This window comes from Blennius ocellaris (genome assembly GCF_963422515.1).
Source record: "Blennius ocellaris genome assembly, chromosome: 15".
Lineage (NCBI taxonomy): Eukaryota > Metazoa > Chordata > Actinopteri > Blenniiformes > Blenniidae > Blennius > Blennius ocellaris.
This window is the reverse complement of record NC_137664.1, coordinates 26,077,649-26,134,245: the sequence shown is the minus strand read 5'-3', so window position 1 is coordinate 26,134,245 and position 56,597 is coordinate 26,077,649. Positions and strand designations below refer to the sequence as shown.

The 56,597-nt window shown below is 45.0% G+C and overlaps 2 protein-coding genes across 2 annotated transcripts in view; both read left to right on the top strand.

The window, feature by feature from the left end:
- The window catches only part of derl2 (derlin 2), a 22,426-nt gene extending 2,192 nt beyond the window's left edge, over positions 1-20,234 (top strand). Inside the window, exons 2-7 of the mRNA XM_080510159.1 lie at positions 7,708-7,773; positions 14,592-14,665; positions 14,746-14,839; positions 19,220-19,415; positions 19,514-19,604; positions 19,769-20,234. Coding sequence (XP_080366285.1) covers positions 7,708-7,773; positions 14,592-14,665; positions 14,746-14,839; positions 19,220-19,415; positions 19,514-19,604; positions 19,769-19,874 — 627 coding nt within the window. The 3' untranslated portion in view covers positions 19,875-20,234. The remainder of the gene's footprint in view (positions 1-7,707; positions 7,774-14,591; positions 14,666-14,745; positions 14,840-19,219; positions 19,416-19,513; positions 19,605-19,768) is intronic.
- Positions 20,235-25,461: 5,227 nt separating this feature from the next.
- LOC308140316 (SWI/SNF-related matrix-associated actin-dependent regulator of chromatin subfamily B member 1-like) lies at positions 25,462-54,197 on the top strand. The gene is made up of 9 exons (XM_080510026.1): positions 25,462-25,589; positions 32,290-32,401; positions 33,204-33,312; positions 38,951-39,088; positions 39,572-39,699; positions 39,784-39,950; positions 44,222-44,412; positions 44,563-44,694; positions 53,313-54,197. Exons 1-9 carry the CDS (start codon positions 25,497-25,499, stop codon positions 53,350-53,352), a joined length of 1,110 nt encoding a protein of 369 aa, XP_080366152.1. The 5' UTR covers positions 25,462-25,496; the 3' UTR covers positions 53,353-54,197.
- The last annotated feature ends 2,400 nt before the right edge of the window (positions 54,198-56,597 follow it).

The following is a 56,597-nucleotide window of genomic DNA, read 5'->3' as shown; positions in this document are numbered from 1 at the left end:
CAGGATAGAGCTGCTGACCCAGGAGAGAGCTGCTGACCCAGGAGAGAGCTGCTGACCCAGGATAGAGCTGCTGACCCAGGAGAGAGCTGCTGACCCAGGAGAGAGCTGCTGACCCAGGAGAGAGCTGCTGACCCAGGATAGAGCTGCTGACCCAGGAGAGAGCTGCTGACCCAGGAGAGAGCTGCTGACCCAGGAGAGAGCTGCTGACCCAGGATAGAGCTGCTGACCCAGGAGAGAGCTGCTGACCCAGGATAGAGCTGCTGACCCAGGATAGAGCTGCTGACCCAGGAGAGAGCTGCTGACCCAGGAGAGAGCTGCTGACCCAGGATAGAGCTGCTGACCCAGGAGAGAGCTGCTGACCGACCCAGGAGAGAGCTGCTGACCCAGGAGAGAGCTGCTGACCCAGGATAGAGCTGCTGACCCAGGAGAGAGCTGCTGACCCAGGATAGAGCTGCTGACCCAGGATAGAGCTGCTGACCCAGGAGAGAGCTGCTGACCCAGGAGAGAGCTGCTGACCCAGGATAGAGCTGCTGACCCAGGAGAGAGCTGCTGACCGACCCAGGAGAGAGCTGCTGACCCAGGAGAGAGCTGCTGACCCAGGAGAGAGCTGCTGACCCAGGAGAGAGCTGCTGACCCAGGAGAGAGCTGCTGACCCAGGATAGAGCTGCTGACCCAGGAGAGAGCTGCTGACCCAGGATAGAGCTGCTGACCCAGGATAGAGCTGCTGACCCAGGAGAGAGCTGCTGACCCAGGAGAGAGCTGCTGACCCAGGATAGAGCTGCTGACCCAGGAGAGAGCTGCTGACCGACCCAGGAGAGAGCTGCTGACCCAGGAGAGAGCTGCTGACCCAGGAGAGAGCTGCTGACCCAGGATAGAGCTGCTGACCCAGGAGAGAGCTGCTGACCCAGGATAGAGCTGCTGACCCAGGATAGAGCTGCTGACCCAGGAGAGAGCTGCTGACCCAGGAGAGAGCTGCTGACCCAGGATAGAGCTGCTGACCCAGGAGAGAGCTGCTGACCGACCCAGGAGAGAGCTGCTGACCCAGGAGAGAGCTGCTGACCCAGGAGAGAGCTGCTGACCCAGGATAGAGCTGCTGACCCAGGAGAGAGCTGCTGACCGACCCAGGAGAGAGCTGCTGACCGACCCAGGAGAGAGCTGCTGACCCAGGATAGAGCTGCTGACCCAGGAGAGAGCTGCTGACCCAGGATAGAGCTGCTGACCCAGGAGAGAGCTGCTGACCCAGGAGAGAGCTGCTGACCCAGGAGAGAGCTGCTGACCCAGGATAGGCCAAGGCGACTGACGGCGGCACAGACGTACCTGTGGCCGGAGCTCCAACACCTCTTAAAGCCTAGAAACAGCCAAATGACACCGTCTTGCCAAAAGCAGCCCAGCTACTAGAATCTGCACTGTTTATCACATCATTCATCATTTTTATGGCATCCACACTATCAATTCTGAATATCAGCGTTTCTCCTTCGTGTTGCAGTAGTTTGTTCTGCGGTTCGCTGAAAGACACAGTGATCGTGTTTGTTTCTTCTTTATTTTTTCCCATGAAGTTCCACTTCATCGTTATGTTGCACTTTGATCCACATTCTGTTTGAACCATGTTCATCAAAAGACAGATATTAACAGTCCAATTGATTCTGTATTGTTTTTGATATATGTGGGCTACTGTCAAATCCCGTTTAAGATTATTTTCCTTACATTAACCAGTGTTTATATACATTTCTCTATCAATACAGCTTGTGTGATGTGATTATATTCACAATCACAAATCACAAAAGATAACATTGTCAATCGGTCATTGTGAAAATGTATTTTTTTTTCACAATTGTTTTGGTTTTTTGAAGTCAAACAGACAGTTGTTTGAACACAAGCAGGGCTGAGGCTATTTACAAAAGCTGACCAGCAGGTGTCACCGTGCTGAAGGATGTGCTCCAGCGGCAGGCCGGGCACATTCTGGCAGCCGGGCTGTTTTTGACATGACAACTTTCACTGCTCAGAAGGCTCACACACTGATGTCACATCCAGAACACACAATGATAGAGCTAACACCTCTGTTGTAAGGCATCATGACAAACCATCATCTTTATTTACACTTTATGTGAGCAAGCTGCTGTATGGAGACTTAAATACATGTAATTATTGAGAGCCTCTTCAAAGGCACAGTATGTTAAATATCTACTACTATGTTTATCCACTGGGTGACAGTAGTGAGTAGGTTTAGCATACATTATGTTCTTCGGAGGCATGTGACTCTCCATACACTACCAGTGATACGATGCATTAGTGATTCACTGAATCCCGTGGCGATACGATGCGATACAACACACCCCTGTGTAGGGGTGGGCCGATCCGGTCCAGTATCGGTATCGAGTTCCCATATGAAAGTAATTCGCAGATTGGAAGATTCCGATGTACAATGTGGAATGAATTTCCTGAATGGAGGCGGGTCTCAATGAGACGTGGAGTGAAGGCCCTGCAGAATCCCTTTTTGAAGCCATAAGAACAAGACCAAGGTTTGGTAGTGACGTCAGCAAGCTGCGGAAAAAACCCTTTGTCCAACAGGACTGTTCATCCTCACCAAGACGCTGCTGAACTCTCAGGCCACGCCACATGTGGCGTGTGCTCATCTTGACGAGTCGCACATCTGGATGAGACGGAGATAGAGTGCGGCAATGGTGGAGAGAGTAGTTTTTGAGTTGATGAGAGCGGAAGAGGATGGAGAAAGACAGACACTCGAAGTTGAGGAGGAAGAAGAATTGTCAAGATACGCTTTAGCAGAGGAAATTAAAGGTATAGTAGAGGATTTTCTTCTTCCGGGTGGATCATCAAAATAACTGGTCCTCCTAATTGTCAATCATTCTGGTGATATATGACGTAAGGCCGTCGTACGTGCTCGTCCCTGCACGCAGCTCACTCCACACGGTTCTCATCATGCCGGTGGCCGACCCCACGCATTATTCTTGGACATTTTTACACAGTTTCACCCCCTCTGGTGCAAATCTTCTTGTAAAGTGAGCTTATGTGAGCGATGCCGACTTGTGACTTGTAAACAGAGCGTGCACGAGGAGAACTGGGCTCGTCACGTCTCTCGCACGCGTTTTAGTAGGCGTTCCGTCTCGGGAGCAGGTACAGCGTTGCGCATGCGCACTTTTTTCAAACGGTGGAGAGGGCGGTTCTTTCCTAAAATTCCTGAAAATCCTCCTGTATACCTTTAAGAAAAGGCAACCACAAGAGGCTGCCGACTTGTAGACCACGCCCCCTCACAGCAGGCCACTCCCCCTCACAGCAGCCACACGTCTGTGAAGCGGCGTTTTCACTTTTGAACTGCACAGTTTATTTCTCACCTCCTGTGCTGTCAGAAACATTTCTCTGAACTGTTTCAGTAATAAAAGTGAGAGGTTTTGTTTGAGCCGCGGCGTTTGTCCGGTTTTAACTGCAGGAGCTGAGCGCTTTGAGTGATGCGTTCAGGTGCATCACGGCATTTTAAAGAGCTGCGACGCTCAGACAGTAACCATGTTATGAGCTCAATATGATAAAAATATCACTGATGGTGCTTAGCGAGTTGGAATGCGCAGCACATGTCACTGCTGAAGTTTGGGCCCAGTTCAGCCAGGATGGCCGGCACTGCCCAAACACATCATTTTCTTCTTTCGTCTTGTTCTGATGGAGTATGAATTGGCCTTAAAATGTCAGGAATCCATTCCACAGTTTACAGCCAGCCAGCGAAGCCAGCTTAGCATGCGAGGGAAGTAGCGACTTGTTATGACAACGTGCCGCTGTTTGGACGGATTTTACGTCAAAGTATTGGCGTGAATGTTTGTAAAGGCGTTGTACAGCGAGGTGGACGCTCTGCTGCTCTAAAACACCAGCTCGTCCAGGAGAACAGCTCTTCCTCCGCCGTACCAGGAAATTCACACCTCTGTGAATCTGCATTTTACTCCACGCTAAACTCCCTGAAAATAGTCCCAATCATTTATGTTGTGTTCAAGCTGGAAACACTGCAGTTTGTGCTGCGTTGCTAGATAATTTCTCCAGGAATTAATACAGTGATTGTGAGGTTTTAAAAATAGAGCGAGTTTATTATAAGACGATGACGTCACTCAGACCCCCACATTGTCCACATGGAACTAAAATACTTTGTACTGCTTCCCTTTCTCACCTTCTACTAACCTCAAGTTGTCTTTGAGAGAAAACATGCAAACATTCCTACATTTATTACTTTACTGTAGAGAGGAGTTTATTACAGCTACATATCAAATCAACAGTAATGATAATCTTATTAAAGCAAACACAGCTCTGGTATCAGAATAATATTGGTATCGGCAGATATTCAAATTTGGGTATTGGGATTGGATCATAAGTGAAAAAATCTGGATCAGTGCTTCCCTACCCCGGTTCCAGATTCAATATGATACGATATTGATTTGATGGCAATTCAATTTTACACAATGCGATACGATGCAATTTGGTGTGATATGACTCAACATGATTTAAAGAAATGATACCAACCTTATAAATAGAAAATAAGAAACTTCAATTCCGTACGGTACTCGATGCGGAGGATTTATTCTTTATTCCAATCCTCATAAGCAACAAATTTAACAAAGTGGACATTTTGCTTATAATCTACTAGAACTATGCATCACTTTATGCATCTTCGTTTTGTCTTCTTAAAAACCACAACACAAAAAAACAGGCCTTTTCACAGTGTTGGGATTTAGAACCAGATCCCAGATAAGGAACAGGAATCAGTTCCTCACATTTAGAAGTAGTTTTATCACAATATAAATAATACAAATAATAACCCTTTACGGGGCTCCATATTTATGCAAAAAAAGTAACTATCATTTGGCAGTAGCGGCTGCTGTAAACAGAACGACTCACCGACGCTCACTGATTATTAGGTTATTCACTGTAAATAACAGAAAAAATAAATTGATAAAAATAAAATAGACTTTTTGAATGGTGAATGGACTTACATTCACCATTCAAATATAGCTGTGTATAGCTGTGTGATTAGCCCCAAAGGGCTTTACACAGCTCATCACAATCACCCATTCATACACCATTGGAGGCCGCGGCCATGCAAGGCGCTGTCACTCCAGTGAGAGCACTTTGGGGATCAATGTCCATGGGCACTTCGGTATGTAAGCAGGCAGAGGTGGAAATTGAACCTGCAACCTTCTGATTGGGGGATGACTGCCCTACCAACCCAGCTAGACCACCTCATAAAAGATGACACATGACATCTAACTTGGTGGTTTATTTCATGTGGCTTTTCCCCAGTGTTTTTTTCAGGACGATGAGTCCACATGTTCATGAAGAAGCAGACGGGCTCTGCCGTCACAATGATACAGTATATTGTCAGTATCATTCCTCCAGTTCAGAGAAACACTTGCTGCCAGTGTAGGTTTAGCAGCATGGCCTTCTTTATAACCCGCCTGTGTTTTGTCATGTTTACCATCTTTATTGTAAAAGCAAAAGTCCTTCTAAAGCTGTATTTCCAGTGCACAAAGTGCGGGGACGGAACGGAGCCTCACGGAGCGGTATGGCAAAGCGTAGCCGGAGCCAAATCTGGTTCCCACTGCCGAAAGTAGGTCAAAAAGTAGGCGGGGCTTAGAGCTCCTCAGATATGTGACGTTATAACAGTCGTCTCAGCCAGGAGGCAGATCTGGACCTTATGAATCCTCTGTTGTTGTTTACATCCTCCACTTTGCACTAGTTGTTTAGTTAACTGATATTTTTTGCAGCAGCAGAGCTGCAGCTGTAACTTCCGTGTTGGTCCTGAGAGAGTGAACAGTCCGGTGACTTGCCCCGCACCCGGGCCGCGATGACACGGCCATTGTGGGGTGTGTTGGGGGCGGGGGGGAGGCGGAGTACAGGGTCCTGGTGGAGCGATTTGTGAAGTGGTGTGGGGAGAAGCACCTGCTGCTGAACGTGGAGAAGACCAGGGAGATGGTGGTGGACTTCAGGAGGAACCAGCCCCTGCCCTCTCCAGTCAGCATCAGTGGGAAGGCCGTGGACTTAGTGGACACCTATAAGTACCTGGGTGTCACACTGGACCATAAACTGGACTGGTCCACCAACACACAGGTTCTACAAGAAGGGCCTGAGCCGGCTCTACTTCCTGAGGAGGCTCAGGTCCTTTAATGTCTGCAACAAGATGCTGCACATGTTCTATCAGTCTGTTGTCGCAAGCACCATCTTTTTTGCTGCGGTGTCCTGGGGTGTCCTGGGGTGTCCTGGGATGTCCTGGGGTGTCCTGGGGTGTCCTGGGATGTCCTGGGGTGTCCTCGGGTGTCCTTGGGTGTCCTGGGGTGTCCTGGGGTGTCCTTGGGTGTCCTGGGGTGTCCTGGGGTGTCCTGGGGTGTCCTGGGATGTCATGGGGTGTCCTGGGGTGTCCTTGGGTGTCCTGGGGTGTCCTGGGGTGTCCTGGGGTGCGGGCATTAAGGCAAAGGACGCCAACAGACTGAACAAAGTGATCAGGAAGGCAGAGTCTGTTGTTGGCTCCAAGCTGGTCACCTGGAGGAGGTGGTGGAGGACAATCATGGACAACCCCCCCCCCCCCCCCCCCCCCTCCACAAGACACTGGACAAGCTGGTCACCCTGGAGGAGGTGGTGGAGGACAATCATGGACAATCCCCCCCCCCCCCTCCACAAGACACTGGACAAGCTGGTCACCTGGAGGAGGTGGTGGAGGACAATCATGGACAATCCCCCCCCCCCCCTCCACAAGACACTGGACAAGCTGGTCACCTGGAGGAGGTGGTGGAGGACAATCATGGACAATCCCCCACCCCCCCCCCCCCCCCACAAGACACTGGACAAGCTAAAGAGCAGCTTCAGCAACAGACTGATTCAACCTGCTGCTCTGAGGAACGCTACAGGAAGTCGTTCCTCCCCACGGCAATAAGACTTTTTAACTTGTCTACCTCCGTCAGAGCCTCAATATAATTACTCATGCTTATTTCTAAGTGCCCATGTTCCATTCTGTGTTTTACTAAATTTATGTCCTACCCAGATATTTTATGTCCTACCAGATATTTTTATATTTTAATTTTTACTTTTATATTCTATTCTATTGTATTTTATAACATTCCTGGGTACCAGAATGCTGCAACAAAACAATTTCCCTTCGGGGATGAATAAAGTTATCTATCTATCTATCTATCTATCTTATCTATCTTATCTATCTTATCTATCTAATCTATCTAATCTATCTAATCTATCTAATCTATCTATCTATCTATCTATCTAATCGGCGGTTGATAAAGGGGATTCCCACTGACAGTCTGGAACATTCAATGAGCAAGGTTTCTACATTGTTACGCTTTTCTGTCAGTGTTTGGTTGGACTTTCAGTCTGTCTTATTGGGGTGGACTCTGTGTCTAAACAAAAGTTGGGGCTGAAATGAACCTTGTAAAAAGCTACAGCTCACTATCTGCCACTTGAGTTTGCAAAGGTTTAGGTCATCACTGTTTACAGAGCCCTTCCTGCTTGACACTCAAAAGCTTCTCCGTTGCATTGAGGACCCCAGGCAGATCTGTCAAAATGTTCAATGACGTCTCAGTGCGGCTGCAAGCTGCTAAACAAATACAACTCAACACAAGTGTGTGTGTGTGTGGTGGTTTATGTGGTTCTCCTTCCGGTTTTGTTCCTGCCTGTAACGCCATCTTTGTTTTTTCTCCTCCCCTTTTGCAGCAACTAGAGATTATCACACCATTTCAACTCTACTTCAACCCTGATTTGATTCTTAGAAATTACCAGGTGAGTGAAAACCAAAGAATACATGCAACAACATGACTGTCATGAGTATGAGGGGTTTGGCTGGAGGGGAACAAAACCTCTGACTTCATGTATCTACACTGCAATGGATAAAAATCCCTATTCCTTGTTTTTCCTTCAAACGTATTACCTTATATAAATTTAGCAATAAGGTGGTCAGTAATCTGAATACACCATGACTCCCTGAGCTGAAATCTTCTTCAGGCCTGTTAAATGAGTTCAATCATGGTAGTTAAGTCACGTTGAATATGAGGTCAAAACACAAACATTGAATTATTTTTTGTTCGGTATCTTCACACTGCACTTCTAGCACTTCATTAGCCCATCCATCCATCCATCCATCCATCCATCCATCCATCCATCCATCCATCCATCCATCCATGGCATCCATCCATCTCCATGATTGTATCCACACTCCACTCTGGGATCACTTCCATGCACGTTCCGTAACGTAATGTAATGATCCCGAAACTATCTCCACGTGTCCTGCCTGTCGTTCTCCACCTTTCCTAAAGTAGTTAATGTTTCACTTCAGGAGTTTTGAGCCGTCTGTCTATCTTTATTTGTGTGTAACTTGTGGTTGTTGATACGAGGAGCTGGTGGTTGTCCTCACACAAGTGCTCAGTAGGCTCTGGCGCATGCGTAGTCGCCATGTAAGTATAAGTCAGTGATAAATCACACAAACTAAAGTGCAGATTACTTATTAAGAACAATAATACAAACAAATCTGTGGCTTTACCACTTCAGTATGTCCAACTTTCACGTTTCATGAAACATTATATGTAAACATGGGTACTGCACTTCTTAAACACAGTCTGAATTTAACTCGACAGTCTATAAATAAATAGAGTTTACATGTATATAAAGTCAAGCTTACTGATCTTCAGTCAGTGACATCACACATAGTAAAGTGCAGGAAAGTAAGAACAAGTATCTGCTTTAATCAATTGGACATTTTTTTGGTAAATCAAAGTCCCAATGAACACCAAATAATAAGTGTATGTTTTTACTCAGTAACAGCAGCACACAACACACTAAAGTGCAAAATGAGTATGGCACTGTCAGCCAGAAAGATTCCTCTCTATAGTTCTCAGTAGCTCATAGATTCTGGCAAGGAAAACCAGCATGTGAACGTTTGCTGGTTTTCACGACAAGCTAGTGCAGGTCACTGTGTTCCCTTCAGCACTAAAAGACGCTCTGAGGGAGACTGCTGCCATGAATACAGACTTACTGGTGGGCCCTCTTGCACAGTCATGGGAAGTTGGTGTTGTGCACCTTCCACCAGGCCGAGGGGTCTCCTCCATCAATGGCAGGAGTCATGAGGGAACTGTTTAACTCTGCCTCAGTGGCATATTCCAGTTGCATGTGAGAAGCAGGAGAGGACACTGCAGTCTTGAAGAGGCTTCCAAGCGCCTAGCCACCTTGTCCCCAGGGGGCTGTGCACTTTGAGGCCTCGGATGAGGAAACCACTTCCCTCTTCCCTCTTCTCCTATCAGTTGAAGAAAATGAACATTATTAATGAAATTAGATCAGAAATCAATAAAGAATGAGCATTTTTGTGATATAATAGATAATTATTGCTAACCTGTTTCGTGCACGCCTTGCTGATTCCAGCATTCCGGGCTGGAATCGGGTCTTAATGGTAGGAATGTTGCCTGGGGTGATGTACTGGGTTTTGAACCTGGGGTCCAGGAAAGATGCAACATCCAAAAGCTCCTGGGGCCTGGAGTCATTGTACTTATCATCGAGGTATGCCAGGACCTTGGTTTTGATTGACCTTGTCAGGTCAGGGTCCTCTTGATCTTCAACCAGGACTGATATAGCCAGAAGGTGAAGACGTGGTTTGAGGTAGGAGATGCTCACATATTCCTCTCGAGAGAGGGCGTCTGTACAGTCCAGGAGAAGAAGATGCAGTGCCTTGTGAACAGACTCCAACACCGCACAGCCCTATTGCTCTTGACACTGTCATCTTTGAGTGCATCTCCTGTAATACAAAATGATATAAGAACAGTGTAATTTACACAATTTGACTTTGGAATAAACACACCCGTTCAAATTCTCTCCCTCCCTCCAACTCTTACATTCTATCACGCACACACTGTCCCTCTCTGCTCACTCGCAATCCTGCACAAACATGCATGGGCCCACATATACATCACGATACAAATGTACGTACCAATGGAAGGGTCAACACTGGGGTCTAGTCCATTCATTTAACACTGGGTCTAGCCCATTCATTTAACACTGGGTCTAGTCCATTCAGTCAGCTGTGCTGCCATCACCATATTGGGGTTAGGGTTAGTTACAACTCAGGCTGGTTCCAATGTTTTCCCCTGTGTGGTCATCCAGGAAGTAGGATGCTTGAAGGCAGCGAGCTTTGAGATTTAAGTCTTCGTCAATGTAATGCACCATAAGCTGCTGTCCGGCTTGACCACAAATCAGTTGTTGTTGCAAAAAACTCAATTTTTTAGCTCTGCTGCAACTCTGCATTTTCTATATACTGTACCGCTTATCCATTGTGCTTATCAAAGACGTGACCCCAGGCTTGGTCACTATACTAATGGCCATCATATCCTTCACTATGAACTCCCCAGTTATTTCCACCTGCCGTTTCCAATCACGTTCATAAGGAGTAATCCTTTCAAACAGTTCGGTCGGTGATCCCTGTCGGCTGGTACTTTGCTTACTTGAAGTTGAAGCACTGGTCGCTGGTGTTTCAGTCATGCAACTATCGTGTATGGTTTTGTGGTGTTTTTTTAACTGTTAATAAAGGTTCGTAGTGTTTCCTCATGAGGAACAGCAACAGCAGCAAGGCAGGTGCTCGCTCAGTGGTCACGTGACCAGATCAGGTGAGCAGTCAAATCGCAGCCCCTGCGATTAGAAAATTGCCTTTTATCATATCGCGATATCGCAAATGCGATTACTGTATTTTCCACAAGATAGAGCGCAAATTTAAGCCGCGCCTGTAAAATGTAACAAAAAAACATATAAGCAGCAATTGAAGCTAAAGCGTAGGTATCCACGTTGTAATATGGCAAGAATTTCACTGCAGGAATACGGGGATTGCTCATATTTTCATAATTTCTCACAAATCTTTCTTTCATTGTTCTGGAAATTCCCGCACACAGTGCTGTGTTGTGCGAAGCCCGTAGACAGACAGAGAGACAGAGACACAGATACATGATCACCAAGAGTTTTATCTCTGTTGATAAAGTATTATTGGTTATTTGCTAATTGTGATTCCGAGGAGGAAGATTTCTCAGCCACAGATGCAACACGTCGGCTTTACGATGCACCTGAACACAACATTGACAGAGACAGACGGAGAGACATGGAGACACAGAGAGACAGATACATGATCAGCCAGCGTTTCATCTCTGTTGATAAAAGTATTTTATTGGTTATTTGCTGATTGTGATTCTGAGAAGGAAGATTCCTCAGACACAGAGTCCAGCACGCTAGTTTACGTGATGCACCTGAACGCAGCATTGACGGCAGTCGGACCTCAGGAAGCAGAACAAGACGAGCTCACCAAGAGCACAAATGTCACTTTTAAGGCAAGTGTAGGAGAAGCAGAGGCTAAAAACAGCATGTATCCACATGCGGAAGTACAATCTGGCGGCATGAAGCCCGTTAACCCGGACAAATCCATAAATAAGCTGCATCGTGTTATAAACCACAGGGTTCAAAGCGTTGGAAAAAAGTAGCAGCTTATCGTCCGGAAAATATGGTAATCGATCAGCCCTACAAGCAAGATGGTTATATAGGATTTATCCAAGGTTATTTTTTGACGTTTCATTGTATTTTGCACCAGAATGTTTCATTAAAATTGACTTTATCTTGAATCTTGCAAAAATATAGACCATTTCATTAGATACACTGTGGCCATAACAAAGAAAAACGTGTACATTTAAAAGTTCTAGCAATATTTTACCAGTCTGGTCCACTCAAGATAAAACTGGACTCTATGTGGTCCCTGAATTGTACCGGTAAATTAAATCTTATTTAATAATTATTTTGTATACATCTTATATACGTGTGTATATATCTATATCTGTCTGTCTGTCCGTCCATCTATCTTTCTATATCTTTCTATATCTTTATATATCTTTATATTGGTTCAGTTATGTGCTTTTAAATAACCATAACATATTTGGTGTTTGGTTTGTTCATTATCAACTGGTCCTACAATTGGTCCTCGTGACCCGTCCCTGCGAAGAGAGAACACCAGCCTTCAGGGGACACTTGCCCTTAGATTTTAGGATGTCCCTACTGTAGTGTATATTTTTATTAAAGGACCCATATTTGTCTATATTTAAGGTTTCACAGTCCCTCCTGTGCTCATGTGGGATAATAATGTGGGTGATCCAGTAGAAACACTCACAACTAGTGAAATTCTAGTATTTCTTGGACTGAGCTGACGTCACCTCTCATGATGGTGGTTCTCAGCTCCTCCACCCTCACGGAGACTGCAGCCCAGCCCACAGCCGCCTCCTCCACCCCCTGGGTGACGTAGCCAGCAGCTCACGCTGGTAGTTTTAGTAATGTACTGACACATCTCGGCCCTCGTTAGTCTTTTATTGTGGGAATAGCAGCAGGTTTCAAGATGAACTTCTGAGGAAGTCCAGTTTCAAAGTACTGTAGTTCTGGAAGCTTCTTTGGTGAAGAGTCGCTCACAAACAAACATTGTTTGTGGAAAACAAAAACAGAAACAGCAGTTCAATGTGAAGCAGCAGAGACTGAGAGAGCAGAGAAGAGGCTCCTTGGCACACTGGTGGGCGTGTCTTGTTTTGGTTTCTCCTCATGTCAATCTTCCTGGAGGCGGGGCTTCTCCAGCTCTGTGACATCATCAAATAGAATCAAGGTGTTGAGCTCCCCCACCAGGGAGAACAGAGAAAGTTCACTGTGAACTCAACTTGAGGGAATCAATGAAAAAAACACTTTGGGGATTATCTGAACCCCAAATAGCACTTTTATCATGTTTAAAGCACAGAAAAGTCATTTTAGTAGAATATGGGACTTTTAATGTAATTTCATTTTGAAAGGCCACAGTACATAACTTCCGCTGTCACGGAGTGTGTGCTGGAAGTCATTTAAATAAAGTTTGGCCTGCTGCTGGTCGCCTTGTCAAACTTCATTAAAGCCAAAGCCAAACATCACATGGTGTCAGAAGTGGGATTACTGCTTTGAAATCCATATTTGCCAGGCATGGAATTCCCGATGTCCTTTTCTCTGACAAGTTTTTAAAATAATGATGCCTAGCAGCAGAGTGACGCCTCGCTGTACAGCAGCTTTGCTAACATTCACATTGATTTGATGCTTTGCGGTGTTTTGAGTGTGAAATATGTCCAAAGTGTGTCAAGTGACATGTTGTCATGAAAAGTCAGAAAGCACAGTGCTGCTAGGCTAGCCTGCTCACTGGCTGCAAACTGTGGAACGGATTTCATGAGTCATTAATTCCACATCTCATTGAGTCCCGCCTCCATTCAGGAAATCAATTCCACAGTTTGCAGCCAGTGAGCAGAGCAGCGGCAGGGAAACACGTGGAGTCATTTCAGCAACAGTAAAGAACAGACGAGGCTTCATGGATCGGAAATTTCCGATCCGTGAATTACGTTGGTATCACAATCTGATACTGATATGCAATTGAACGGCCCCATCATCAAGTAATCATTAGAAACATAATTTTCATTGAAAAATTTAGTAGTGGCCTCATTCAAGTCCTTATCTGGAAAATAAAGTGGAGTTGGTTTTTTTTAACCCTTGGATGCATGACCACCAATACATACACTCTTCCTTGAGTGGGGTCAAAAATGACCTCAGTTAGAATCCAGGTGTTTTTGCAATAAACATAAAATGTCTTTAATTTGCTTTTAGGATATTTTAGTCAACAAAAGATTGATTTCATTATTGATACACTCATTTATCACTTCTTCTAACATTTAATGGAACTTTATGCCATAGTGGGCTTGCTGGGCATATACTAGTGGAACTTGGTCCTCCCTCTGAATGGCACAAGTTGTTCATCCATTGTGACACAGTCACTGGGGAGGACTTTCTGCCTGCAGTTGACCAGCAACAGGTCCCATATGTAGCTGAAGGCTGGAATTGGGTTTGTGTCCATTCGGTAGGCTCTGATCCGGTTGTCAGCAAATCGCAGTAAACGACGAATATCTCAACTGACATAGTGGTCTTGTGCACTGGGTTACTTAGAGGACTCCCAAAGAGATCATAGATTGGTACATCCCAGTTCTTCTCCCTCCTGCAAGAACGTTCACTGCAATGAAGGCCATGAGCTCATCTTTGCTCACATTTTACACTCATTCTCTTTGTCTGTTACTACTCTTTGTTCCTGTCGGCACTATATTGTCAGTGATAAGTAGCTTCCATGCATCTATTGGGGAGACAGTGCTAAACCCAGTGGCTGGCCCTGGCCAACCTCTCACACTCTTGTGGCCTATTGCTTTGGCCAGGGAGGAAGGAACTGACCATTCTGTTGGACTGGCTGGCTCACTCACTCACTCACTCACTCACTCACTCACTCACTCACTCACTCACTCACTCACTCACTCACTCACTCACAATAATTGCTGATTGTATAATAGGATAAGAATAATAGTGCTTACACAACAATCCAATAATGTTAGCGAGCTAGTATTACAGTACTAACAGTATTTTGTAGTTAATATTCATTCAGTATTTAGACACGTTTAATGACATTTAAGATCAAGCTGAATAGTTTTCCTGAAAGAGGAGATGTGTGAATGAAGCCGCTGAATGTTTCTCTTTTCTGTTTTCAGGTATGGCGACTAATAACCAACTTTCTGTTTTTTGGTCCTGTTGGGTTCAACTTCCTGTTCAATATGATTTTTCTGTATCCCTCTCATGTGAGAACAGTTTGCATAACACGCACACACACAGTGTCGGTGTAGACTCCTTGACGCCTCGTTGCAGGTACAGATACTGTCGAATGCTGGAGGAGGGCTCGTTCAGGGGCCGGACGGCTGACTTCGTCTTCATGTTCCTGTTCGGAGGGCTGCTCATGACCGTATCCTTTCTACGCCACTGAAGTCCTCAGGGACTCCATGAAGTTGATGTGGAGAACAGCTGCAAGAAAAAGCTATTATTCAAGGATCACAATATGACTTGAAGTTTTGACACTTATGTTTATGATCTTAATGATCCATTATGAATGGAGGCATCCTTTATCACATTTCGTGATATGTATTGCAGCCACAGTAGTTAAAAGTTTTTACTTTGTCTGTCATGATGTTTCTCATATTCTTCCCGCTCCAAAAACCTTTTTAAATCTTTTTTTAATGTAAAAAAACTGAAATCGAAGACTATTTGAATTAGCGAGTTAGTCTGTCTGACACCCGTGTGATGACAGTTCTTGGCAAAAACTGTGGAGTCAGCAGTCTCTGAGGATGGTCATTCAGTTGTTTGATTACAGATATGCAACCAAACTAAAGTCATTTAAAATGGCAACTATCTGGTTATTAGAAATACTTAAATAAGTCAAGAAAGAAAATGCTATACAAATCTTTACCAATTGCTTTTTTTGATCAAGCAGAAGTTAAAAAGTATGGAATACCGTGTAAAAAAAAAAGGTTTGCCAAACAAATACCTGCATCAGATTAAATATGCTCATTCGTCTGCAGGTAAAGAAGACATGAAGGAGAGAAACCTTAAAGCAATATGTCTTGAAAACAGGAAATGCTCAGCAACACAAACTGAGAACAGATGAATGGAAGCTGGACTCAACATCTGTGACTGAGCTAAACCGTCAAAAGGAAGTAAGATTTACATACAGAAACACTAAACAAAAGCCATCATTAGCGCCTAAACAGAAAACAGCAAGGTGACAGTGGGTGAAGGAAGAGCAGTGGTGGACAGTGGTGACTGGATGAAAGCCGTATTCAGTGATGCTCATCAGATTTGTGACGACAACATGAACATTTCCAGTCACTGTTGAACTGAGGCTGCATGTCAAGTAAAGCCACTGGAAACAAGGCGATCATGATTTCTTCATTCAATGTTTATGTTGACTTTTTGGACACTTTCTATTCCATCAGTTGAAATTATGTTTGGAGACGATTACATAATGTTTCACAATGACGATACATCTTTCCGAAGAGCAAAACGGTGAAAATCTTCCTTGGAGAAAGACCCATAAGGTCAATATCATGACTGACAAATAGTCCAGACCTCCATTCAGTTGGAAATCTATGAATCTGGAAATGGTCCATGAAAAGGCTCCAGAGCCAGATTCTTGCTTCGAGGCTTAGAGTTACAGAGAGAATGCAGGTGGCTGTGAAATATGTGGTGCAACAACATACTTGTGTTTTTTCATGATTCTACACTGCTCCAAAAATAAATCAAACTGTCACTAAGGAAGTAGCACTGACTGACCATCAGTTTCACCTGTTGTGCAAATGGAAAAGACAAAAGGTGGAAATTATAGGCAATTAGCAAGACACCCAGTAAAGAAGGTTCTGGAGGTTCCTCAGACCACTTCTCACTTCCTCTGCTCTCTGGCTGATGTGTTGGTCACTTCTAATGCTGGTGGTGCTTCACTGTAGTGGTACCATGAGACCATGATGAATGCTGGTGGTGCTTCACTGTAGTGGTACCATGAGACCATGATGAATGCTGGTGGTGCTTCACTGTAGTGGTACCATGAGACCATGATGAATGCTGGCGGTGCTTCACTGTAGTGGTACCATGAGACCATGATGAATGCTGGTGGTGCTTCACTGTAGTGGTACCATGAGACCATGATGAATGCTGGTGGTGCTTCACTGTAGTGGTACCATGAGACCATGATGAATGCTGGTGGTGCTTCACTGTAGTGGTACCATGAGACCATGATGAATGCTGGTGGTGCTTCACTGTAGTGGTACCATGAGACCATGATGAATGCTGGTGGTGCTTCACTGTAGTGGTACCATGAGACCATGATGAATGCTGGCGGTGCTTCACTGTAGTGGTACCATGAGACCATGATGAATGCTGGTGGTGCTTCACTGTAGTGGTACCATGAGACCATGATGAATGCTGGTGGTGCTTCACTGTAGTGGTACCATGAGACCATGATGAATGCTGGTGGTGCTTCACTGTAGTGGTACCATGAGACCATGATGAATGCTGGCGGTGCTTCACTGTAGTGGTACCATGAGACCATGATGAATTCTGGCGGTGCTTCACTGTAGTGGTACCATGAGACCATGATGAATGCTGGCGGTGCTTCACTGTAGTGGTACCATGAGACCATGATGAATGCTGGCGGTGCTTCACTGTAGTGGTACCATGAGACCATGATGAATGCTGGCGGTGCTTCACTGTAGTGGTACCATGAGACCATGATGAATGCTGGCGGTGCTTCACTGTAGTGGAGAACGTTCTGCTGCAGGAACCTCCTCCATCATGAGCGTTTTGGGTCAGTACTGGTGGGGGGTCAGTACTGGTGGGGGGGGTCAGTTCTCTGGGGGCCACAGCCTCCATGTGCTCCAGAGGTAGCCTGAGTGGCATCAGGTACCAGGATGAGGTCCTCAGACCCCTGGTGAGACCACATCCTGGTGCGGTGGTTCCTGGGGTCCTCCTAGTGAGACCATGCTAGACCTCATGTGGCTGCAGGTCCTGCAAGATGAAGACCTTGATGCTCTGGACTAGCCCCCCAGTGAGTGGACAATTTGTCCCTGGCTCTGTGTTGTCCCTGGCTCTGTGTTGTCCCTCCACAGTGAGTGGACAATTTGTCCCTGGCTCTGTGTTGTCCCTCCACAGTGAGTGGACAATTTGTCCCTGGCTCTGTGTTGTCCCTCCACAGTGAGTGGACAATTTGTCCCTGGCTCTGTGTTGTCCCTCCACAGTGAGTGGACAATTTGTCCCTGGCTCTGTGTTGTCCCTCCACAGTGAGTGGACAATTTGTCCCTGGCTCTGTGTTGTCCCTCCACAGTGAGTGGACAATTTGTCCCTGGCTCTGTGTTGTCCCTCCACAGTGAGTGGACAATTTGTCCCTGGCTCTGTGTTGTCCCTCCACAGTGAGTGGACAATTTGTCCCTGGCTCTGTGTTGTCCCTGGCTCTGTGTTGTCCCTCCACAGTGAGTGGACAAGCTGTCCTGGTCTGCAGGTGGATTGTGGACTTTTGACAGAGAGGAGACAGACACAGTTGGTAACACCTCCAGTGTTCTGAACCTGCTGTTGTCACACTGCTCACTCATGACGTGTCTGTCCCTCACCACGACAGTCCCGTCCTCCAGTTAGCAGACGACACCACTGTGTCTGGTACAGGAAAGAGGTGGAGGTGCTCACAGCAACACAGCTTCATCCTCCATCACATGAACCACTGTGAGGTGGTGGAGCCCCAGGTTCCTGGGGACACATCTTTATCACACGTCTTTATTTCCTCCGGAAGCTGAAGAAGGTGGACGTCCCCATCCCGGCCTGGACCCTGTCCTCCAGAGGGACAGTGGAGAGTCTGCTGATCCCGGCCTGGACCCTGTCCTCCAGAGGGACAGTGGAGAGTCTGCTGATCCTGTCCTCCAGAGGGACAGTGGAGACTGCTGACAGGTGGACTGTTGTCCTGGTCCAGCTGAAGAGGAGCAGAGGTCCCCCACTGTCTAGACGTCTCACATCCTCCGTCAAGTGTTTGAGCTGCTGCCGTGGGGGAAGACGGTGCAGCAGCCAGTCCACAGTGAGCCCTGCTACACCGCCTCTCTGACCAGTGGGACCACTGCTCTTACTACATGGACTCGCTTTAATTAACTAAGAATTATTCATCATTCATAATCATTCATTATAATAATAGTGAATGATCAATTTAAAAATTGATTTTATATTGCACTAAATTGTTGGGTACATGTGAAACATAATTTTGTTTTTATGTTGCATAAAAATGACCAATTATCCATACATGCATACATGCATACATACATACATACATACATACATACATACATACATACATACATACATACATACATACATACATACATACATACATACATACATACATACATACATACATACATACATACATCCTCTAGATTTAACCTTGTATCTAGATGGCCTGGATTTATGTAGTAAACACTACAGTGCCTAGATCTTTTCTTTCTTTCAAGATAAGTCTACATTTTAATATTTGGCAGATCTTTTGAAATCTGAAAAACGTCATGTTTTTTGTCTGATTGGTGTCGTACTTGACAGTATTCCTCTGATTTCTGATTTTTTTTCTCTAAATTACTCCCTGTTTAATTAGAGATTCAATGGGACAGTTTTAAATAAATTTTCATTTGGACAAATCCAGCTTTAACAGTCAAAGAGTCAGCCTGTTGGTAACGATTGTGTTGCTCCTGTGTGGGTCAGAACCTGTTGCAGCCTCCATGCTGTGTCCACGTCATGTGTGTGCGCTTCCTTAACGGCTTTTCAGATATTTGGCATGTTTGTGAGTCTGGTGTTCCTGGGCCAAGCCTTCACCATCATGCTGGTGTACGTGTGGAGTCGACGGAACCCCAACGTACGCATGAACTTCTTCGGCCTGCTTAACTTCCAGGCGCCATTCCTGCCCTGGGTGCTGATGGGGTTCTCACTGCTGCTGGGGAACTCCATCATCGTGGATCTGTTAGGTGTGTGTGTGTGTGTGTGTGTGTGTGTGTGTGTGTGTGTGTGTGTGTGTGTGTGTGTTGGTTTCCAGTGTGGTTGACTGTGCTCTGCTCTGCTCCAGGCATCGCTGTGGGCCACGTGTACTTCTTCCTGGAGGACGTTTTCCCAAACCAGCCGGGTGGAGGACGCTGGCTCAAAACCCCCTCCATCATGTGAGTCACACACTGTCCTGTGGATTAATAAAGGCTCAGTACAGCCGTGGGAGCGACTGAAAGAGTTTTATTTTAAGTCTTGAAATAGATGTCTGTTGCTTCTGAACTGTCGTATTGGCATGAGGACCAGATGTTCACAACCCCTGCAATGTGTGTGTCCACAGAAAGATGCTGTTTGACACTCCTGAAGAAGACGCCAACTACAACCCGCTGCCGGAAGAGCGTCCTGGGGGCTTTGCCTGGGGGGAGGGCCAGCGTCTCGGGGGTTAATGGAAGCCTCTGGGTCCTCCCTGACCCTGGGGTCATTTCAAGGACCTTCCCTCAGACAAATGGCAGGATGAACGTGGTGTTTGTTTTGAAGTGTTTGTTGAGTTGTGGATGGAGAATGCCAAAGCCTGTTGTCTGTGTGTGTGGGCTTCACTCATCCTCACAAACTCTTCTTCACACCAGATCGTCGCTCCAAAAGACTATTTGACAAGCTTTGGTTGGAACTTGAAAGGAAATAAAATCCTTGAAGCTCGCAAAATATTTTCAAAGTGAATCTATTTGGATGGCAAGTGTTTTTTGGGGGTTTTTTTCAGGTTTTTTCATTTTACTTTTTTAAAGAATAAATGTGTGTGGCAAAAACGACTCCAGCAGTTTTAGTTCTGAATTCTGTGTCCAGCTTCAGTTAGTCAGCACTCACTGGTCGTTTCATGCAAACAGCCTTAATTTACATGAAATATACATTTCCTTCTGAAACCGGAGGAGTCACATCACGCCACGTCACGCCATGCCACGTCACGCCATCCACGCCACGCCACGTCACGAAATGTCCCTTTTGCCATATTTATCTTTATTTGGCAAACCTGAATTGTATCATCTCTTATCTTTCAATAAAATCCTAAAAAAATGTAATTGGCTTTCCGGTGAAATTGCAGTAATTTTTAGTATCCCGGCAAAATTGGAGTGAGACTGAAATGAATTAAAGTATTTTGAATTAAATGGCTCAAGCAGTGACGTGGTCAGGTGAGTGCCTCACTTATGAAAAAAGAAAAATGTACATGAAATATATATTAATATTTTCCACTGATTTGTGTTTAAGATGCATTTTCAGTATGACTACATATTTTTTACATTTTATTGAGAAAAAATCGTCGAGCTTCAGTATTAGTAGATGAAATCCAGGCAGAAATCCCAGGTGAGGCAGTGTAGAGCTGTTCCTCATGTCTGACTGATCCAGACTGATCCGGTACAAACTGGTTCTGTTCCTCATGTCTGACTGATCCAGACTGATCCGGTACAAACTGGTTCTGTTCCTCATGTCTGACTGATCCAGACTGATCCGGTACAAACTGGTTCTGTTCCTCATGTCTGACTGATCCAGACTGATCCGGTACAAACTGGTTCTGTTCCTCATGTCTGACTGATCCAGACTGATCCGGTACAAACTGGTTCTGTTCCTCATGTCTGACTGATCCAGACTGATCCAGTACAAACTGGTTCTGTTCCTCATGTCTGACTGATCCAGACTGATCCAGCACAAACTGGTTCTGTTCCTCATGTCTGACTGATCCAGACTGATCCAGTACAAACTGGTTCTGTTCCTTATGTCTGACTGATCCAGACTGATCCAGTACAAACTGGTTCTGTTCCTCATGTCTGACTGATCCAGTACAAACTGGTTCTGTTCCTCGTGTCTGACTGATCCAGACTGATCCAGTACAAACTGGTTCTGTTCCTCGTGTCTGACTGATCCAGTACAAACTGGTTCTGTTCCTCATGTCTGACTGATCCAGTACAAACTGGTTCTGTTCCTCATGTCTGACTGATCCAGTACAAACTGGTTCTGTTCCTCATGTCTGTCTGATCCAGTACAAACTGGTTCTGTTCCTCATGTCTGACTGATCCAATACAAACTGGTTCTGTTCCTCATGTCTGACTGATCCAATACAAACTGGTTCTGTTCCTTATGTCTGACTGATCCAGACTGATCCAGTACAAACTGGTTCTGTTCCTCATGTCTGACTGATCCAGTACAAACTGGTTCTGTTCCTCATGTCTGACTGATCCAATACAAACTGGTTCTGTTCCTCATGTCTGACTAATCCAGACTGATCCAATACAAACTGGTTCTGTTCCTCATGTCTGACTGATCCAGTACAAACTGGTTCTGTTCCTCATGTCTGACTGATCCAGTACAAACTGGTTCTGTTCCTCATGTCTGACTGATCCAGACTGATCCAATACAAACTGGTTCTGTTCCTCATGTCTGACTGATCCAATACAAACTGGTTCTGTTCCTCATGTCTGACTGATCCGGTACAAACTGGTTCTGTTCATCATGTCTGACTGATCCGGTACAAACTGGTTCTGTTCCTCATGTCTGACTGATCCAATACAAACTGGTTCTATTCCTCATGTCTGACTGATCCAGTACAAACTGGTTCTATCCCTCATGTCTGACTGATCCAGTACAAACTGGTTCTGTTCCTCATGTCTGACTGATCCAATACAAACTGGTTCTATTCCTCATGTCTGACTGATCCAATACAAACTGGTTCTGTTCCTCATGTCTGACTGATCCAATACAAACTGGTTCTATTCCTCATGTCTGACTGATCCAGTACAAACTGGTTCTATTCCTCATGTCTGACTGATCCAGTACAAACTGGTTCTGTTCCTCATGTATGACTGATCCAGTACAAACTGGTTCTGTTCCTCATGTCTGACTGATCCAGTACAAACTGGTTCTATTCCTCATGTCTGACTGATCCAATACAAACTGGTTCTGTTCCTCATGTCTGACTGATCCAGTACAAACTGGTTCTGTTCCTCATGTCTGACTGATCCAATACAAACTGGTTCTGTTCCTCTGATCCAGTACAAACTGGTTCTGTTCCTCTGATCCAGTAAAAACTGGTTCTTTTCCCCATGTCTGATATGGACAACCATATGGACAACCCCCCCCCCCCTCCACAAGACACTGGACAAGCTTGTCACCCTGGAGGAGGTGGTGGAGGACAGTCATGGACAATCCCCCCCCCCCCCCCCCCAGGGTTCGAATTACAACGTGGCTTTCGGGGGAGCCTTATTTTCCGATCAGACCTCTCAAGTTTGTAGAATAGGTATGCCGCATGTTTTTAGAGCTCCCCCTAAATTTTTCAAATTAGGCTTTCAGGGGAGCCCAGCTCCCCTTAGCTCCCCCGTAATTCGAACTCTGCCCCCCCCCCCCTCCACAAGACACTGGACAAGCTGAAGAGCAGCTTCAGCAACAGACTGATTCAACCTGCTGCTCGAAGGAACGCTACAGGAAGTCGTTCCTCCCCACGGCAATAAGACTTTTTAACTCGTCTACCTCCGTCAGAGCCTCAATATAACTACTCATGGTTATTTCTAAGTGCTCATGTTCAGTTCTGTGTTTTACTAAATTTATGTCCTACCCAGATATTTTATGTCCTACCCAGATATTTTTATATTTGTATATTTGTATATTTGTATATTTTTATTTCCTACTTTTATATTCTATTCTATTGTATTTTATAACATTCCTGGATACCAGAATGCTGCAACAAAACAATTTCCCTTCGGGGATGAATAAAGTTATCTATCTATCTATCTATCTATCTATCTATCTATCTATCTATCTATCTATCTATCTATCTATCTATCTATCTATCTATCTATCTATCTATCTATCTATCTAACTAACTATCTATCTATCTATCTATCTATCTATCTATCTATCTATCTATCTATCTATCTATCTATCTATCTATCTATCTATCTATCTATCTATCTATCTATCTATCTATCTATCTATCTATCTATCTATCTATCTATCTATCTATCTATCTAACTAACTATCTATCTATCTATCTATCTATCTATCTATCTATCTATCTATCTATCTATCTATCTATCTATCTATCTATCTATCTATCTAAAGCACCAGAATTTAAAGTTTGGAAAATAACAGAAATTTTTACTGAAGGTCAAAATTAAATTTGTGCTGCACACTCTCTATACTTTAATTAGCTTCCAGTAAATATGAATTGCTTGTACACCATGCTCTATCCATTTCTATAAAAGAAAAACAAATTTGTAGGACAAACATGTTACAGTGTTTATGTTTGTGTTGGTGTTTATGTTTGTGTTGGTGTCAGTGTGAGTGAAAGAGGAATGCTGATGATATGAAGCTTTACTAATTGATGCTGTTGGATGAAGAATGAAATAAGAAGCTCTTTTCACTTCTTACAATGTAAATCTGAGTCCAGAGGAGTCGGAGCCTCACCAGCCTGGAGCCTCACCAGCTAGGAGCCTCACCAGCCAGGAGCCTCACCAGCCTGGAGCCTCACCAGCCAGGAACCTCACCAGCTAGGAGCCTCACCAGCCAGGAGCCTCACCAGCCAGGAGCCTCACCAGCCAGGAACCTCACCAGCCTGGAGCCTCACCAGCCAGGAGCCTCACCAGCCAGGAACCTCACCAGCTAGGAACCTCACCAGCCAGGAGCCTCACCAGCTAGGAACCTCACCAGCTAGGAGCCTCACCAGCCAGGAGCCTCACCAGCCAGGAACCTCACCAGCTAGGAACCTCACCAGCCAGGAGCCTCACCAGCTAGGAACCTCACCAGCCAGGAGCCTCACCAGCTAGGAACCTCACCAGCTAGGAGCCTCACCAGCCAGGAGCCTCACCAGCTAGGAACCTCACCAGCCAGGAACCTCACCAGCCAGGAGCCTCACCAGCCAGGAGCCTCACCAGCCAGGAACCTCACCAGCCTGGAACCTCACCAGCCAGGAACCTCACCAGCCAGGAGCCTCACCAGCCAGGAGCCTCACCAGCCAGGAACCTCACCAGCCTGGAACCTCACCAGCCAGGAACCTCACCAGCCAGGAGCCTCACCAGCCAGGAGCCTCACCAGCCTGGAACCTCACCAGCCAGGAACCTCACCAGCCAGGAACCTCACCAGCTAGGAGCCTCACCAGCCAGGAACCTCACCATCCAGGAGCCTCACCAGCCAGGAACCTCACCAGCCAGGAGCCTCACCAGCCAGGAACCTCACCAGCCAGGAGCCTCACCAGCCAGGAACCTCACCAGCTAGGAACCTCACCAGCCAGGAGCCTCACCAGCCAGGAGCCTCACCAGCCAGGAGCCTCACCACACCTCACTGTGATCAAGGCTGTTGGGACTACCATTACAAATGTAATAATAACCTCTGCTTTTACAAATCAAATGCAATGGGTGATTTAAAAGTTATCCCGAGCCACAGCCATCAAATGGCGGTGATTGGTTTGATTTGATGTCATTCATATATTTTGTTTATTGGTAATTGTTAGAACTGCCACTAAAACGTCTTCCTCAGGCTGTTTATACACACAGTAGGAATAGATACATCTGCTCTTTTATCGTATATTACTTATAGAAAGTGAAGGACAAACAGTGCAGAGCTCATTGTTTGTTTTTTTGGCATAAACACATTGAACATTATTACAGTTTCTCGATTTATTTCATAATTTATTTGTTGACGGATCCCCCACGCTTTAAGGGTAGTTCATACTCCAGTCAGCAGGTGGCGGTAAAGCACCACGACAGCTGGATTCCTGCACCATTACAGTAAAAGAAGTAGAAAGATGCGTTTTGGGTTTGGGTAAAGGTCGTATAGCAAGTAGAGGCGTTAATTTCACGTCTTTTTTAGGTTGGCCGATGTACAAGACGACTACAGTGTGTAGTTATTGTGATTACTGTGCGTGTCGTCAGGTGTTAATTTTGCAGAAATGTGTTTTGATTCTTTCAACATTTTTTCAAAATTATACTGAAGGAAGGAGTATTCGAATTTCCCACCGTTACCAGAGACCACGGACGCACCAGCAGAAGAGAAGGCTACTTCTTGGTTAGCCGGAGAGTATTTTAACAATGATGCAACTGGCTTTAAGTAAAACCTTCGGCCAGAAGCCCGTTAAATTTCAACTAGAACAAGATGGGGACTTTTACATGGTGGGCTCGGAGGTATGTGACACATTCTTTGTTCGCGTTTCGCGCTCAGCCGCTCACCTCAGTTATCCAGGTGCTAAGTAGCCACATCGATGGCTCTGAAAACAAAGAAACACCTGAACAGGTCGATACGGGGGACCTCGCGGCTCAAGTCAACCCGACAGCCTCCTGGACGGGAGGCGGTTAAACAGGTCACCGACAGCCTCCTGGACGGGAGGCGGTTAAACAGGTCACCGACTGGCTCTGAGCACCGGGCAGCTCCACACCAGCAGTGAACACCGGCTCACACACACACATGCTTTCATTCGGTCAGCAAGAAGTTTCGAGGCCAAACAGCAGCATCGCGTTACTGCAGCCTAAGAGCTGCAGTTCTCATTGAAATACGACTAACTGTTGATGTTGGAGCGTATTTGTGTTCATTCGTTCATTCATCGTAACGTTCCAGGGTTAGACGATATGTAAATTTATCCCAACGATGTTATCGAGTATTACTCAAATGAGTAAACCGGCCTTGTGACATGATGTTGATATCTGTACATCACAGGTTTTGTACTTCTAAGAAGCTGTAAAATACATCTATTGTCAACATAATCTGAGAGAGCCACTATGTTTACACATGGCTCATCAACAGTGTTGCCAATTACTTTAAAAAACTTAATCTGACTACTAGTTACACCTTTAAAAACTAACTTAGTTACGTCACAGATTATTTGTTTTTAAATGTAACTAAGTTAATTACAAGTTACTTTTTAGTTACTTCCAGCAGCTGCTGACAACACACCCCATCGTCTGACCATAAAAATTACACCCTTGTTTGCTAAAAATGTATATCTGCCTCCTGCACCTGCTGATACATATTCAACCTTTAACTTTCATTCTTTGTTGTATTTATAGCTGACTCACGCCTTTATGATCAGATTTTTACTATTACTGGTATTTCTTTACTTGGAGAAGTAGTTGTCGTCTGTTGTTGCACTCTTTCTTTCTTTATTTGCACTGCCTGCTCTATGCAATGTTATTTTCCCCGCCCTGGACAGATACAGTATTTCATTTATTGAGTGATTCATTTAAGAGGGGGCTTATTCCAGTTTTAAGATTTATTGGAGACAATGGTTGGTTCCAATTCTTTTCTGTTGCCTGAATGCACAGCTAGAGCAAGTTGGCCTGTGATTGGCTGGGAGTAGAGAAGGGGGCGTGTCATATGTCATACTGTGTGCATATATACAGGGGTATTATTGTCGCAAAACTATTTGTCAATCGGTTTGGAGAGTTGTCTGTCTGTACCTCAGTTTGTCTGTACCTCAGTCTGTCTGTCTGTCTGTACCTCGAATTGTCTGTCTGTACCTCAGTCTGTCTGTCTGTCTGTCTGTACCTCGAGTTGTCTGTACGTCAGTCTGTATATCTGTCTGTACATCAAGTTGTCTTTCTGTACCTCAGTCTGTCTGTCTGTACCTTGAATTGTCTGTCTGTACGTCAGTCTGTATGTCTGTTTGTGTGTCTGTACCTCGAGTTGTCTGTCTGTATCTTGAGTTGTCTGTCTGTACCTTGAGTTGTCTGTCTGTACCTTGAGTTGTCTGTCTGTACCGTTAGTTGTCTGTCTGTATTTATAGTTGTCTGTCTGTAGTTATAGTTGTCTGTCTGTATCTTGAGTTGTCTGTCTGTATCTTGAGTTGTCTGTCTGTATCTTGAGTTGTCTGTCTGTAGTTAGAGTTGTCTGTCTGTAGTTAGAGTTGTCTGTCTGTAGTTAGAGTTGTCTGTCTGTAGTTAGAGTTGTCTGTCTGTAGTTAGAGTTGTCTGTCTGTAGTTAGAGTTGTCTGTCTGTACCTTGAGTTGTCTGTCTGTATCTTGAGTTGTCTGCCTGTAGTTAGAGTTGTCTGCCTGTAGTTAGAGTTGTCTGCCTGTAGTTAGAGTTGTCTGTCTGTAGTTAGATTTGTCTGTCTGTAGTTAGATTTGTCTGCCTGTAGTTAGAGTTGTCTGTCTGTAGTTAGAGTTGTCTGTCTGTGGTTAGAGTTGTCTGTCTGTAGTTAGAGTTGTCTGTCTGTAGTTAGAGTTGTCTGTCTGTGGTTAGAGTTGTCTGTCTGTGGTTAGAGTTGTCTGTCTGTGGTCAGATTTGTCTGTCTGTGGTCAGATTTGTCTGTCTGTAGTTAGATTTGTCTGTCTGTAGTTTGAGTTGTCTGTCTGTAGTTAGATTTGTCTGTCTGTAGTTAGATTTGTCTGTCTGTAGTTAGATTTGTCTGTCTGTAGTTAGATTTGTCTGTCTGTAGTTAGATTTGTCTGCCTGTAGTTAGAGTTGTCTGCCTGTAGTTAGAGTTGTCTGCCTGTAGTTTGAGTTGTCTGCCTGTAGTTTGAGTTGTCTGCCTGTAGTTAGATTTGTCTGTCTGTAGTTAGATTTGTCTGTCTGTAGTTTGAGTTGTCTGCCTGTAGTTAGAGTTGTCTGCCTGTAGTTAGAGTTGTCTGTCTGTGGTTAGAGTTGTCTGTCTGTGGTTAGAGTTGTCTGTCTGTAGTTAGAGTTGTCTGTCTGTGGTTAGAGTTGTCTGTCTGTGGTTAGAGTTGTCTGTCTGTAGTTTGAGTTGTCTGTCTGTAGTTTGAGTTGTCTGTCTGTAGTTAGATTTGTCTGTCTGTAGTTAGATTTGTCTGCCTGTAGTTTGAGTTGTCTGCCGGTACCTTGAGTTGTCTGTCTGTACCTTGAGTTGTCTGTCTGTAGTTAGAGTTGTCTGTCTGTAGTTAGATTTGTCTGTCTGTAGTTAGATTTGTCTGTCTGTAGTTTGAGTTGTCTGTCTGTAGTTTGAGTTGTCTGCCTGTAGTTTGAGTTGTCTGCCTGTAGTTAGATTTGTCTGTCTGTAGTTAGAGTTGTCTGTCTGTAGTTAGAGTTGTCGATGTGTAAAATATTTGTCAAAGTGAAAAGTCTCCACATTCCAACACAAGTGGTGAAAATCCAGACTCTCACCATTGACGAGTCACAGTTTCACAATTGGATGTTTTTATGACTTTTGCTACATTTCTGCTGAAGGATTCAAATCTGTAAAGCCTGGGTTTTGCTGCCCTGAGCTCAGACTCACAGGCTCCTTCAGTCTGCCCTGAGCTCAGGCTCACAGGCTCCTTCAGTCTGCCCTGAGCTCAGGCTCACAGGCTCCTTCAGTCTGCCCTGAGCTCAGGCTCACAGGCTCCTTCAGTCTGCCCTGAGCTCAGGCTCACAGGCTCCTGCAGTCTGCCCTGAGCTCACTATTTAACGACTGCCAGCCATCAGGTGGCGCTATACTCCAGGCTCATGGAGCGTTTGCAACATTGGCGACGGGGTGCAGACAACTATGGAATTAGTGATATTGGTCAGACATTAGTGATTACTTAGTGGGGCGATTGTTGAGCATTGTATAAATATCTTATTCCAGGATTTATGTAAACTTGCATTTTTACATACACTAATTATAAAAAGTGCAAAATTATTGATATGTACTCACAGCATGTGGTCGGGATTTCATAGTTGTCTTCACCCCATCCCCAGTGTCACATACGCTCACTGAGCCTGGGGTATAGCGCCACCTGATGGCTGGCAGTCGTTAACGACCGAGTCGCAGGGCAGAATGCAGGAGCCTGTGAGCCTGAGCTCAGGGCAGCAAAACCCAGGATTTACAGCTTCTAATCTTTCAGATGGCAGAAGTTTAGCAAAAGTCACGTGTAAAAAAAAAACCCCGAAACTGCGTGACTCGTAATTGGTGAGTTGTCTGTATTTTCAGCACTTGTATTCAAATGAGTAGACTTTTCACATTCAGGTTCACCTTGACAACTCTAGCTTCAGGCAGACACATCGAGGTACAGGCAGACACATCGAGGTACAGGCAGACACATCGAGGTACAGGCAGACACATCGAGGTACAGGCAGACACATCGAGGTACAGACAGACACATCGAGGTACAGGCAGACACATCGAGGTACAGACAGACACATCGAGGTACAGACAGACACATCGGGGTACAGACAGACACATCGAGGTACAGGCAGACACATCGAGGTACAGACAGACACATCGAGGTACAGACAGACACATCGAGGTGCAGGCAGACACATCGGGGTACAGGCAGACACATCGGGGTACAGGCAGACACATCGAGGTACAGACAGACACATCGAGGTACAGGCAGACACATCGGGGTACAGACAGACACATCGAGGTACAGGCAGACACATCGAGGTACAGACAGACACATCGAGGTACAGACAGACACATCGAGGTACAGGCAGACAAATTGAGTTACAGACAGACAAATTGAGGTACAGGCAGACACATCGAGGTACAGGCAGACACATCGAGGTACAGGCAGACACATCGAGGTACAGGCAGACACATCGAGGTACAGGCAGACACATCGAGGTACAGGCAGACACATCGAGGTACAGGCAGACACATCGAGGTACAGGCAGACAAATTGAGTTACAGACAGACAAATTGAGGTACAGACAGACAAATTGAGGTACAGACAGACAACTCTCCATACACAGTGTTGCTACAATAATACCCCATACGTATGTCTGTTTGGTGAGGAGCGGCTGGTTCTGTTTAATAATAAAGCGGCTTTGCAGACGTTATCACAGTAACGCACAGTTAATTGGATAAGTAACTTTCATCTGATTACTGGTTTAGAAATAGTAACGCGTTAGATTACTTGTTACTGAAAAAAGTGGTCATACAAGAGTAATGTGTTACAAATGAAGGCATTACTGGCATCAGTGCTCATGAAGGCATAGCACATGGAAACTAAACGTATCCGGATATTGTGGCGGCCGTTAGGACCCAGGCCTCTCACCCAGCAGGACCATGGGAAAGGGGGCGTGGTTTAGCGCTCCTGCTCCTGGGCGGTTGCTGTACTGCTCGTTGTTGAGTTTTGGCGGTTGCAGAATAAAGACGAGTTTCTACCTTCAGCTCCAGCTCATCCTTCATCCTGCCACAATATGTTTATTACAAATGTTCATATTGTTCTGATTCTGTGCTCAAATCTAGCCTTTCTAGGAGAGTACACACCTAGCCCTTTGTGCAATGTTTAGTTATGAAGTACCTCAGATCTGCCTAGTTTTATATCTGAAACTTGCTTATAGAAACTTGCCTACAAGTTGAAAATGCAAGAGCCAATCTTTACAAGAAAAATGGACAAATGGCTCATTTACAGGCAGAAAACAATGACAAAGAATAGAGACTGCAACTTAAAATTCTGAGGACTTTACCCCATATTCCTCAGCTTTTGTTGAACTATGTCCAGTGCTTTATGTTCATAGCAAAATGAAATAAAAACAATATCTTCATATCATGATTATGATATGTGGGATATATCATGCAGCCCTGCTGCCAATATTTAACCCTCAAGTTGCATCTGATACTGCTTCATCAGTTTCACATTATGAAAATTAGTTTTATATATATATATATATATATAACACACGCTGATCCACAACTAAAGTTCTCTTTCACATGAAGCCATTACAAGGCTCATTTTATGGCCAAAAAACATCCAAGCTTTCATTGACAGTAGCATGTAGTTTGTTTTGTAGTTGCTGATGAACCAAAAGTATCGTTTCATTATAAAGAGGTGGTGTGGGGCGGCCTGCGGCGATAATGCGACACAAGACCTGGGAAGTGAAATGACTTTGAATGGTATTGCAATGAAAAGCGTGATAAAACCACAATGGAAAGCTGGTTTGAAATTCTATATCCATCGCAGCTGGCTGTGTGACGGCACAACACCAGCTCCCCATCATTACAATATTACTCCAGGCCATGAGTCAAGAATCTCACGGCGACATATTAAATTATCATGTTGCCTCATCGTTTTTTAGTTTTGACAACTTAAAGTGGACTGTACATAACCGCAGAGTGGCCACAGAAAAAAAACATGCGTGGGAACGAGATAACGCAACGGACATGATTGTTGTCATGTTTGATTTTATAGACCAGATCAAAACACTGCGCTGCCGTCCACCACAATGTCATTTTTGGTAACCGGAAATGCTTAAGACATAATGTGGAAGAACGGAGACTTGAAAGTGGACTAAACCGTGTTGTTAACTTCACTGTTAACTTTGACGATGACGTTCGCTCACGGGATGACTAACCATGTTTTGAACAATACACATTTAACGGTCGGTTAGCTAATGGCAGGTTAAGAATTTAACCAGCGGTTAGAGCTTAACCTGTGGTTAAAATAACCAAGTTTGAAACAACCGTACCGTTGCATTACAATGAACAAGTAGTGACGTATTTTGTCAAAGCTAAAATTAAAGATATTCAGAAGATTATTTCATAACATATGACATGAAAAGAGAGATGTTATTCAGTAGTATGATTTAGATTTTCTAGTCATCATTTTTATCATTGTTCATCCCAGACATTTTAAATACATTTTTGTTTCCTTGCTTATGGAAGAGAGGTTGTTTTCAGCATGACTTCATTATGTAACTTAATTGGATATTGTACAGAGATGTAATTTATATTAATATTTTTATTTTACGTTTATATTAAGGCCCAATCCCAATTCTCTTTTGTACCCCTCCGCCTACCCCTTAGCCCTTCGCCCTCCGCCTCCCCCTTAGCCCTCCACCTACCCCTTGCCCCTCTGCCTCCAAAACGAGGGCAAAGGCAGTTTCAGCCCTTAGATTTGGGACACCCCTCCGTTTGATGTGGCTCAGTTTGATGTGAATCTGTAAACATGATGTGTTGGTCTTCAGGTTGGAAACTACCTGCGGATGTTCAGAGGCTCCCTGTATAAAAGATATCCATCTCTCTGGAGGAGGCTGGCCTCTGTGGAGGAGAGGAAGAAGATAGTAGCATCATCACATGGTGAGTGGCTGGTGTTTGGCTTCAGCACCGTTTTTGGCCCGTCATCCACATGGTGTGTTGGAAGCGTGAAAACAGGGTTTTTTTAATACGGGTCCAGAGTGGGGAAATTCTAAAATCCCGGCTTGTGCTGTTCAACACCCCGGAGTGTGGACGGCAAAGACGATCATGTGTGGAAAAAAGATGAGGTAATCGCCCCCCTCTCCGCACTGCAGTGCGCAATGTCACCCAATAACCACAACAATCAGGGACTACACGGTCCGGTGGAGCGGCAGAAGCTAATGATGCTAGCAGCAGGAAGAGCTCACAGGGTTTATGAGCAGGAGTCTACTTCCAAATGTGTATGTGCTCAGTCTTCTGCATTTTTGGTGTGTTTGGTGATGACTCACCCCTGAAGCCTCGCGTTGAGCCGTGTTCATAGTGACGGTTGGACAGAATTCTTTTTTTGAGAACCTTGGGGAGAAAACAGATTGTTTTGCCTGGTGTACATGTGGCCTCACAAACCTTTTGGTGAGTGTAGAACAGTGAAAAGTGAACATAAGAATAGGACTGCACAATATAATGCAGATTTGCTGTCGCTGCAAAGTCAATGTTTCACAATATACAGAATATACAGATCACAAAAGACGGAATAAATTGCTATAAATTATATTTCTATGCGCTACTCATTAATGCACCCCATCAGAGTCCGTCTGCACCAGAATGTGTTAATGACAGATTGTAACCTGCTGACAGCAGTACAGAAATCAAGTCTAAAAAAGGACCTGTGAAACATGGTGAAAGTGTATTATGTGTATCTGTGCAGCCACCAGTGTGACTCTGCTGAAGGCCTCAGAGTGTGAGGAGATCTTTGAGGGGAACGATGAGAAGTACAAGGCTGTGTCCATCAGCACTGAACCTCCCGCATACCTCAGGTAACTGCCCAACCACCTCTCCACTTATTCTCTTCTTCTTATCGTCCCCTGTCAGTCTTTGCTCCTTGAACACTTAGAAAAGAACCTCTATGGATCCATGTGGGGAACATATTCATCTGAATTGAACCCATCCTGTTCAGAATGAGCCTTCACCACACATACCTGGAGCTTGGACCGTGAAACCTTCTGATTGTCATGTCAAACATTTAGTTACAGGGTGTAGGAAATGTTGTGTAAATGTGTCTATGAAAGTTTTTTCAAATGCAGATCTAAAGGATTTCTGGCCAAAATTAAAGATGTTCCGTGACCCATCTCGGGAAGTGTAGTGTTCTTTCATTTTCCTTTTCAGTACAGGTACGTCTCAAAAAATTAGAATATCATGAACATTTTCAATATTTTGTCACTCATTTCAGAAAGTCAAACGCATGTATGATATCGGCTCATGACACATAGAGTGAAATATTTCAAGCCTTTGTTTCTTGAAATGTTGATGGTTATGCCTTACAAATAGAATATAAAATAGAAATAGAATACTGTGGAAAATGTATCGTGTTATGCTCTAAACAACTAACTCAAAACACCTGCAAAGGTTTCTTGAGCCTTTAAGTGGTCTCAGTCTGGGTCAGTAGGCTCCACAATCATGGGGAAAACTGCTGACTTGGCAGATGTCCAGAATACACTGATTGGGTATGACTGAATTCTCCCTCCTATGTTCTTATCTATCGACTTTTCCTGAACCCTGGAAATGTTTGTGTGTCTGCCATGATAAGGATAGTCTGAATTCTCAAGAAGCAAAGAAAAGGGGCTTGTTGCTTCCTTTAGAGCCCCCTTCAGCCTAGGGACCACTGAAGCATCCTTTTGCTAACGAAGCGAGCTCATGCTGCCCCATAATTACTTGAGGCAACAACATTTAAAGGGACCCGCTCATCTGAGTGTTCGGGAAAATTCATGATGTCGAAAAAATACGCAGATTATGCAAGTTACCAAAGCAATAATCTGCCTTGAACAACTTTAAATCATCTAAAACCCAAATGTGCTTTTTGTAGTCCAGTTTCAGAAATGTGTAGTTCTTCCCCATCATGGCAGACGTCACTAACTTGTGCCTCCGTCCAATTATTATGACGTCGCTCAGTGAAAGTTGGGTCCAACTGCCACACCAACGTGATCGCTTTTCGCCAACTCCTTTAGGAAGCCTATAACACCTTTCCTTTTCCCTGTGACGTCATCCATGGGGTTAAGCTAGGGTCTATAGATAAGGAGAAAGGAGGGAGAATTCGGTTGTGTCCATTGACACCCTGCACATGGAGGGTAAGCCACAAAAGGCCATTGCTAAAAAAGCTGGTAGTTCAGAGTGCTGTATCCAAGGATGTTCATAGAAAGTTAAGTAGAAGGAAAAATGTGGTAGGTGCAGCAGCAGAAGGAATGACCGCCGCCTTGAGAGGATTATCAAGCAAAATGCATTCAAGCATTTGGGAGAGCTTCACAATAAGTGGACTGAGGCTGGAGTCGGCACATCAAGTGTCACTATGCTCAGACGAATCCTACACATGGGATACAAATGTCGCATTCCTCGTGTCAAGATACTCCTGAAGAAGAGACAATCACAGAAGCATCTTACTTGTGCTGTGGAGAAAAAGAACTTGGCTGTTGCTCAGTGGTCCAAAGTCCTTTTTTGCAAAGTAAATTTTGCATATTGTTTGAAAATCAAGGTTCCAGAGCCTGGAAGAAGAGTGGAGAGGCTTGGAATCCATGTTTCTTGAAGTCCAGTGTGAAGTTTCCACAGTATGTTATGATTTGGGCTACCGTGTCATCTGCTGGTTTCGGTCAACTCTGTTCACAGTTAAGTACACAGTCAACGCAGCCATCTAGCAGGAAACTTTAGAGCACTTCACGCTTCCTTCTGCTGACACATTTTCTGGAGATGCTGATTTCGTTTTCCAGCAGGGTGGTCGTTGTATCGGGCCATCATGGTGAAGAAGGAGCTGAGCCAAAAGACGAAGCTCTCAATTTACCCGTCGATCTTCATTCCTACCCTCACCTATGGTCATGAACTATGGGTCATGACCGAAAGAACCAGATCCCGGATACAAGCGGCTGAAATGAGCTTCCTCCGTAGGGTGGCTGGGCGTACCCTTAGAGATAGGGTGAGGAGCTCAGTCACCCTTAGAGATAGGGTGAGGAGCTCAGTCACCCTTAGAGATAGGGTGAGGAGCTCAGTCACCCTTAGAGATAGGGTGAGGAGCTCAGTCACCCTTAGAGATAGGGGGAGGAGCTCAGTCACCCTTAGAGATAGGGGGAGGAGCTCAGTCACCCTTAGAGATAGGGGGAGGAGCTCAGTCACCCTTAGAGATAGGGGGAGGAGCTCAGTCACCCTTAGAGATAGGGTGAGGAGCTCAGTCACCCTTAGAGATAGGGTGAGGAGCTCAGTCACCCTTAGAGATAGGGTGAGGAGCTCAGTCACCCTAAGAGGTAGGGTGAGGAGCTCAGTCACCCTAAGAGGTAGGGTGAGGAGCTCAGTCACCCTTAGAGGTAGGGTGAGGAGCTCAGTCACCCTTAAGCCCCGTCTCCACCGCACACAAGTGCCGGGGCGGAGCGGAGCGGTACGGAGCAGTTCGGAAGCACAACCCCGACCGAAATTTTGGGTCGCGTCTCCACAGCAGAGAGGAGCATGAAAAGTGGGCGGGGCTTATGAGCTCCGCAGAAATGTGACATTATAACAGAAAAGAACGTCGTCAGATGTAGATCTTATGAATCCTCTGTTGTTGTTTAAATTCTCCACTTTGCACTGTTATTTTTTGCAGCGGAAAAAAAAAAAAAGTTATTTTTTGCAGCAGTCATTTTTTGCAGTGGAGAGATGCAGCGCAACTTCCGTGTTTGTTTTGAGAGAGCGAGTCGCTCGGCCGCTTGCCGGCGACGTGTCCCGCACTCGAGTGCTCGGGTGCGGGGCAAGTCGCCGGAGCGTTCCCCCCGGTTGGTTGAGGCACAGACACCGGAGTCTGAGCTTTCTGCTCAAACCCAGGAGGTTTTCCACTCCGGCGCCACAGCGCAGCGCAGCGCCGCGCCGCACAGCGCAGCGCCGGAACACGGAGGCGCCGAGCTCCAAGCTACTTTTCATCGCTTCCGCGGTCCGTCCCCGCGATAAAGCGCCACTGACCGCGGCTGAACAGAACGCTGACCGCCTCTGGAAAGCGGAGCGGTCAGCGCCGGAGCCCAAAGCTCCAGACTCCGGTGTCACGGACGCACATCAGCGCCACGGCGAGCGCTATGCTGCAAACAGAAAACTCCAACACGATGCAAAGTCCCTCCCCCTGCCTCAAGTTGCTCTTTCACAACAAACACTAAAGTTGAGCAGCAAAGAAAAGAAAATGAAAATAAAAACAACCAGTGCACAGCTGACCACACTGACAGCAGAGGATTCATCCAGCCGGCACATTAAAATATTGAGGGCGTGTGGTAAATCACTGACCAATCAGCAGACAGCAGCTCAACCTCAGACCCGTTCCATGGTCCCCGGCACCCCAACGGATGGGTAGCGGAAAAGCGGTCGCCTTTGGAGCGGTTTAGACTGCTTTACATGTCGTGAGACGCGAGCCGGAGCGGTTTAAACCAGTCTAGGCCGGTACTTTCTGTGCGGTGGAGACGGGGCTTAAGAGATAGGGTGAAGAGCTCAGTCACTCTTAGAGATAGGGGGAGGAGCTCAGTCACCCTTAGAGATAGGGGGAGGAGCTCAGTCAACCTTAGAGATAGGGGGAGGAGCTCAGTCACCCTTAGAGATAGGGGGAGGAGCTCAGTCACCCTTAGAGATAGGGGGAGGAGCTCAGTCACCCTTAGAGATAGGGGGAGGAGCTCAGTCACCCTTAGAGATAGGGGGAGGAGCTCAGTCACCCTTAGAGATAGGGGGAGGAGCTCAGTCACCCTTAGAGATAGGGTGAGGAGCTCAGTCACCCTTAGAGATAGGGGGAGGAGCTCCACTCAGTCTAATCTGTGTGACAGGAGCGATGAAGTGCCAGAGATCAATCATAACTCACTGAATACTGAACTGATCTTCACCTGGTTTTCTTTCCTGCAAACTTCATACATGTAGTTCTAATACTGGAAATATGGTTTGGTGTATTTTGATGTTCATAGTGGATTATACCATAGGATTGTACCATATGGAATTGCAGCGTCTTATTTTCTATTTCCATTTTTGCTACAATTTCTTTACATCATGTTGAATCGCATCGTCTTGCACCAAGAGATGGATCCGGTCCAGTATCGGTATCGTGTTCCAATATGAACGTAAATCATGGATCAGAAATTTCCCATCCAACCTGCAGAGCTTTCTAATCCATGAAGCTTCATCTGTGCTTCTGCTGAATGAGTCCACATGTGTTTCTGTTCCTGCTCTGCTGGCTGCAAAATGTGGAATGGATTTCCTGAACGGAGGTGGGTCTCAATGAGAGGCAGAGTATTGAGTCAGGAAATCCTTTCCACAGTTTGCAGCCACCTCAGCATGCTAGGGAAGTAGAGCTATCCGTGCTATCTGACTTTTCATGATAACATGTCTCTGTTTGGACGGATTTTATGCACAAAACACTGCAAACTATTGAGTTGAATGTTTTAAAGGTATTGTACAGTGAGGCAGACGCTCTGGAACCAGATGTCAGTGTTTTAAAACACCAACCCATTCCTCCGCGGCAGCAGGTGATTCACACCTCCGTGAAGCTGCGTCCTCCTCCACGCTGAACTCCCTGAAAATAGTCCCAATCATTTGTGCTGCAAGAGCTGTACAAGTTGCAGTTTGTGCTGTGTTGCTAAAGAATTCCTCCAGGAACTAATACAGTGATTGTGAGGTTTTAAAGATGGAACTGGTTCATTATGAGATGATGACGTCACTCAGACCCCCACATTGTCCAAAGTGAACAAATAGTTTGGACTGTTCCTTTTCTCACCTTCTACTAACCTCAAGTTGTCTTTTCAAAGAATACATGCATACATTCGTACATTTATTACTTTACTGTAGAGAGAAGTCTATTATAGTCTCATATAAAATCAAAAATAGTGATTATAGTATTATTAAAGCAAATACAGCTCTGGTATCGGAATAATAACAGTATCTGCAGATATTCAAATTTGGGTAACCGGATAGGATCGGAAGTCAAAAAACCTGGATCGGTAAATCCCTAATGGTACCAAATCGCATTGTATCACATCGTGTAGAATTGAATCGGCATCAAATCATTACAAAATCGTATCGAATCGGGAACAGGAGTGTAAGGGATCATGTCGCCAGGGGATTCAATGAATCACTAATGTAGTGTATTGAGATTCGTGTCGAATCGTCAGTAATGGAGACGCACATACCTGCAGCGTACATGATTTTTTTCACTTCTCTGCATTACTCTGATTCTGTATCCTTCTGTATCCTGATAGATTGGACTGTTTGTCTTCTGGGGGAAATTTGTCATGGCATAGTGCAGATTTTCATACGAAGAAATAACATCTCAAAAACACTAGTCACAAAGATGTTGGCCAGTTTAAAGGGCAGAAACTTGCATGTTGCTCTATTGTGATAGTTTCTTCAGCATTGTTGGATTTGCTCTGGAGGCGACACCCTCCTCTCACACAGTGGTTTTTCTTTTGTGTCTGTCTAAAGAGAGCAGAAATCGAAGAGGAGTAGTCAGTGGGTTCCCACGCTGCCCAATAGCTCTCACCACCTTGACGCCGTGCCTTGCTCCACAACCATCAACCGAAGCCGAATGGGCCGGGACAAGAAGAGGACCTTCCCCCTGTGGTGGGTTTACTCCTTCTCTGAAACAGTGAACATGGCACAGACCTGTTGGGACGTTTCCAGAGAGAACAGCAGCTTTGTCTCATCGGATTACAACACACTTTATTTCACTCCTCAACCCGTCTGGATGTTGTTCCATTCGTGTCATCACTGCAATTTTACCTTTTAAAATACGCAAATCATAGTGTGTCTGTTCATTATTGTCAATTTGCAGTAGCGATTGTCAACTGGTGGGTCACAACCCAGGAGTGGGTCTTCACTGTGTTGAGATCAAATGAAAGTACTATTCAGAGGAAAGGGAGAAGGCCAGCCACATTAGAAGACACGGTTTAAACTATTATACATAAAGTACCACATATTCCAGTTAAGTCTTTCAGGTCAGGTCCATATTTAACTTATAGACGTAATAGACACAGACATCCTTGTTGCTGGGTGCTGCACAAGCCTACACCCTCCATCTGACAGAGGTGTGTTTGTGTTGCTCAGCTTTGACGACCACGATCCAGCAGTGATCCATGAGAACGCGGCTCAGATGGAGGCGCTGGTTCCCATTCGCCTGGACATGGAGATAGACGGGCAGAAGCTGCGAGACGCCTTCACCTGGAATATGAATGGTTAATCTGTAGCGACACACTGGATCTCAAGCGTCTCCAGACTACTGCTGCTGGGTCTTCCCTCACTCTCCTCCTCTTCCACAGAGAAGCTGATGACTCCAGAGATGTTTGCAGAGATATTGTGTGACGACCTTGACCTGAATCCTCTGGCCTTTGTCCCGGCCATCGCCTCCGCCATCCGTCAGCAGATTGAGTCTTACCCCACTGACAGCATTCTGGAGGAGCAGGCAGACCAGAGAGTCATCATCAAGGTGCAGATCATCACTTCTTTTACTGCAGGAAAAATTGGTTGAATGGTTGTCTTAATTTCAATCTTCGTTCCTACCCTCACCTATGGTCAGGAACTATGTAGGGGTCATGACCGAAAGAACAAGATCCATCAAGCGGCTGAAATGAGCTACCTCCGTAGGGTGGCTGGGCGTCACCCTTAGAGATAGGGGGAGGAGCTCAGTCACTCTTAAGCCCCGTTTCCACTGCCCACAACTGCCGGGACGGAGCGGAGCGGTACGGAATAGAGACCCCGACCGAAATATTGGCTCGCGTTTCCACTGCAGAGAGGAGCTTTAAAAGTGGGCGGGGCTTATGAGCTCCGCAGAAATGTAACATTACAACAGAAAAGAAAGTCATCAGATCTAGATCTTGTGAATCCTCGGTTGTTGTTTACATCCTCCGCTTTGCGCTGTTTTTTGCAGCAGAAAAAAAAAAACACTGTTACTTTTTGCAGCGGAGAGCTGCAGCTGCTTCAGTGTTTGTGAGAGAGCGAACACTCCGGCCACTTGCCGGCGACTTGGGGTGACTTTTCCCGCACTCGAGCGCTGGGGTGCGTGGCAAGTGGCCGGAGCGTTCCCCCCGGTTGGCTGAGGCACAGACAGGGGAGTCTGAGCTTTCTGCTCAAACGCAGGAGCAGCCGCTCCACTCCGGCACTGATCGCGGTCCGGCAGCTCAGCGCCGGAACACGGAGGCTCCGAGCTCCTTTTCATCGCTTCCGCGGTGCGTCCCCGCGATATAGCGCCACTGACCGCGATATAGCGCCACTGACAGTCACCCTTAGAGATAGGGGAGGAGCTCGGAGTAGAGCCGTTGCTCCTCCACATCCAGAGGATCCAACTGAGGAGGCTCGGGCATCTGTTTGTGATGGACGCCTCCCCAGGGAGGTGTTCCGGGCATGTCCCTCCGATACGAAGTCTCAGGGAAGACCAAGGACACGCTGGAGGGACGATATTTTTTGGCTGGCCTGGAAACACTTTGGGGTGCCCCAGAGCTGGAGGAAGAGTCTGGGGTGAGGGAAGTCTGGGCATCCCTGCTTAGACTGCTGCCTCTGTGACCCGGTCTGGATAAGTGGTAGATAATGGATGGATATTTGAACTTGTCTTGTGTCACCTTGTACATTAGCTGAAGTGTCCTAAGCAATACAGTTCACATCAAGATAGATTATGTGAATGAATGACAGTCTCAATCTCCAGGATTGTCTGTAGATTGTGGTCTGATCGTCCATACAGAAGAACCAGAGGGCTGGTTTATGTCCATCCTTCTTCTGAATAGAGTCTACAAACACACTGCTTCTGATCAGGTCTATGTGGTTGAAGTCGAAGTCTCCTCACTGTGCAGGTCAGCCACGTAATGTCACCACGTGACGCTTCACACTGTTTAGAGAAATATGTCACTGTTCAAGCTGGACTGGTGGAGTCCAAAGAAAACCATAGCATTGTCTTTTTTGATCACAATCGAAAGAAGGAGAAATCTTGATAGTGTTTCGCTTTCCAAAGAAACACAACAAGCCTCATTAATCCAGCTAACAACTGGTCTTCAATTCCTTCTGGTAAAGCTGAATGTGGGGTAATATGTTCATGCAACAAAGCATACATTTTTGCATGTATCTGTGCATTATACCATATTTATTTATCCCTTTTGAAACCATACCAATAGGCCTTGGACTTGGTATAAGTAAATCAATTAATTGCACAATAAAAAAAAATTAACTCAGTAAGTTTTCCCGCCTCGTCAGCCTTTTTTTTTTGCTAACAAATGGTCTTTTTTTTTAAAAAATGTATAGGATTTTTGTTTTATTTATTGAAACTAATTAAAAGTTCTAGACATTCCAATTACAATGGTAAAAATGAGAAATCAAAGTTTATTTGCATTTGAACACTTGTATACATGATCATTAAGATATCGTTACATTTGCATCTCAATAAAATGTTGACAATATAATTTATCGGCAATCATTTGATGGACAATATATTGTCCATCAAAATGTGTTCTCGTCACAGGCCTACACATCAATTCAGTGTCCCACACCTGGTTATGGCGCTTTAGGGTGAGCAGGTGAGCAGGGCTGATGGGCAGTGGGACAGAAGTTAGAAAACTTGAGGGTAGAACATTTTCATGGAAACAGACCCTGAGGGGCCATCCACAGTTAACCTAAATGAGCTGTTTTTGGCCCATCATCTACATGTGGCACTTTTAGAAGCCTGAAAACGAGTTTTTTGAATACAGGTCCCAGAGTGGGGAAATTCTAAAACCCCGGCTCAACCCTCCGGGTTGTGGATGGCAAAGACGATCACCTGTGGAAAAAAGATGACATAATCGCCCCTCTCTCCCTCCCACTGCGGTCTGCAATGTCACCTAATAACCACAACATTCAGGGACTACAAGCTCCGGTGGAGCTGCAGAAGCTCCAGACGCCAGGAGGAGGAGGAGTACGGCCAGTTATATAGAGGTTCATGAGCAGAAGTCTACCTCTACATTTCTATGTAGTCTGTCGTCTTCTGCGTTTTTGGTATGTTTGGTGCCCCTAAAGCCCTGGTATGTGTGCCACATTAGGGTGGTCCTTAAATATGGAAGTTGGAAATTCTAAGCTCCAACCCATGAAATTTGTTGGATTAGCTGAGAAAACTCTCCCTGTGAATTTTTGTCTTAATTGGACAACCTTTACCCCTCCCTCAGTGACCCTTAAATTTTTTTTCCTCTGGCCCCATGGGGTGCTCATCGTCTGGGAATAAATACAACATATAACAATTAAAATTGGAGTGAAAATTGAAGTTTTAACATCAGAACTGATATCAAGCAATTTAATCTACAATTTTACATGTATGAAAAAGGACAAATAATGGTGATGAAAATTGTAAACATTCAAAAGTTCAAAACATCATTATATGACTAAGTATGCTTGCATCTAAATGTGAAAACAAAATCCTTAAATAAAAAGCAATATTCATATTCCATATCCGTTATCCAACTTTCAGTCTCTGTCCCAAATATGTGTTAATGTTCCTTTAAGGCTGCTAAGCCCCTCTATTGGCACCCTGCTGAGTTCTCCTCGGTCTTCTGCTGAGGCACCATACCAGCAGCTACCGTCTTTTCTCTGGAGTCTGGAAATTCTGTGCGATGATGAGAAACAAGTTGGAGGAGAAACTGCAGTTGCTCCTCATTCTGAGTTAGCTTTCGATTGTCTTCCTGGATTAAGGCGACACTGAGCTCGGCGTGGTCGTTGATGACCGCTATCTGCTGCTGGAAGTCTTCGCTCTGCTGCCAAGTAGCAGGATCAGTGTCAAGGAAGCCGTCTTCCAAACTCAGCTTGTGGAAGAATTGTCGTGTGTTGGTTGCTGTCAAGTCTTTCAACTGGAGTTCAGAAATAGCTTGGGTTGGGAGTGTTGGGCACTTCTCTGGTGATTCCTCTCCCACTGTGGCATGAAGTGCGGTGAGGATTTGCCTCTTTTCCTCCACTGTGATGAGGGGGTCAGAAAGTGCTCGAGCGACAAGCTCCTCTGAGAGATACCACTGATGCCCTCTGAGTTTGTTCAGGGCTGCCTTAGCTAAGTCCAGGCTGGATGGAGTATAGGGGGAGGCCATCCAATTCTTCAGCAGCTGAAGGTCATGTCTTGGGGCGGCGGTGGCATCTGGTGCCAGTGTCCATGCTTTCGCATACAGCAGACATACGAAGACAGCAATTTGCCGCAGGCCCTTCTCCTCTCTTGCTGTGAGTTTGAATTGGCTCCGGAACATCCATACCTTAATAAGGCTAAACTTCAGTCTCATTGAGGGAGGGGTAAATGTTGTTGGAATTGGAAAAAAATTTACCAGGAGAGGTTTTCCAGCTATTCCAACAAATTTAGGGGATTGGAGCTGAAAAAATATAAATTTGAAAATGTACCCCTCTGGAAGGACCACCCTAGTGCCACATGCCCTGAAGCCTTGTGTTGAGCTGTTCATAGTGATGTTTGGATGGATTTTTTTTGAGAACCTTGGGTAGAAAAAAGATCATTTTGCCTGGTGTGGATGTGTCCTGAGTCATAGATAGAAGTGAAACAATCAGCTGCAGTTGAAGGCGGGTGGTTAAAAAAGAAATCAAAGGCAGGTGGTTCAAATGAGTTAAAGTCGGATAGAAATGTTTCTTTCTGAACATTCTATGAAAGCTTCAGAGCCACAACAGTAACACTGAAGTGTGGCTGAGGTGTGGCTGAAGTTTTCAGCACCTGGATTTTTCCCATTTGGACTGGTTTGCTCTTTGTGTTGTGTTCAGCTGAACATCCACGTGGGGAACATCTCACTGGTGGATCAGTTTGAGTGGGACATGTCAGAGAGGGAGAACTCTCCAGAGTCCTTCGCTCTGAAGCTGTGCTCCGAGCTCGGTCTGGGAGGGGAGTTCGTGACGACCATCGCCTACAGCATCCGAGGTCAGCTCAGCTGGCACCAGAGGACATACGCCTTCAGGTAAGTCCTACACACTTCTTCCAACAGTACTGACACACAAAAAACAAGTGAAGATCAAAAGATTTGGTTCAGAAAGAAGCTGTCATTATTGTCAATAAATGAGTCTTTCTTGTGATTCAAATGTTTATTACTGTGCTGTAAATCATGCAGTGAGAATCCGCTTCCCACGGTAGAGATTGCTATTCGTAACACCGGGGATGCGGATCAGTGGTGCCCCCTCCTGGAGACTCTCACTGATGCTGAAATGGAAAAGAAGATTCGAGACCAGGACAGGAACACGAGGTGAGAAACAACCGAGATCTTCTTTAACTCACTTTAAACTACTATTCAGAGTATCATGATGTGTCTTATAATAAATGATAATGTTTAGATTTTATGAAGTCATACTATTAGTGTTTGACATTGAAACACCCAGTAATGTTAAAATTACAGAGAAATTGAGCAAATGTGCTTTTCCCTCATTCTACATGTTTTGACTGCACGTCGTGAAAAGTCTTTTTACTTCCTCTTCCTCCCTCTGCTGTGACCATGTCTGGGGAGGAGCTTCAAGCACTCACTCTGTTTGTCTTGCCATGTGGAGATTTGTGGTTTGATGCTGGATTTGATAGGATTCACATATTTTGGGATCCATTGGCTTCCTGGGGCTTAAAATGAATTCTACTGTAGTTGGTGGCCATGTGCAGTCTAGATTAATCCCAAGGGAGGCTGGACCACTGATGAATTAGTGTGGCCTCATTTTGATTTCTATTTCAAGATACATGAAAGGACTCTTTTTCTTTTCGAAAACTTTATTTGGAACTTTTCAGTTTAATATACATACATATAAAGAGGGTTTGGTGTGATCGGGAAACAAGTAAGCAACTGCTTGAAGCCAAAATGGCAGCGACATTGGAACCAAATATCTTAAGATTTTGAACCACTGGATTGTGTAACCTAACATTACTACTGACTTGTAAGGTAGAGCACATTATTGAAACTGGGGATGTAAGGGAATTAGAGTTTAGTTCCATTGTGGACCAAAGTGGCCCATTGCCTTCTTTGAATGCTCGAATCCAGGTGGATAGTTTTATAATGTTTCCAGACCAGTAATAATACATAAAGTTCGGTAAGGCCCATCCGCTTTGCAGTTTACAACACTGTAATGAAGATTTACGGATTCTTGGAACTTTATTATCACAGATAAATGAAGACACCGCTTCATCTAATTTGTTCCAACTTAACTTAAAGGTGAACAGGAGGATTTTCCCGAATTTTAGGAAAGAACCGCCCTCTCCACCTTTTGAAAAAATGCACATGCGCAACGCTCTCCCTGCTCCCGAGACGGAACGCCTACTAGAACGTGACGAGCCCAGTTCTCCTCCTGCACGCTCTGTTTACAAGTCACAAGCCGTAATCACTACTGACGATGCAAATTACAAAACAAACTAATCAACCCTGGAAAGTTACAATCTAGACGTAGAGAACTTTTACTGGAAGTGATTTGAAATGGATTTCTCCAAATAGAATGTCAAACTTTACCTGTGGAGTAGAAACTTGGCGACTGAAGCATCAGTGGGAAGCCCAACCTGGGCTTTCAGCGCACGCCATCGTGTGAAAGAATCTCCCAAAAACACTCTGGTCTTGTTTCTCTCTTCCGAAGCCTTTCTCTTCTTCTCATACACTTTGAAGACACTTTTTCTCTTTTGCGACCCTCTGCCATTTTCAAAGTACCCGGTGAGAACTGCGAGCTCGCTGAAGGCGTAGCTCACCATATACACCTGAAAGCGCGCATGCGCAGAAAGTGAAAACTAATAGATCCACGCTACCTGGGGACGAGCACATACGACGGCCTTGCATAATATATCACCAGAATGATTGACAGTTGGGAGTACCAATAGTCTTGATGATCCACCCGGAAAAAGAAAATCCTCCTGTACACCTTTAAGTTCCACATCCCACTTGACTTTCTTTAATAGGGCAGCAAAATTATGCTTAAAAAGATCTTTAAAAGTACAGGTATCCCGAATGCCCAAATAAATGAAGAAAGCTCAGTTTTCAATGAAAATTTAGAATAATTCAGCTCCTTAGCTGGTTGATTAGTGGGAAAAAGTGTGCTTTCACTCAAATTTAATCGAACCAGAGAAATGCCCGTACGATCCGAGGAGCTCCAGAACTGAAGGAATAGATGTCTCTGGGCCTGTAATATATAAAATAAGATCGTCCGCATACACTTGTGAAGTAGCGTTACCCCAGGTGATCCCCTCAACTCTTGGATCCGCTCGGAGTGCTGCTGTAATTGTTCTATTGCAAGATTGAACAGCAAAAGGCTAAGGCAACAGTCCTGGTGATTGGCTCTATATGAAGGAAAATAATCAGAAGTCGTGTTATTGGTGGGGACAGAGGATAACGGTGGTGAATACAAAGTCTTAATCCAGGATGTGAAATTGGGGCCAAAACCAAATTTGCTTAGGACAGAAAACAGGTATGGCCACTCAACCCAATCAAAAGCCAGCATCGAGTGAAACTATCACTTCAGAGTGATCGGTCGAATTGTCAGAGCACAAATCATTAAACAGCTATCGGGCATTAAAATATGACTGACGGTTGACTATAAATCTCATCTGGTCTTCATGGATAATAGCTGGTGACACCTTTTCCAGGCGAAGTGCAGGAGTCTTGGTTAGAATCTTATAAACCACATTTAACAGATTAATCAGCCAATATAATCCACATTTCTGAGGAGCTTAGCCCTTTTTCAATATTACCGAGGTTGTGGTCTGGGAGAGGGTTTGAGGCAAAGTGGTTGTGTGGATTTCTAAAAAGACCTCACCAAGCAACGAGACTCACTTGCCAGCAAATGCTTTGTAAAAATCCCATGAGAAACCATCCAGGCCAGGTGCTTTGCCAATTTGCAGGAATTGGATTGCTTGTAATAATTCCCCCATTGCAATGGGTCTTTCCAGTATGTCATGATGCTCTGGATTAATAGTTGTGATGTTTACCCTGTCTCGGAAGGAGTCCAAGTCAGCCTGTGAGGGATTGGCTTGGGATGTATAGAGATCCTGATAGAACGTCTTGAAAACCATGTTAATGTTTTGAGGCCACCTGACCTGAATCTAACCTTATTCCTGATATAAAGTGGTGTGACATAGACAGAGAAGTCTCCCTGATTTTTCTCAGTGTTCATATACATGGTTTCTTGTTCTGAGTAAGAGCTTCTCGGTTTCTTTGATTAAAAGTGTTTTGAATTCAGACTGTAATAAGTCCTTCGTTTTATATAAATCCGCAGGCTGGTTATTTGTATATTATGCATCAAGGTTTGCTATATTCTCCGTCAGTTCCCGAAGTCTCTCGTCCCACTTTTTCTTTGTTCAGGCAGAGAAAGAAATGATCTGGCCCTGAAGATATGCATCAAGTGATTCCCAAATAGTGCATTTTGAGACATCTTGAGTGTTGTTCATTGCCAGAAAAAATGCTTTATGAAATGTGATAAATTTACAAAATTCCTCAACTGACAATAGTGTGGAGTCAAATCTCCAAGAGTGCTGAGTGGCACTGACATTTGGAAATAAAATATCAACCTATATAGGTGCATGATCATAAATCAGAATTGCATGGTATTTACATATGGTAAGATTTGGGATAAGAGTATTGTCCAAAAGAAAACAATCAATTCTCAAGTACAAATTATGTACAGGAGAGAAAAAAGAGTAGTATTTTGCAGTGGGGCAGAGAAACTTGGTAAGCACTGATGTTGACTATGAAACCTCAGCAGACTGACATGGTTTGGACCCATCGACATTAGGAGCAAATACCAAATTCATGTCCCCACCAAAATCAAGTAATGCATAGTGATGTCCGTGGACTGGGCTTTTGTAGTGCTCTTGCCTTGCTGAAAGGAAGCCTCGGGTTTGCAGCTGTGTGGGAGTGCGGGCACAAACTGGTCTTCCTGCAGGTCTGTGGTGCGCTTTGCAGCTGGGGGGGTGCGGCTTGGCGTCTGGCTCCCAGGATCCACTGTGTGCTCTCTTGATCTCCCGGTGCTGCAGAGACCTGCTCCCTGCTTGAGACCGGTTTGAGAAGTGTAGGGCAGTTGGTTGCAAGCTGGGTTTGACCAAGTTTGTCTTTCGGACCCCTGCTGTGTCTGGATTGGGTTCGACCAATGGTAGGGCTTTTCCAACCTGCTGTTTTATTACCTTCATTGTTCTTACAGCCTGTCCTCTTGGGGGAGAACTGCTTGGGGGAGAGCAGGGATTCTGGGCACAACAGTGAAGTCTTGGAAACATGCCGATCTGTCTCGTGAAAAATTGTGGAATGTCCCAAACTGGGGCATAGATGTTCACCAAAGTGACTGGAGTGTCATGCAGTTTATCAGTAACTATTACAAAGCGACCATTGACATCACTTTTTACACCAGAGGAAACAAAAGGACAATTCTTCTTGACCAGGATAGCGAGCCCCTGTGCTTTCAAAATAAATCCCCAATGATAAACCTGAGGAAGCCAACTTTGTATCAACCTACTACTATGTGTTGAGCTCAGGTTTTAGGGTTGACAAATGAGTAAATATTCTTTTACGCTTAACCAAATTGTTTAGTCCTTTCACATTCCAAGAGATAAAAGTAGTATAGTGGGATCCAAGTCTGCATCAGACTTAGAGGTGGCCACGTGCAGGCTTTGAAACAATCAGGAAAAATATGCAACAATATAATAACATAGAATGCAAATAGCACTGCAGCTGGGTGAAAAAAATAAACAAATACAAAAAAACCAATGCCCTTAAACTTCTCTTCCCCCAAAATGGAGATGACCTCCCCCCTCCCCCCAAAAGAGAAGACCCATAACATGTAAAACCATTAGAACTCAGGTCGCCCACCGTGGGGAATGCCAGTATTATAGAATATATCAAAGGATGTCTGATCAACTTAAGTAGCTCCAGAACCTGTTCTTATTCTTATAAAAATGTATGAACATTATGAACAATTAAATATGTACACAAGCACAGAAATATACAAATGATGATTATTGTTTTTTACTTTTTTTCCTAAAAAAGTTCAAGTAGAAAATAAGCCACAGGGGGCACAATTATTCACCTGGAGTGCATTCAGTCTGATCCTTTAACATAGCACACAATAAGGGCACTCACCAGCACTTGACGGTCACAAACAGGCCGGATGTGATTCTTGACGTAGGCCTTGTCCGCTACTCGGTCGGTAAACGTATCCGCTCCCAGAAAAGAGGGGATCCTCAGTCTGGCTGGGTAAAGCATCCCATATCTCACGCCCCAACAGCCCCGCAGTAGATCTTTCACTTCTTTAAAAGCCCCTCTCTTCTTCACCGCTGAAGGTGGCAGATCAGGAAAGATCACCATTTTGTCACCATTGTAAATCAGGCTGCTGTTCTGTGCTGTCTTACGGAGAACTTCCACTTTTTCTTGAAAGTAGTGAAATGAAGGGCCTGGGCCTCTGGCCTCTCGCACGGACCGGCTGCACATTGTGATGTACCCAGTCCAGCATCGGTGTGGCATCCAAAACCAGTCAAACAAAGCAAGATGGCCGACACTGAGAATTCAGGTGTCCAAAAAGGCAAAAGCGGAGATGGATGAAATGAAGCGATCACTGTGCACTATTCAACAAGAGATTGGCTAAATTGCCATGTAGCAAGTACAGATGACCAGGCTGGTTGAACAGGTGGAAGGTCTCCAAAAGCAAGTGGACAGGCTGAACAACAGTAACAAAGAGAAGTCCCGGAAAATTGAAATCCTTAAAGGAAGAATCGATCAAATGGAACAAAACTCACGCATGGATAAATGCTGATGGAACATTGGGGCAATAAGGACGGGGTTTGAAAGCTTGGGACTTGGACTGAGTGGTGTGCTCCTCGGCAGTCTCCCCAGACCAGAGGACGACTGACACTGTCTGTCGTCGGCCCTTCAACCATGGTGGTCTCTTTTTCACCTGGAAGGTCCTGGAGAGGGGGGGGGGGTGTGTGTGTGTGTGTGTGTGTGTGTGTGTGTGTGTGTGTGTGTGTGTGTGTGTGTGTGTGTGTGTGTGTGTGTGTGTGTGTGTGTGTGTGTGTGTGTGTGTGTGTGTGTGTGTGTGTGTGTGTGTGTGTGTGTGTGTGTGTGTGTGTGTGTGTGTGTGTGTACTTAAATGATCTATTTTCTGTCAATATATTTTCATAAGGTATCATTTATTATCATCATAGGCTGTGTGTGTATATGTGTATATATATATGTAGTGTGGAGGCGGAGAAAGAGAGACGGACGAAGGAGTCGAGTCACTTTTCTTTATTTCCTCCAACAGCAACAACAGTTCACCTGTCAAACCAACCCCCACCTCCCACTACCAACACACCACTATATATATATATATATATATATATATATATATATATATATATATATATATATATATATATATATTATGGGCTTCAACGACAAATTGATTCAATTCAATTATTAAAAGTGTTGGCAACCAATTTAATTATCGATTTGTTGTGTCACGCAATTTATGCGTCACTCGGCCGACGTTCGCACTCTCTGAAACATCCAAGTTGGCGTGCACCACTTGAGCTAACCAGCTAGCCGCCGGAGCGTGCTCCGATGGGTGGAGACATCGCCGAAGCCGACTGGCGTTTGCTCTCGGAAACAACATGAATGTGTCAACGCGAGCTAATCGCAGATCGGCTAGCCGCCGGAGCACGCTCTAATGCGGGAAGACATCCCCGGGGCTTGCTCCGGCGTCTTCTCTGTCTCTCTTCAAAACGTCTTTACTTATCCTTCTAATGTACAATACATAGTGATAATCCCTCTCTGTATTTACCTTTATCCGTACAACACACCATCAGTTTCTATGTCTTAGAGAGGTCCTATGATTTGGAATGGACTACCTCCTTCCATAAGATCCAGATCTTCCCATTCACCCTTTAAAAAGCAGCTAAAAACATATCTTACCTTTTCTAGAATATGTATTATTACATGCTTTCTTCATGTTCCACATCCTTACTCTGTCTCTTTAAATGTATTTATTTTATTACAAAAAATGTTTTGTTATAACGAGTGCTATCAAAAATAAGGCGTTAATTTAGTTAACAGATTTGAAACATTGAATTCGTGCAGAAAAATGTAACATAATTAACGTGGTTTTTTTAACCCTCACTGGAGCAGCAGGATGAGCAGCGTCTCTGGATGCACATTACTGAGTGGAATCATATTGAGGTAGAAAGTTTCACTTTAAAAGTTACCTGACGACTAAATGAGAAAGTAACAGTCAATAGCTTTACTTTGAAAAGCTGAATTTTTTTCGACTGCAGCAAAACAGCAGGTTGCCAGGTTGGCTGACCAGGAGCCAACATACTGCTGAAGCTGGAAGAAACTTCACGTAGTCAAAGTGGTGATCCTGCACTAACAAAACCCCTCTATTAATACATTTATTTGTTTTTATTCTTTTGCTGATCTTGGAGGGAAACAGTTTCACCAAAAGCTAAAAGCAGGTTATAAGAAGAGTCTTTTATTTGAACTGTAGTGTCTGTATGTTGAGTGGACATTAATAGCTTGCTCAAAGCCAGTGAAACATGTGTACAGTTTAACCTCACACTAGGGGACGTGGTAAGAGTGGCCACAGGAAGAGCTTTTAACTGTTAACACACTTTAATGAGCCGGCAGCACGGTGCCACACTTTACACCGGGAGTCTAACGTAAGGCTCCTGGGCCACAAAGCAAGCTGGTTACATAGGACGTATAGGAGGGTTTGCTCCACTCTATTATATAACGGACTTCATGTTGAGGTTATCCATATTCTCTGTAGTAATTGTTTGATCTTGCATAATTATAGGCAGTTTCATCATGCACACAACAAAGAAACACTTTCAATTGTAAGTGTAAAGGTTAATATAGCATTATTTGACCTGTCCAGCTGAAACTGTGACCCCTGAAGTAACATTTCATTTGGTATTTATTTTGTATACATCTTTGTATATATTGTATACATCTTTATATTTGTTAAGTTATGTGCTTATAAGTATGTTTCTTCCATAACATTATTTGTTGTTTGGTTCTTTCAATATCATCACAATGTAGTGTATTGTAGTTCACAATGCACTATTTCAGGTATATTTCTTCAAGGTTTTCAGGTGTTTATGTGGAGACTAAACAATTTTTTTGCTCCATTTCTTTAGTTTTATGTTGTATTTATTTGATGTTATAATTGTATAGTAATAATAAATATATATTTGACCACTGGTTGATTCCCAAATGCTTCTAGTACTGAGGTGCCACTGCTGAAAGAAAATGCTAGAGGAAACACTCATCAGTCATTTTGAATATGTGTTCAATTGTAGCTTGTAAAACACTGAAATGTTTTTTGTGAATGTATAGTTTAATAAAAAAGAAATCAAATCATTGATCACTTTGGGGAGCTTCCGTCTCAGAATGCGTCTCATCTCATTCCTAGTTAAAAGCAGCCCCACATACTCAGAGCAGTGTTTTAATGTACACTGGGGCCTTGCTCAAGGAGCCACAGTCATAAACAGTGCACTTAGAAATGACGATGTTATATGGGGTCGATATAAATACAGTTGAATTGAATTGTAAACGGTAGGATTCCAAGTCTACTTCTCCAGTATAGACAATTAAGATGTCGCTTTCATTGTGATCCTCATACAAACGTTTGCTTTTGTGAAACTAGCAAAACATGTAGAAGTTTTATTAGAACATTTCAAGGTTGTAATTTTAATGAAAATAAATCCAAATGTTCAAATAAGCGTGAGTGCTAAACTTTATCTTGCCACATAGATGAAAGTGGGAAAGGAGGGTTTTGTTGGAATATGATGTGAGACATGGTACTGTGAGCACAGTGAGGTTGTGTGTTGAGCTCTGTGATCCTGATGTGGATTTATGCACTCATGGTTTGTGTCCATTTGCAGGCGTATGAGACGGCTGGCCAACACCGCCCCCTCCTGGTAGGAGTGACACAAAGCCTCTGTGTGGAGACTCCTGGTACTCCGAACCCACACACACACACACACACACACACACACACACACACACACACACACACACACACACACACACACACACACACACCATGTTTCATTCAGCATTTAGATCTATTCCCCTGGTATCTCTTCCATACAATGCATGTGAGGCAGAAGCGTGGGTGTCAGGGTGAGGTTTGTGTGAATGGTTAAAGATGTGACTCTGCTTGACGACACCTGAACATCGTCACTGTGGTCAACCTGCAGTGCTTCACCTCAAATCTTCATGTTTTCTCTCTGCTCTCATCTCGAACATCACAAGTGACGAGGCTGTTGGGACCCGGGCCGTCCTCACATCCTGTGCTGTTGACAGCTGTTGACAGCTGTTGACAGGTGTTGACTGGTGTTGACAGCTGTTGACAGCTGTTGACTGGTGTTGACTGGTGTTGACAGCTGTTGACAGCTGTTGACAGCTGTTGACTGGTGTTGACAGGTGTTGACTGGTGTTGACTGGTGTTGACAGGTGTTGACAGCATTTGACAGGTGTTGACAGCGTTTGACAGGTGTTGACAGCGTTTGACAGGTGTTGACTGGTGTTGACAGCTGTTGACAGCTGGTGACAGCTGTTGACAGGTGACAGGTGTTGACTGGTGTTGACAGCGTTTGACTGGTGTTGACTGGTGTTGACTGGTTTTTACAGCGTTTGACTGGTGTTGACTGGTGTTGACAGGTGTTGACAGCATTTGACAGGTGTTGACAGCATTTGACAGGTGTTGACAGCGTTTGACAGGTGTTGACAGCGTTTGACAGGTGTTGACTGGTGTTGACAGCTGTTGACTGGTGTTGACAGCTGGTGACAGCTGTTGACAGGTGACAGGTGTTGACTGGTGTTGACAGCGTTTGACTGGTGTTGACTGGTGTTGACTGGTTTTTACAGCGTTTGACTGGTGTTGACTGGTTTTTACAGCGTTTGACTGGTGTTGACAGCGTTTGACAGGTGTTGACTGGTGTTGACAGCTGTTGACTGGTGTTGACAGCTGGTGACTGGTGTTGACAGCTGGTGACAGCTGTTGACAGCTGTTGACAGGTGACAGCTGTTGACAGCTGTTGACAGGTGTTGACTGGTGTTGACAGCTGGTGACAGGTGTTGACTGGTGTTGACAGCTGTTGACAGGTGACAGCTGTTGACAGGTGACAGCTGTTGACAGGTGGCAGGTGTTGACAGCTGTTGACTGGTGTTGACAGGTGTTGACAGCGTTTGACTGGTGTTGACTGGTTTTTACAGCGTTTGACTGGTGTTGACAGCGTTTGACTGGTGTTGACAGCTGTTGACTGGTGTTGACAGCTGTTGACTGGTGTTGACAGCTGGTGACAGCTGTTGACAGCTGTTGACAGGTGACAGGTGTTGACAGCTGTTGACAGGTGTTGACAGCTGTTGACAGGTGTTGACTGGTGTTGACAGCTGTTGACAGGTGACAGCGTTTGACTGGTGTTGACTGGTGTTGACTGGTTTTTACAGCGTTTGACTGGTGTTGACAGCGTTTGACTGGTGTTGACTGGTGTTGACAGCGTTTGACTGGTGTTGACTGGTGTTCACTGGTGTCGACTGGTGTTGACTGGTGTTCACTGGTGTTGACAGCGTTTGACTGGTGTTGACTGGTGTTGACAGCGTTTGACTGGTGTTGACAGCGTTTGACTGGTGTTGACTGGTGTTGACAGCATTTGACTGGTGTTGACTGGTGTTGACAGCGTTTGACAGGTGTTGACTGGTGTTGACAGCTGTTGACAGCTGTTGACAGGTGACAGGTGTTGACAGCTGTTGACAGGTGTTGACTGGTGTTGACAGCTGTTGACAGGTGACAGGTGTTGACAGCGTTTGACTGGTGTTGACTGGTTTTTACAGCGTTTGACTGGTGTCGACTGGTGTTGACTGGTGTTGACAGCGTTTGACTGGTGTTGACAGCGTTTGACTGGTGTCGACTGCGTTTGACTGGTGTTGACTGGTGTCGACTGCGTTTGACTGGTGTTGACAGCGTTTGACTGGTGTTGACAGCGTTTGACTGGTGTCGACTGCGTTTGACTGGTGTTGACTGGTGTTGACAGCATTTGACTGGTGTTGACTGGTGTTGACAGCGTTTGACAGGTGTTGACTGGTGTTGACAGCTGTTGACAGCTGTTGACAGGTGACAGGTGTTGACAGCTGTTGACAGGTGTTGACTGGTGTTGACAGCTGTTGACAGGTGACAGGTGTTGACAGCGTTTGACTGGTGTTGACTGGTTTTTACAGCGTTTGACTGGTGTCGACTGGTGTTGACTGGTGTTGACAGCGTTTGACTGGTGTTGACTGGTTTTTACAGCGTTTGACTGGTGTCGACTGGTGTTGACTGGTGTTGACAGCGTTTGACTGGTGTTGACAGCGTTTGACTGGTGTCGACTGCGTTTGACTGGTGTTGACTGGTGTCGACTGGTGTCGACTGGTGTCGACTGCGTTTGACTGGTGTTGACAGCGTTTGACTGGTGTCGACTGCGTTTGACTGGTGTTGACAGGTGTTGACAGCGTTAGACAGGTGTTGACAGGTGTTGACAGCGTTTGACTGGTGTTGACTGGTGTTGACAGCTGTTGACAGGTGACAGGTGACAGGTGTTGACAGCTGTTGACAGGTGTTGACTGGTGTTGACAGCTGTTGACAGGTGACAGGTGTTGACTGGTGTTGACAGCGTTTGACTGGTGTTGACTGGTGTTGACTGGTTTTTACAGCGTTTGACTGGTGTTGACTGGTGTTGACTGGTTTTTACAGCGTTTGACTGGTGTTGACTGGTGTTGACTGGTTTTTACAGCGTTTGACTGGTGTTGACTGGTTTTTACAGCGTTTGACTGGTGTTGACTGGTGTTGACTGGTTTTTACAGCGTTTGACTGGTGTCGACTGGTGTTGACTGGTTTTTACAGCGTTTGACTGGTGTTGACTGGTGTTGACTGGTGTTGACTGGTGTTGACAGCGTTTGACTGGTGTTGACAGCGTTTGACTGGTGTTGACAGCTGGTGACAGCTGTTGACAGGTGACAGGTGTTGACAGCTGTTGACAGGTGTTGACTGGTGTTGACAGCTGTTGACAGGTGACAGGTGTTGACTGGTGTTGACAGCGTTTGACTGGTGTTGACTGGTTTTTACAGCGTTTGACTGGTGTTGACTGGTGTTGACTGGTTTTTACAGCGTTTGACTGGTGTTGACTGGT

Excerpts from the sequence above, each read along its gene's own strand:
- LOC308140316 (XM_080510026.1), top strand. The coding sequence starts at position 25,497 with ATGATGCAACTGGCTTTAAGTAAAACCTTCGGCCAGAAGCCCGTTAAA. Across the intron at positions 25,590-32,289 it reads TTTACATGGTGGGCTCGGAG|GTTGGAAACTACCTGCGGAT; the intron begins GTATGTGACACA and ends GTTGGTCTTCAG. Across the intron at positions 32,402-33,203 it reads GATAGTAGCATCATCACATG|CCACCAGTGTGACTCTGCTG; the intron begins GTGAGTGGCTGG and ends GTATCTGTGCAG.